General features: G+C 41.4%; 2 protein-coding genes across 2 annotated transcripts; one reads left to right on the forward strand and one right to left on the reverse strand.

Annotated features, from left to right (window-relative positions):
* Nucleotides 1-10,003: 10,003 nt before the first annotated feature.
* L2HGDH (L-2-hydroxyglutarate dehydrogenase) lies at nucleotides 10,004-51,909 on the reverse strand (the record flags this gene model as incomplete). The annotated part of the gene is made up of 10 exons (XM_080706762.1): nucleotides 51,602-51,909; nucleotides 48,247-48,362; nucleotides 47,228-47,379; nucleotides 43,984-44,115; nucleotides 36,419-36,581; nucleotides 34,247-34,281; nucleotides 22,541-22,708; nucleotides 21,216-21,373; nucleotides 17,647-17,778; nucleotides 10,004-10,199 (listed from the first exon to the last, which is right to left on the reverse strand). Exons 1-10 carry the CDS (start codon nucleotides 51,733-51,735, stop codon nucleotides 10,004-10,006), a joined length of 1,386 nt encoding a protein of 461 aa, XP_080562888.1. The 5' UTR covers nucleotides 51,736-51,909.
* A 13,052-nt stretch (nucleotides 51,910-64,961) lies between these two features.
* DMAC2L (distal membrane arm assembly component 2 like) lies at nucleotides 64,962-71,753 on the forward strand (the record flags this gene model as incomplete). Its single annotated transcript, XM_080706763.1, has 4 exons — nucleotides 64,962-65,068; nucleotides 66,918-67,126; nucleotides 67,663-67,834; nucleotides 71,639-71,753. The coding sequence occupies 4 exons, from the start codon at nucleotides 64,962-64,964 to the stop codon at nucleotides 71,751-71,753; spliced, it is 603 nt and encodes a 200-aa protein (XP_080562889.1).
* Between the last annotated feature and the right edge of the window lie 336 nt (nucleotides 71,754-72,089).

Consider the following 72,089-nt stretch of genomic DNA (forward strand, 5'->3'; position numbering starts at 1 on the left):
CTCCAGTCTCAGCCTCCCAAGTATTGGGATTACAAGTGTGCGCCACCATACCCAGCTCCCTTATTTATTTATTTATTTATTTATTTATTTATTTATTTATTTTTGCAGCTCTGGGGGTGGAACCCAGGGGCATTCGACCTCCAAGCTACACTCCCTGCCCTAGTTTTTTTTATTCTTTGACACAGGGTCTCACTATGTTGCGGTGAGCCTCACTAAGTAGCTGAGGCTGTCCGTGAACTGTGATCCTCTGGTCTCAGCCTCCCGAATGCTGGGATTACAAGCGTGTGCCACCAGGCACACCTGGCTTCCCTCAATTTATTTAAAGCTGCAAGTACTGCCAGTCAGTAGCAAAACAAAGCAATAGCACAGGAAACAATAAATGTCCTTGTCACTCACTACTTCCATGGTTCACTAGCTTTGGGTCTCTTAGAGGAGACTTAAGTAAGGAGGGGCAGCTCTCAGATGATCCTTTGTCCTACAACTCTCATGAGAGGCTGCCCCCTGCAAGAGATGTGGCCCAGTAATGGCTTCCCAACAGGAACTATAATTTCTAAAACTATTTTAAGTGATTGATTTATTGTGCCTTCTAAAAAAAGCATTATGTGTTACTACATTAAATACAACTGACTATTACACAGAAACAATGTCCCTGTTTCTCTAGAGTATGACACTGAGGTCACCAGATATTGCCAGCACTATCAAGTAGAAAGCTGTTTTTTCTAAGTAGCTGTCCCAGACACCAATTCCTATCATACAGGTAAAGGAGAAACCGGGCGTGGTGGCGCACGCTTGTAATCCCAGCACTCGGGAGGCTGAGACCAGAGATCGCGGTTTGCAGACAGCCTCAGCTACTTAGTGAGGCCCTCTGCAATTTTGTGAGACCCTGTTTCAAAATAAAGAATAAAAAATAGGGCAGGGGGTGTAGCTTGGAGGTCGAATGCCCCTGGATTCTATACCTAGACATGCAAAAAAAAAAAAAAAAATGGAGAAAGATGCCACTCGCGTTCTTGTTATTTGTATTATTGCAACACAATTCAGGGCTTAATAATCATCAACTTATGCTGTCAACGACGATATTCATAATCTGTTCAGTACAGTTCCCAGCCAGGGGTTTGTCAGCAATCGTTTATGACTCCCGATTACAAAATCGGGAACTTCAGCTGGGCTGGTGGTACATGCTTGTAATCCCTGCGCTTGGGAGGCGGAGACAGGAGGATAGCGCAGGTTCGAAGCCAGCCTCACTGGCTTAAGAGACCCTGTTTCCAAATAAAAAAGTATAAAAAATAGGTCTGGGAATGTATACCAGAGGTAGAAGCGTTTCCAGGAACCCTAGTACCACCACCAAAAAAAAAGGGGGGGGGAATAAAACATTGATTTGTTTGCCCAAAGTGCTAATAAGTAGAGTCATTTACCTATGTTGTTTAATTTAATTTAATTATTTTCTTGGTGGCACTGCGGATGGAACCCTTCTACCTCCGGGCTACACTCCCAGACCTATTTTTTATATTTTATTTGGAAACAGGGTCTCTTAAGCCAGCGCGGCTGGCTTCGAACCTGCACTATCCTCCTGTCTCCGCCTCCCAAGCATGGGGATTACAAGCGTGCGCCACCACGCCCAGCTACCTATGTTGTTTTATAATTTTTGTATGTGTGTATGGTACTGGGGATGGAACCCAGGGGCATTCTACATCTGAGCTACACCCCCAGCCCTATTTTATTTTTATTTTTTTAATTTGGAAATAGGGTCTCTTAGTTTGAGGAGAGTCTCACTACTTGCTGAACCTGTTCTTGGACCTACGATCCTCTGGTCTCAGCCTTCCAAGTACTGGGATTTCAGGCATGTGCCACAATGCCCAGCTTAGATTGTTTACTGTTTTGATTAGTTACTAAGTGTGATGTACGGTGGACAACATGCATTCTGCCCTCCTATGATCATAGTTTAGAAAGCTGAAACCTCGATCCCCCTACAGCAAAAGTTCTGGATATGATTTTGGCTGGGCTTGTCAAGTACGCTGGAATGAGATCTAGACGGCAGAAGGAAGCTGCAAGTCTAGCATTTCTGCTAGCAAGCATTATTCAGTGACTGGTTTTGTGTAGCAGCAGCTGTGGTGGACTGGAGTTGTTTTGGTACTGCTCTGTTGGTGACAAGTTTCATGGTGTGACTTTGGGATTTGTTCCAGAAGCCTAACCAATCTAGAGTCTACTTCATCCGCTTTGTAATGATTTTATATGCCTTAGAATAAATTTATTCTCACTTCCCCAGCTAGAATGGATTCTATTCCCAGCAACTAAACCCAAAACAACATACCAAAAAACATACACCTCCTCCCTCAGGGATAGAAAATGTGGCATATGTTGGTTTATACTACTAGCCCACAATGCGATACTGTTTTATGATTTCAATATTCTATTTTACGCACAAATACTCACACTTCAGAGCTTTTTCTTTGTTGTTGTTGCTATTGAGACAAAGTCTCACTATGCTGTCTATCAAACTCCTAGGCTCAAGTGATCCTCCTGCCTCAGCTTCTTGAGTAGCTGGTACTACAGGCTGGGGCTACCGACTCAGCCAAACATTAGGGTTTTTTTGTTTTTGCTTTTGCTTGTTTGCTTTTTGTTTTTTGGGACTACGGAAGAAACCCAGGGACATTCTACCTCCAACTACACCCCGGCCCTATATTTTATTCTTTATTTTGAAACAGGATCTCACCGAGTTGTGTGTGTGTGGGGGCTCACTAAGTAGCTGAGGCTGTCCCACAAACCATGATCCTCCTGTCTCAGCCTCCCTGAATGCTGGAATTTACAAGTGTGTGCCACCACACCCAGCATTTTTTTTTTAAACCAAATTCACAATTACCCTAAAAAAAAAAAAAAAAGTAGTGTGACCCATTGGTTTGATCCACTGATGTGAGCCTCCTGAAAATTGTTTTTTTTTTTTTTTACTCCTGGAGCTTATAATGACCCTCCAAGCTTCCTGTCAACCCCACAGTTCTCACCTACCACATCCGTTTCAAGAATAAACGCCATCACTATATGCTCCTTCCATTAAACCACTCTCTTCTCAACTGGAACTGCTGGTAGAATCTTGAAATCCTCAATGTCACATCAAGCTTGTTAAAATAACAAAGAATCTAACAGTAGGCTTTTTTTCTTTAATTTTAGAAGTCTAAATTGAAAGTTTGTTTAAAATTCACTATGAACCACAAAATTCTAACATACAAAGGCAAAAAGCATCTTTATATCCCTAAATTCCAGAACACAATGTTGGATATTAGAAGACAGTATTTGGTCTATAGCACTACCAACATGCTTGGTTCTCAGTATGAAGCTGCCCCCAGTCCTACTCAGATACCAAAACAATACCATCGTACAGAAACTGATACCCATAAAATACTTCTATATTCTCAGTGAATAAATTGAAGCAAAATTAATTCTGAAAGAGATTGGAAAAAACAATCACTGAGCTGGGCGTGGTGACGCATGCTTATATTCCCAGCATTTGGGAGGCTGAGCCAGAAGGATCGGTTCACGACAGCCTCAGCTACTTAGTGAGGCCCTCCGCAACTCAGTGAGACCCTGTTTCAAAATAAATAAGAAAAACTAGGGCTGGGGATGTAGCTCAGAAGTAGAATGCCCCTGGGTTCCATCCCCCAGTACCGCAAAAAAAGAAAAAAAAAAATCACTGCTCTACTCTTTCCTTCTACTCTATCATTATTTCAGAGGAACAGTTAAAAAAGGTGATTCTTTTTTTTTTTTTTTTGGTGGTACTGGGGGTGGAACCCAGAGGCTTTCTACCTCTGGGCTATACTCCCAGACCTTTTTTTTTTTTTTTTTTTTTTGAAAACAGGGTCTCACTAAATTGCTGAAAGCCTAAGTACCTGAGACTGGTTTCGAACCTGTGCGATCCTCCTGTCTCAGCCTCCCAAGCGTGGGGATTACAAGCGTGCGCCACCACGCCCGGCAAAAAAGGTGATTCTAATTTTAAGCATATCTTGGCTGAAATTCAAGGTTGTCTAATGAGTGTCTTCCCTTTATTACCACTGTCCTTCAGGTCTGTCCCTAAAGTTAAAGTGGGGCTTCCTGGGCAGCCCAAAGCATGACATCACATCCTCTTGCCACATCTAAAAGGTGCGATTTCGCGTTTATTCAAGAAGCAAGGATTTTTTTTTTTTTTTTTTTTTTTTGGGCGGGTCTGGGGATGGAATCCAGAGGCATTTGACCTCCGAGCTACACCCCCTGCCCAATTTTTATTCTTTATTTTGAAACAGGGTCTCACTGAGTTGCAGAGGGCCTCACTAAGTAGCTGAGGCTGTCTGCGAACCGGGATCTTCCGGTCTCAGCCTCCCCAATGCTGGGATTACAAGCGTGTGCCACCACACCAGGCTGAGGCAAAGAATCTTAAAGTAACTTTGATGTGAGACCTTACCTTTAGCAAAAAATAATGGCACTTAGAAAAAAGAACACAATGCTTTCTTTCTGAGACTTGAAGCCAAAAAAGTAGAGTTGGTTAGTATAACCACTGTTCTTTCCTTCAGGGCTTTGGGATTTAATTTATGTTCTTAAACTCTTTAATGGGTACAAGTGGTTTGGAAACATTTTTAGGCATCTTTCTCTTTCCCAAGTATTTTGCCCTGCCCTTGCACCCACTCTTTTGCTTTAAATCCTCATGGAGAGATATTCAAGAAGTCCCTATGAATGTATTAGCAAAACATAGCAATTGACTTCATAAGCTTTTTTGGGGGGGAATTCTAGGGTTCGAACCCAGGGGCATTCTCCCTTCGAGGTATACCTACAGCCCTATTTATTTCTTATTTTGAAACAAGGTCTTGCTAAATTGCTGAGGCTGGCTGCGAACCTGTGATCCTTCTGTCTCAGCCTCCCAAGTACTGGGATTACAGGCATGCACAATACCTGGCCACAATTGCTCCACAAAAATGTTTACAATATCTTTTTTTTTTTTGTACTAGAAATTGAACCCAGGACATTCTACCTTTGTACACCTCCAGGATGTATTTTATGTTTTAGTTTGAAACAGAGTTTCACTAAGTAGCTGAGGCTGGGCTCAAACCTGCAATCCTCAGGTCTCAGCCTTCTAAATAATGGGATTACAGATATACACCTCACCTGGCTTTGTTTACAATTATATATATATATATATATATATTTTGTAGTACTGGGAATTGAGGCCAGGGGTATTCTACCTCTGAGCTATACTCCAGCTCTGTTTTTCGAGTCTAAGTTAGCAGAGGGCCTTACTAAATTGCTAAGGCTGGCCTGTCAACCTGGTGAATCCTCCTGTCTCAGCCTCTCAAGTACTGGGATTACAGACATGTGGCACCGCACCTAGCTGTTTATAATATCTTTAGGTAATAAATGATGTATACCCAGAGAGATGAGGAAATACTTGACCAAAGAAGCCTAGACACAGATCAAGGGCCCAGGAAGGATGAGCCAGCTCTTAAACAATATAGACACCACCTTTCCTAGGTTCACAGGGATAGCTCATAGGTAGAGCTGTCAGAGTTGGACAGCCTCCAAATGCAGGCCCAACAAACTCCTATCTGCCAGTGTCTGGCAGTATATACCACTCTCACCACCATCCTTTGAAGAAAGTTCTAAGAGTTAAGGTTATTTTACTGGTTAGGAGGCATATTTCCAAATGGCCTCAGGGGAGATGAAACTCTGCCAACAGTAATGGCAACTCCCCAAACAGTACAAACTTTGAGAGGATCAAGGGAAAGATTTTGATATATACATACACGTGTGTGTGTGTGTGTGTGTGTGTGTGTGTGTGTGTGTGTGTATAAAAGAGTTAAATTATATCACATGAAACAGCAAAAATGTACTTGGCTGGTACACTGAGTTCCTCACTAAAACTCCAAAATTAAAACCTAAAATGCCTTGTACTTTTTTTTTTTTTTGCGGGTCTGAGAACCCGGAACACGTCTCAGCCTTCCACATACTGGGATTATAACTGTGCACTATCACACCCGGCTTTCCATAAAAACTTTTACTCAAATAGTCTTTGTGTAAAACAAACTATCATAGCTTTAGATAGAAGTCTATCTTTAATTTTTTTTTTAAGTCTGTATATTTGTATACTGTAATAGTGAGGCAGAGTAGTTTTTGTTTTTTTTGGTGGTACTGGGGGTGGAACCCAGGGGCTTTTCTACCTCCTGGCTATACTCCCAGACCTATTTTATTCTTTATTTTGAAACAGGGTCTAAGTTGTGGAGGGCCTAAGTAGCTACAGCTGTTCGGGAACCACAATCCTCCAAGTCTCAGCCTTCCTAATGCTGGGATTACAAGTGTGCGCCACCACGCCTGGCTTCAATGCCTTACACTTTTAAACCCAAATATGAACTACTCTGAGCTGGGCGTGATGGCACACGCTTGTAATCCCAGCATTTGGGAGGCTGAGACTGGAGGATTCTGGTTTGCAGAAAAACTCAGCTACTTAGTGAGGCCCTCTGCAACTCAGTGAGACCCGGTTTCAAAATAAAGAATAAAAGCCGGGCGTGGTGGTGCATTTTTGTAATCCCCGCGCTTGGGAGGCTGAGACAGGAGGATCGCACAGGTTCAAAGCCAGCCTCAGCTACCTAGTGAGGCTCTCAGCAACTTAGTGAGACCCTATTCCCAAATAAAGTATAAAATAGGTCTGGGAGTATAGCTTAGAGGTAGAAAAAGACCCTGGGTCCAACCCCAGTACCATAAAAAAAAAAAAAAAAAAAAAAACACCAAAAAACCTACTCTGCCCCACTGAATACAGACTTTAAAAAAAAAATTTAAAGACAGACTTCTATCTAAAGCTATGATAGTTTGTTTTACACAGAGACTATTTGAGTAAGTTTTTATGGAAAGCTGGGTGTGGTGGTGCACAGTTATAATACCAGTACATGGAAAGCAAAACAGGGGATTACAGGTTTGAGGACAGCCTCAGCAAATAGTGAGACTTTCATCAATTTAGTGAGACCCTGTTTTAAAATAAAAATAAAGTAGGGTTGGGTATGTAGCTTGGAGGTAGAATGCCCCTGGGTTTAATCCCCAGTGCCACCCACAAAAAAAGTTTTAATGGAACTAAAACACATGTTCTGCCAAGTATGGTGGTGCACACTTGTAATCCCTACGCTTGGGAGGCTGAGACAGGAGGATCACAGGTTCTTGGACAGCCTCAGCAACTTAGTGAGACCCTGTTTCCAAATAAAATATAAAATAGGTCTGGGTGTATATCTTAGAGGTAGAAAGCCTCTGGGTTCCACCCCAGTGCCACAAACAAAATAAAAAAATGTTCTGCACAACACCAAGCTCATTAAAATATTTTAATGTTAATATACATTTTCTTCCCCCCAAAGACACAAAATTCTTAAACATATCAGCATTTAACAATAAAATCCAATTGACATAAATATCAAATGTTCTACAAACAATTACCTACATGTTCAAAACACTTTTTTTTTTTTTTTTTTTTTGCAGTACTGGAGATTTAACCCAGGGGCATTCTATCTCTGAGCTACACCCCCAGCCCTATTTTTTATTCTTTATTTTGAAACAGGGTCTCACTAAGTTGCTGAGGCTGTCCAAGAACCTGTGATCCTCCTGTCTCAGCCTCCCAAGTACTGGGATTACAGCATTCACCACCATGCCTGGCTCAAAACACTTTTTCAACAAATTTTCTACTTACATTTTTTGGAGGTATAATACAGACCTAAGTGGAACGAGGATTGCTTCAATTAGGACAATCATTTGTGGTAACTTCAGTCTTTCACAGCTTAGCATGTAATGCAATCTTATTGTTGATGAAACAGAAGAATTGTAATATTTTCCATTTCTCAGCAGTCTTAGAATGGGGCGGGGGGGGGGGAGCCTGTGTGTTGAAGGAATCCGTTGTCATGATGACCCATTAGGGCTTGTTTCTTCTGTCAACGATTTCTGAATGCTTTCAGGATGCTCAGCCCACCTGGTGAATAACTGCCTTGGCTGTTTACCTGGGATGTGCTGCTTCTTGAACTAGAGCTGATGATGAATATTCCTTCAAATTAATGGATGAGGTAGCTCAATCAATGTAATCACCAAGGGATGAAGAAAAGGGAGCAAGAGGAAAACAGAAACCTCTTTCCTATCAACCAACATGCACATCCTTCCCATTCTACATCACATAGCTTTGGGGAGGTAAGAGGAAAAAAAAAAAAAGAGTTAATCCTGAGAGTGCTTATGTGAGATATGGATGAAAATGTCTCAGCTAAATGGGGGTTTGGCTTCCCCAGTCAAGTAGCCACATTTTCATTTACATTTCTATTCACCAAACTTTTAAATTGCAAGAAACATTGAATCAGATAAACCATAGACATATATACAATATACAGTTTGGCACTGGCACCAATTTAACATACTCATGAAGTCCATATGAATGTAAGGCACTTTCGCGGTTTACAAAAGTGAATGCCTCAAAGTTAGATATTTACCAGAAAATGGAGAAATATCTTTAAAAAATTTATAGGAGCCCTGAAAAAACCAATGGATATGAATCATTAGTGATATTCGCCAACATTTTGAAAATCTTTGTGTAACCAAAGGACATATAATGAGATCAATAATTATTTTAAATATTACAGAGTTCTATACATCTGTGCCAGAATTCCAGAACTGCTCTTGTACAAAACTACCAATTTTAGGTGCTTTAGTTTCTCAACCACAGAAGATGGTAGAGTAGGCAACAATCACACACAGTACACTGCTGTTTAATGATGATACCACACCGCTCATTACTAAAGAGATTTATAAAGAGACTGGCAATAATAAGGAATTTGAGTTTGTTTAAAACTACTTAAAATGTGAAATTTCATGTATTCTCTTGAAATCAAGAATTTCAAATTTCCTAATACAATATTGTTGCTCTGAATTATGTGAGCTTTTCTTTGACTCTTCAAAACTGAGAGGATGTTCACAACCTACAATATAATGAAATATATTTTCTTGTTTAGAAAAGACGAAAAAAGCTTACATGTTCTAATGCCAAAAAAAAGTATGGAAATAATCACACTTTTATACTGTCTTTTCCAGAATTCTAAAAGAGCCAAATCTCTGCATCATGGTTGGTAAAGACAGATCAACAGATCATTTATTTTTTATTTTTTTGGTGGTACTGGAGATGGAACCCAGGGGCCTTCAGCCTCCAGGCTACACTTCCAGACCTATTTTATATTTTTATTTGGAAACAGGGTCTCTTAAGCCAGCTGAGGCTGGCTTCGAACCTGCAAAGGTTCCTCTAGTCTCAGCCTCCCAAGCGAGGGGCTTACAAGCGTGCGCCACCATGCCCGGCTTGATCATTTAGAACATCAACATAGCCAGAGATTCAGGACAGATTCAACTGCACCTTGCTTCCTCATTTATAGAGTATAGACGTGTGTGTGTGTGTGTGTGTGTGTGTGTGTGTGTTTTACTGGAGATTGAAACCAGGGGCACTCTACCTCTGAGCTACACTTCTAGCCCTATTTTATATTTTATTTGTAAATAGTGTCTTGCTAGGTTGCTGAGTCTGTCCTCAAGCCTATAATCCTCCTGTCTCAGCCTCCTAAGTACTGGGATTACAGGCATGTGCCACCACACCAGCACAGTATTTTTTTTTTTTTTTTTTTGGTGGTACTTGGGGTGGAACCCAGAGGCTTTCTACCTCCGGGCTATACTCCCAGACCTATTTTATATTTTATTTGGAAACAGGGTCTCACTAAGTTGCTGAGAGCCTCACTAAGTAACTGAGGCTGGCTTTGAACCTGTGTGATCCTCCTGTCTCAGCCTCCCAAGCGCTGGGATTATAAGCGTGCGCCACCACGCCCAGCTCAGCCCAGTATTTTTTAAATTATTATTTCTTTTTTATTTTAAGAATTCAGTGGCTACTCTTCATCTAATAGTAAGACTTTAAAACCATTTTGTTAAATTATAATTAATCATAATACACTCTTGTTGCTGATGGGAGATTATAATGCATACCTAGCTCCTTTCATATTTACAATTTAAATCTTTGCTGCGCTTCATCTGCAATCATTCCAGAAATTGCAAGGGAAGAAGTAGCAGCAGGGGAAGGAGCATTTCTCACATGAAGAATGCGGCTGCCAATATCCCCAACTCCTCCATCAAACACGAAATCTTCTACCAGATTCCCATCTCTATCCAGGGCTTGGGCTCTTACTCCAGCTGGACCTCTGCAAAGGCAAAAAAAAAAAGTACTAGTTAACTAACTCAAAGAGATAGAACATTTTATAAATTAGTGGCTTTCAAAATAATCTTAAAACAATAAAGTGTTTATTCTTTTAAATACACAGGTATGGCTGGGCACAGTGGCGCATGCTTGTAATCCCAGCATTTGGGAGGCTGAGACAGGAGGATCACAGTTCAAGGACAGCTTCAGCTACTACTTAGTGAGGCCCTTTGCAACTCAGTGAGACCCTTTTTCAAAATAAAGAATAAAAAATAGGCCTGGGGGCATACCTCGGAGGTAAAATGCATCTGGGTTCCATCCTCAGTACCGCAAAAATATAAATAAATAAATAAATAAATAAATAAATAAATAAATAAATAAATACACAAGTATATGGAAACTCAATCAATTTATGTTTAGCCATCGGCAGTCACTGATAATCTTGTGTATCTATGTCCTTAGCCTAGATCATAATGTCTCTCCAACCCCCGGGAATGGAACCCAGAGATATTCTACCTCTGAGGTACACCCCAGCCCTTTATTTATTATTATTATTATTTTTTTTTTTTTGGTGGTACTGGGGGTGGAACCCAGAAACTTTCTACCTCTGGGCTATACTCCCAGATTTTTTTTTTTTATATTTTATTTGGAAACAGGGCCTCACTAAGTTGCTGAAAGCCTAAGTAGCTGAGGCTGGCTTCGAACCCGTGTGATCCTCCTGTCTCAGCTTCCCAAGTGCAGGGATTACAAGCGTGCGCCACCATGCCCGGCAATTTATTTTTTAATTCTTCATTTTGAAACAGGGTCTCACTAAATGCTGAGGACCTCACTAAATTCCTGAGTCTGCCTTGAACTTGTGATTCTCTTGTCTCACCCTCCTAAATTCTGGGATTACAGGTGTGTGCTACCACACCAGGCATAACCATGTTTTTCTTTTTTTCTTTTCTTTGTTTCGTGTGTGTGTGTGTGTGTGTGTGTGTGTGTGTGTGTGTGGTGCTGGGGATGGAACCCAGAGGATTTCTACCTTTGGACGGCACTACCAGAACTATTTTCTATTTTATTTGGAAACAGCATCTCACTAAGTTGCTGAGGGCCTCACTAAGTAGCTAAGGCTGGCTTCAAACCTGTGCAATCCTCCTGTCTCAGCCACCCAAGTACGGGATTGCAGGCATGTACACCATGCCTGGCATAATCATGTTTTTTCTAAAAGTAGCAGATAAATCCATGTTCAATTAGAATAGATATATCTTAAGTTTATAAAATGAATTTATTATAAAAATCAATCAGTGACACTCTTCTGATTAAAACAATGAAAACAGGAGTTATGTTTCTCTTGTATACTTTACCTATTTTACGAATTTTTGTATTTCATCATGATTGACCACTATTAAAATATATGGAGAATAGCTGGGCGTGGTGGCGCACGCTTGTAATCCCTGCACTTGGGAGGCGGAGACAGGAGGATCCCGCAGGTTCGAAGCCAGACTCACTGGCTTAAGAGACCCTGTTTCCAAAAATAAAAAAGTATAAAACAGGTCTGGGAAGGGCTTCCAGAAACCCCAGTACCACACACACACACAAAATATAGATAGATAGATAGAGAGAGGGGGGGGGGAGAATATTAAATGGGAATAAATTCTCATTTTTTTTTTTATTTTGTAGTCCTGGGTATTGAACCCAATGGTGTTCCACAAATGAGCTACCCCAAGCCCTTTCTATTTTTTATTTTGAAACAGGATCTCACTAAATTGCAATCCTCCTGTCTCAGTCTCCCAAGTACTGGGATTACAGGTGCATGTCACCACACTCAGCTTCTGTTTTTATTTTTAACAATTTAACCTTCAGTATCAGGCTAACCTTCAATGAATTAAAGAGAGGATAGAAAGAATATAAAAATGAATGTTTTTCATGTTAATACAAATGAAGCAGCATGTTAATATAGTAAATCTTTATAACTTGATGTTCTGTTTTTTAACATTTCAGTCCTTATATTAAATTTGTTTGTTTCTGTGGTACTAGGGATGGAACCCAGGGGCACTGTATCTCCGAGCTATACCCCCAGCCCTATTTTTTTATTCTTTATTTATTTGTGTGTGTATGTGTGTGTGTGTGTGTGTGTGTGTGTGTGTCACTGAGGGTGGAACCCAGGGGCTTTCTACCTCTGGGCTATACTCCCAGACCTATTTTTTATATTTTATTTGGAAACAGGGTCTCACTAAGTTGCTGAGAGCCTCACTAAGTAGCTGAGGCTGGCTTCGAACCTGTGTTATCCTCCTGTCTCAGCCTCCCAAGCCCGGGGATACAAGTGTGCACCACCACGCCCAGCTTAATTCTTTATTTTTGAAACAGGGTCTCAGTAAGTTGCAAAGGACCTCACCAAGCTCACTAAGAAGCTGAGGCTGTCCTTGAATCACAATCCTCCTGTCTCAGCCTCCCAAATGCCACCACGCCCAGCTTTTCGAACATCTCAGCCTCCCAAATGCTGGGATTACACCACACCCAGCTTAGATTTGTTTTTTTAACATAGTTAATATGTGCCGGGCATGATGGTGCACGCTAGTAATCTCCATGCTTGGGAGGCGGAGACAGGAGGATTGTGCATGTTTGAAGCCAGCAAAACAAAACAAAAACAAAAACAAAACAAAACAAAACAAAAACAGTTAATATGTACAGGTGAAATTCGAATTAAATGTTTTCGGAGTCCAAACATATCTCCTTTAAAGCTGCTCAAAGAAGCCCTGTGTGAAAAAGGGTTATCATCTGTACATCACCAAGATGTTCAAGAAATCAGGCAACAATGTGGAACATCTTATACTCATTCTGGGACAACTCAGATAAGTACTTGAAGAAGATACAGAGAACAATATGAGAGCACTGTCCTCTAGGCTTCAGCCTGGCTGAAGAGAGATAATGATAATAATGCCTATTATTTACCAAGAGTTCTCCATGTACTAGGGATATCTCATTTATCCTCAAAACAACTAAGAGGCTGGTACAGTTTATATTTAACAGCAAAGAAGAGGGGAGATTAAGTACCATGCCTGAAGACACAGAGTTATACTGCTCATTTATAGAGAAGTAAATACGAATTATAACAAGTGTGAAAGATTGCATGATAAAGGCAAGTAATTTTCCTATGGAATCCTGCAGGGAATCGAGACAAGAAGTTCTTTTAGCTAGAAGAGCTTCCAAGGAGGAATCTGATGCATCACTTAAGAGTACAAAGCAAACAGCACTGAAAGCTGACATTTCTAAGGGAAAAGTTCCCTATCAGTCTATCAGCCAGTGTGTGGTCCATACTATACATTCTTTACAGTTTATCTCAAATCTCCAAACATTTCTCCTCTCTTTTTTTAGAAAATGCTGCTTTGCTGCAGAGAGTGTCTATGTGTGAGCGTTCCTGGTCTTCCCTTGGTGTCAGGCAGAGGAGCAACATGCTGGGCACACACAGCAGTGTGACCAGCCACTGACCTTCAGTGTTGAATGTAAAATGTTTTTGTTTTGTTTTGTGGGTCTGGGGCTGGAACCCAGGGGCATTCAACCTCTGAGCTACACCCACTGCCCTATTTTTTATTCTTTATTTTGAAACAGGGCCTCACTAAGTAGCTGAGTCTGTCCACAAACCGTGATCCTCTGGTCTCAGCCTCCCGAATGCTGGGATTACAAGTGTGCACTACCACGCCCGGCTCTGTAAAATGATTTTCAATCAGTCCATTTCTCTTGCTCCTTCTAAGTAGGTAGAAGTTAATGCTGATTGACCACAGTTAAGATGTATCTGCATTTCTCTTATAAATATGAATTATATCCTTAATATCCCCTCCACTTTTGCTGAGTGTTCAAAATCTATAATACAAACTGATAATAGTCCTTTGTTTTTTTTTTTTTTGCTTGCTTCCCCACCCCCTCAGTACTGGGGATGGAATCCAGGGGAACTCTAGAGTTCCTTGATATCTTCTAAAATGCTGTGTGAGAAAAAGGAGAGATCATGGCACACATGTCTTTATATTTTATATTCTTCTTTTTTTTTTTTTTGGTGGTACTGGGGTTCCTGGATGCCCTTCTACCTCCGGGCTACACTCCCAGACCTATTTTATATTTTTGAAACAGGGTCTCTTACGCCAGCGTGGCTGGCTTTGAACCTGTGCGATCCTCCTGTCTCCGCCTCCCAAGCGCGGGGATTACAAGCGTGCGCCACCACGCCCAACTTTATATTTTATATTCTTAACAGTGCTAAGAGATATAAACTATTAGATTAACATGTCAAAATTAATCACAGAACAAATTAAAATTGAGATAAAAATTAAGAGCCTTACAGGCAGATCATTTAACAATGAGAAGTTTTATATATCTGATGTATATTTGCCAGATAATAACTTTAGATTCCAATCTAACATTCACCAGTAAATTATTGCCTAGAATCCTCTGGCTAGGTAACGATAAGTCAAGATGAATGCCTTCAGGTGGCTGTTGAAACTTAAGGACATAATCTCTGAGCAATATACCCCACTGAAAGTGTTGAGTCTATTAGCTTTTACTATCAAACTGCCTAAGATGCTTATGACATAATTTGGATAAGTTGTTTATAGTTATAATACACTGAGTTATTTATAGCTATAATACACTGAGTTGCAAGATGAGTAAGAAAAGGTAGTACCTGGCCTTCAAGCTGTGGAGGTCTACTGATCTTATTTTTTTGCCTGTGGCACTGGAGACTGAATCCAAGAGCATTCTACCTCTAAACCACACCCTCAGACCTATTTTTTATTTATTTGGAAAAAGGGTCTTGCTGAGTTGATGAGAGGTCTTACTATTTGCTGAGACTGTCCTTGAACCTGTGATCCTCCTGTCTCAGCCTCTCCCAAGTACTAGGACTACAAGAGTTAAGTCATCACACACACACACACACACACACACACACACATACACACACACACACACACACACACACATATATATAATTTTTTTTGTGGTACTGGGGATGGAACCCAGGGGCATTCTACCTTTGAGCTATACCCTTAGCCTTATATTTTATTCTTTATTTTGAAACAGGGTCTCACTGAGTTGCAAAGGGCCTCACTAAGTAGCTGAGGTTGGCCATGAACTGTGATCCTCCTGTCTCAGTTATTTAATATTTTAGGTATCTAAGATATAGAGAATAACATAATGGACACCCATTTTCTTACCAAATAATTTAAGAACTAAAGCATTACAGATATCACAGAAGCCCCTGTGGTTCTCAGGATTCTGTTCTTCCCTCCCCAGAGGTAGCCACTCACTCTCCTGAATTAAGTGTTTATCTGTTCCATGCCTGTTTCTATTTTTACATTACACATGCAATCCATAAACAATATATGGTATTGTTTAAGCTCATTAAATGTTACTAAACATAACTTCTTTAACTTTCTTTTCATTATTGATAATTTCTCGCATTTAATAGCTATAGAAATTGAGAGAATGAACAGGAATTGTTGAATGTATTCTGTATCTATCTCTAAAGAGGAGCTCAGCTGTGATTGAGTTGAATTTGTCCCAATGTACCTTCCTACAGTACTGTGCGCCCTTTGCTGCTTCATGCCAGCAAAGCTGGTAGCTGAAATTCACAGCCTTACACCCAGAGACAGAAGTCACTAATACCCACACATCCCAAGTCCAGCTCTGTCATATGAAATCCACTGGTCTAATGGGTTTGCCTCAGGCATCTATGAAAGGATTGTAACTGAATATGGGTAGAAAATTCACTGCAACTGTTTCTACAGAGACTCCACTATGCCCACCTAGTGTGTGTTTCAAGGAATATTAATAGCAGTAACAGAAACCAGATTTGACCAGTCTGTTTTTAGATATAAAACGCTGTAAGTCTGCTAAAGCAAACCACTAAAATCATAAAAGGCTTTACTTATAAATGAGTGTAAGAAAATAAAGCCTAGATATTTTTATCCCTTCCATTTCAGAAGGGGAGTAGAAGGGTAAAGGAGATAAGAGTAAAAACATTAGCTAGGTTTTAATGGTTCTTCTAAGGATTCAAAGAGGTTGGTCTCAGAATGATACATTAGAGTCATATTTAGACCAAGAGGATCCCTTGAGACAGCTGACATGATTACTGCTCTCTTTCCAGATGCAGTCAAGCCCGTTGACATTTTACACCAGGCTAGTTCAGCTGCTACAGAAGAGGCAGTCTGTGCTCTGGAGAGTCCTGGAGGGACGGACTGTAAACACAGCATGAGTACCTCAGAGTACACTGCTGATTAGGCCTAACAAATGGTGTGCTCAAAGAAAAAGGTGAATGCTAAAAATATTACCAAGGAGGAAAAACAAATAGGCTTGGATGGCATTTAGGATAAGCGACAGATCAAGTCCATCAAGGAGTCTTTTATTACAGAAAAAAACTAGCCAGGCATGGTGGCACATGCCTGTAATCCCAGTACTTGGGATACTGAAACAAGATCACAGGTTCACAGCCAGCCTCAGCTACTTAAGAGAGGCCCTCTGCAACTTAGTGAAACTCTGTTTCAAAATACAATATAAAACAGGACTGGGGGTGTAGCTCAGAGGTAGAATGTCCCCAAGTTCAATCCCCAGTACTAGGGGAAAAAAAAAAAAAAAGCTCATGTTTGTGTGTATTACTCTTAATTTGCCCTACAAAGACTTTCATTGTTACCATACTGTTACCTACTTCTGTTCTGTAAGTAGAGTCCCTGAGAGGATGAAAGTGGGAGAAAGAACAAAAGTAGGGAGGAAATAAGGTAGGATGCCCGGTTCAGAAATAAGTTTCTGAAAGGTTTTAAGAACCAATCAAAATATAAAATTTTATTGTGTGTATTACCTACTTAGTTAGCACAGTGACTGATGGTTTTATACAGATTTAAGCCAAAAAGCTTTAGAATTACAAGACCAAGTGGTCAGGGAGAATTTTTTTTTTTTTTTGTGGTACCGGGGATGGAACCCTTCTAACTCCAGGCTACACTCCCAGACCTGTTTTATATTTTTATTTGGAAACAGGGTCTCTTAAGCCAGCGCGGCTGGCTTCGAACGTGCGCAATCCTCCTGTCTCCGCCTCCCAAGCGCAGGGATTACAAGCGTGCGCCCCCACGCCCGGCTAGGGAGAATTTTTAAAACTCAGACAAGATGTTTTTTTTTTTTTTTTTATCATGAGTGATAGCTAAACACAAAGGCTGAGGTGACATCAAAATAAAGCTACAGGGGAGATTTCAGTTTAGAGCTGTATAGAGGTCTAGATAATTATAAAAGAAGCAATACTGGGGGCCATGATATATAACTATGCCCAATATGTGCACCGAAAAAGGAATTCTACACTTGTTGGGAAAGGGAAAGCAAGCAAGATTCCGTGAGCACTGACTATGAACATGTGCTTACTCATCACCAAGGCAGACCCACCTCCCAAGTTCACCTACGTCAGGACCATAGGCATAATCCTTATCATGTTTCCTTACCTAAGTACATCACTGATAGAAATTTCAGGGATGAACTTTTGAAGGTGTTTCAGTGTTGCACCAAGAAAACAGGCTTTATACATTTCATTAACTCCATAGGAGAAATTCTGGAACACCAGTTTCATCAAGCCACTGAAAGTCAACAACAACAACAAAATCTTTATGAAAGAATTTAAGTGGTACTAGAGAATGAACCCAGAGACATTCTACCGCCAAGCTACACCCCTATACCAGTTTTATTTCTTATTTGGAAGCAGGGCTCTTGAGGTTGCTGAGAGCCTCACTAAATTGCTGAGACTAACCCAACCTGCAATCCCCTTGTCTCAGCTTCCCAAGTACTTGGCTTACAGGTGTGCACCATCATACCCACCTAGAAATTCTTTATTATTATAAATCACCTTTATAACTATTAGATTGGGGCCAACATTATGGGAACCTAATCAAAGGAAAAATAAAACTGCATATTAAAATAAAACCTACTGTTGGCCAATATAAGAAGGAAACTTCATCAACTCAAGAGTAAATACCTTCCAAACTCAAATTCTCATGGTGTGCTGGTTTCAAACTGGGAGTCTATAAAACCTAACAACATCAAGGCTTTTTAAAGCAAATGTTGCATGCTTTCAACACACCCAAAAAGGCACTAGCAGGTCTTTAAATCTGGGATTTAAACAAGTGACACATCTATCCTGCTTTAGTCATTACTGGAAGAAGATACTGAAGATTCTCAAGTGAGACTCTGCAGAGCCTCTGTATGTATGCACAGTCTGTATGGATGTATTTTACAAGTACTCATTTTGAAAGGTCCCATTGTAACCTCTCTGTTTCAAAATCTGTGGAGGGCAAAACCCAGGGATTATTTAAAATGCTTTTTAGTGATTTTGATGTATAAAATCTCCCAGAGAGAAACACTGCTAAACAGACTAAACAAAGTACCTCATGAAGGTAATTCTTACAATAGTAAGGAATCTGCATCTTTACACAAAAATGTAACTACATATATGTATATATAATTTACATATGCATTGGTCCACACAAATGCATTGTTAGTTTTCCACAAAAAGGAACACTTTAAAGGTCATTAACAATTTTTCTAATGGTTTACAAAATAATGACTAGCTTAAAATGAACTTGCATTTAAACTCAGGTGCATTCTACCTCTAAGCTACACCCCCAGCCAACCTTCCCTCTCTTCCTCTCTCCCTGCCTATCTATCTGTCTATCTTTCTATCTATCTATCTATCTATCTATCTATCATCTCCTTCCCTCCCTCCCTCCTTCCCTATCTACCTGATCTACCTAGGACAGGGTCTTGCTGTTATCCAGGCAATCCTTTCTCAGCCTCTCAAATATAGGACTAGAGGCATGTGCCACCATGCCCAGATAAAATGATATTATCAAAGGAAGCCATCTGCTGATTTTGAGGGGATGGTGCTGCTGAGAATTAAATCCAAAGGCATTCTACCTTTGAGCTATACCCCCAGACCAATTTTATTTGGAAACTGAGGCTGGCCTCGAACCTGCAACCCTCCTGTCTCAGCCTCCCAATACTGGGATTACAAGTGAGCACCACTACACTCAACCATCTAATGATTTTGAGGGAATTTTTCTTTCAAAGTCAGTCAGGATGGCAGTAAACATTTGGGTTGCTAGATATAAGAATGGCTCTTGGTTTTCCTTCTTTTTTTTGTAGCACTAGAGACTGAACCCAGAGCTTCATGCATATTAGGCAAGCACTCCATCACTCAGCTACATCTCCAGCCCTTTATCAAAAAATATATATTTCTTTATTTTGTGGTAATGGGGATTGAACCCAGGGGCATTCCATACCTCTGAGCTACACCATGAACCCTATTTTTAAAAAATGTATTTAGAAACAGGGCCTCACTAGGTTGATGGGAATCTCACTACTTGCTGAGGTTGTCCTTGAACCCGTCCGTGATCCTCCTGTCTCTAACTCCCAAGGTACTAAGATTATAGGCATGCACCACCACATCTAACTAAAAAGATATTGAGACAAGGTCTCATTACAATCCTGAGGTTGGCCATCTCCTGTTCCAATGTACCCAGTACTTTTATTATAAGTGTAAGTCACTGGACCAGCTGTCTTACCTTTTTTATTTTTTATTTATTTTTTTAAGCAAGACATCACCTTGGCACATCAGAATTTTCTTGAGGTAGTTAAAATATTGTGCTTGGGACTGGAGGAAGTACCTTGGTGGAAGAGTGCAGGGCCCTGGGTTTAATTCTCAGTACAAAACAAACAAAATCATGCTTATTCTAAAAAGATCTTAATTTATATTAATAAGAAAATTAATATAAGCTGGGAGTGGTGGCGCATGCTTGTAATCCCAGTACTTGGGAGACTGAGACAGGAGGATTGCACAGGTTTGAAGCCAGCCTCAGCTACTTACTTAGTGAGGCTCTCAGCAACTTGGTGAGACCCTGTTTCCAAATAAAAATGTAAAATAGATCTGGGAGTGTAGCCCAGAGGTAAAAAAGCCCCTGGGTTCCATCCGCAGTACCACAAAAAAAAAAAAAAAAAAAAAAAGAAAAAAGAAAAAGAAAATGAATATATCAATCACAATATGGCATTTATACCCTAAGTAGAATATCAAAATTCTTAGCCGGGCGTGGTGGCACATGCTAGCAATCCCAGCATTCGGGAGGCTGAGACAGGAGGATCATGGTTTGCGGCCAGCCTCAGCTACTTAGTGAGGCCCTCCACAACTCAGTGAGACCCTGTTTCAAAATAAAGAAAAAATATAGGGCTGGGGGTATAGCTTGGAGGTAGAAAGCCCCTGGGTTTCATTCCCTGTACTGCAAAAAAAGAAAAAAAAAATCTCCACATTAGAAATATAAACACACTAGCCAGGCATGGTGATGCATGCCTATAATCCCAGTACTTGGGAGGCTGAGATAGGAGGGCTGCAGGTTTGAGATCAGTCTCAGAAACTTAGTGAGACTTTCAGCAACCTAGTGAGACTTGATTTCAAAGTAAAAATAAAATAGGGTGGGGAGTATAGCTCAGAAGTAGAATGCTTCTGGGTTCAATTCCCAGTACCAAAGGGGAAAAAAAAACACCTATAAACACATAAAATCACCCCCCCCCACCACCAACCTCCGGTACTAGAGACTAAACCCAGGAACCTCTATACTGAACTATTTATTTATTTATTTATTTATTTATTTATTTATTTATTGTGGATTGTGGAACTGGGAATGGAACCCAGGGGCATTCTACCTCTGAGCTACACCCCCTGCCCTATTTTTTATTCTTTATTTTGAAACAGGGCCTCACTAAGTTGTGGAGGGCCTCACTAAGTAGCTGAGGCTGACCAAGAACCTGTGATCCTCCTGTCTCAGCCTCCCAAGTACTGGGATTTCAAGCGTGTGCTACCACGCCCTACTCATCCCCATCCATTTTTAAATTTTGAGACAGGGTCTTCCTTAGTTGTCCAGGTTGGCCTTGAATTTGTGATTCTCTTGCCTCAGCTTCTGGAGTAGCTGGGATTAGAGGTGAGCATCATGACACCTAGATAAAATCGTTATTAAAGTAAAGTTGTTACCTATTGATAATTATCTCCATAGCATCTCTGGCACTGAAGTCAAAGGGTCTGTAACCTTCCCGCTTAAAGGCAAGAACTGCATTAGGCCCTAGCCAAATACTGCCATCCATCCTTGGTGTGAAGTGCACTCCTAGGAAGGGAAACCGGCTGTCTGGCACCTACAGATTCAGCACAGCAAAGAACAGTTAGCCCCATTTCACATTCCATTTTATTACAGATAAAAACATCTTATTTGTAATACAAATATAACACTTCCTTCTACGCATTTAATCTGTGTTGGGAGCTGTATACAAACATGCTTTTCTATAATCATGCTTCTACTTAGAAATGCCACCTAGGAAGCACTGATGCTATCAACATTAATACACAGTGTCCCATCTGTTCATCTTTCTGGGTAAAATTAGATGAATTGTCCTATTTCAGATTATTACTTCTCTCTCCAGAACTAGGGATGTCTGTGATTAGCAAGTAAAATCAAGACTGCCAGAAAACAACACACATTCATAGCACAGACTTGGAAAATGGGAATGTATTAGGTTGAGGAAGATGAATTTGGTGTTTTGGTAAGGCAAGAAACATCAACTAGCTGAATATTAGATGAACCAAGTTCATCTGGTTCAACCTCACATACTTTAACATACTCATTCATTTCCAGGACAGTTCCAGACAGAAAATGAACCCTTCATTGAAACGCCTCTGTCTTCTACTCTGTGGGACTACAGGGGCCACATTCCTTTTCTGTTCCTATAGACGGTGGGCTGAGAAAGATGGCCCAGTGTCTGGGACTTCCATAATGGAACATTCTGAGTGCTCCTCCATGAGCGAGAGGAATCTGCTTCCTCTGGACTGTACTTCCCGCGGCACACTCATGACTTCTGGAGACATGTACTTGTGGGCAATTATTACAACCTACTGACCATGGTATTAGAATAAAGATTTAAGGATATAACCACAAGAGCAATGGGCGAAATGCCCACACAAATAGCCCTCAAACCCTCTCTTACTTCTTTTTTTGGGGGGGCGGGTCTGGGGATGGAACCCAGGGGCATTCGACCTCCAAGCTATACCCTTAGCCCTATTTTTTATTCTTTATTTTGAAACAGGGTCTCACTGAGTTGCAAAGGGCTTCACTAAGTAGCTGAGGCTGTCTGCGAACCGCCATCCTCCAGTCTCAAGCTCCCAAATGCTGGGATTACAAGCTTGCGCCACCATGCCCGGCTATAACCCTCTCTTACTTCTGATGTAGGTAAAAGTTTTTTGGCTTTCATTTCCTTTATATCTAGCAGAGTGAGAGAAGTGAGAAGGCAGAAAACATCATTACCTACCGGATAAATGTTTCCTTTTACAAGATAACATTTTTCTGGCTTCAAGAGCAGGTAATCTCCCCGAAATGGTACAATTCGAGGATCAGGATTGCAGCCGCTCAACTCTGACACACGGTCTGAGTAAAGCCCTGCACATGTCACAACATATTGACATCGAATTTCCTCTCCCTGGTGCAAAATAAAAGACCATGATTAGCTTCCACATGTGAGAAAGAACAAGTCGTACTTGTCTTTCTATGTGTGGATGCTTAAAAAAATTGACCAGAATGCAGAATAGGAATTAATAGAAGTTAGCGAGGGTAGATAAAGGAAGGTTGATTTGATGACTACGTGCTGTATGTACATGGGAAAACACCACACAGAACTCCATTAATAAGTACAATTAACACATGTTGATAAAAATAAAATCATTACAGTTAAAATAGCATGATTTGTATAGATAAGAGGAAAGATAGAAAAGGAGACAGAAATGGACTTTTTTTTTGTGGTGCTGGGATTGAACCCAGGGGCATTCTACTTCCAAGCTACACCCCAGCCCTATTTTTTATTTATTTTTATTTTTTTGCAGTACTAGGGATGGAACCCAGGGGCATTCTATCTTCGAGGGACACTCCCAGCCCTATTTTTTATTCTTTATTTTGAAACAGGGTCTCACTGAGTTGCAAAGGGCCTCACTGAGTAGCTGAGGCTGTCTGCGAACCCAGATCCTCCTGTATCAGCCTCCCAAATGCAGGGATTACAAGCATGAGTCACCATGCCTGGCTTATTCTTCATTTTGAAGCAGGGTCTTGCTGAGTTGCGAACGGCCTAAGTAGCCGTGGCTGGCTGTGAACCGAAATCCTCCTGTCTCAGCCTCCCAAGTACTGGGATTCACCACCATGCCCAGCTAACTTTTTTTCTAAAAGAGAAAATTCATTGCAAGTGTCAGCAAATAAATTCTTCAGCAGGGCATGGAGACTTCTGTTTCAGTCTCCCAAGGAATAACAAGTGTACGTCACCATGTTGGGCTTTTCTTTCTCTTTTGAGACCAGGTCTCACTGTGTTGCCAGGTTAACCTCAAAATCCTGGGCTCAAGTGATCCTCCTACTTCACCCTTCCAAGCAGCTGGGACTAAAGGTGCAAATCACCAGGTTTAGCTCTACTTTTAAGAGTTCAATTTTTGGCAGTACTGGGAATGGAACCGAGGGGCTTTCTCTCTCCAAGATATACCCCCAGCCCTATTCCTTCCTTCCTTCCTTCCTTCCTTCCTTCCTTCCTTCCTAACTTCCTAACTTCCTAACTTAACTTCCTTTCTCCCTCCCTCCCTTCCTTTCTTTTTTTGTACTGAGGGTGGAACCCAGGGGCTTTTCTACCTCCAGGCTGTTGTACTCCCAGCCCTATTTTTATACTTTTATTTGGAAACAGGGTCTAAGTTGCTGAGAGCCTCACTAAGTAGCCGAGGCTGTCTTCGAACCTGTGCAATCCTCCTGTCTCAGCCTCCCAAGCACTGGTATTACAAGCATGTGCCACCACGTCTGGCCTTTTATTCTTTATTTTGAAACAGGGTCTCACTGAGTTGCAAAGGGCCTCACTAAGTAGCTGAAGCTGTCCACGAACCATGATTCTCCTGTCTCAGCCTCTCAAATGCTAGGATTATAAGCGTGTGCCATCACGCCCAGCTAAGTATTCGAATTTTTAAAAGTACTTTTATGGATGCATTGTAGTTGTACATCATAGTGAAGTTAAAAGTGGTATAGAAAAGCTGGGTGTGGTGGCTCCCTGGAGTCCTAGTACTTGGAAGCTGAGAAAAGAGGGTCACAGGTTCCACGATAGCCTCAGAGCCAGGAGTGGGGGCACACACTTGTAATCCTAGTGCTCAGGAGGCCGAGATGGGAGAATTGCAGGTTCAAAGTCAGCCTCAGCAATTTAGTGAGGCTGTCAGCAACTTAATAAGACCCTGTTTCCAAATAATAAAATAAAATGGGTTGTGGATGTAGCTCAGAGGTAGAATGCCCCTGGGTTCAATCCTCAGTACCCCCACACACATATACACATACAGACAGCCTCAGTAACATAGCATGACTCTTAGCAACCCAGTGAGACCCTGTTTCAAAATAAAGCATAAAAAGGGCTAGAGGTAGAGCTCAGAGGTAGAATGCCCCAGGGTTCAATCCCCAGCCCCCCCCACAGTGATATAGACATCCATGCACATAGTAGTTGGTGTTTCCCTCCAGATCCCAACACACTCCCCACCTCTCCCCAATTACATTAGTGAGATCAGTAGTGCTACCTTCGTATGTGAATAGGGCACTATTGGAACTGTTTCCTTTATCAGCTCTCCTTTTCTCTCTCCCTCAATCCCCTTTCATTATTCTACTGGTCTCTCTTCATTATCTGAAGTCCCTTTTGTCTCCTATTTTCTCTTTAGCTTCCACATATGAGAGAAAACACACATCCTTGAACTCCCGTGACCACTGATCTCACGCAGCGCTATGTCTTACAAACAACTAGCCATTCCTTCACTCTGGGAACTTCTTGCCCTTATTCTTGGCCACCTAAGTCTGAAGCCTCAGAGTCCTCACTTTTCTTAACATTTCCTTTCTAGTCCTCACTGATTCAGTCTCATTCTACTCAACTACATTTACAATTCTGTGTCCAATTTTTTTCCTTACCAAAAAGGTTGTCCTCTTTTCAAGTTACATAAGACACATTTTTGAGAAAAATCAGATGAAAGTTCTCTATAGTGAATTCAAATAAACTAGACTAAACCATAATAGTTATGAGACCCTTTAAGTTAAAAGGGTTGTGTCAATGACAACAAAAAAAACTTCCTTCTAAACAGGTTGATATCTTTCCTGTTCATCTAGAGTTACATACCAATAGTACAAGAAATATTTTTATAAGATATAAATCTACCGGTCCTTACTTAAAAGGTCAGTAATTCTTTTGTTCTTGGCACACAAAATGTAGATAAGCTTTATGATAAATGTATAGATAACAACAAAATTTGTTGAATGGTACCAGCATTCAATGGTTCTATTTTAAAAAAGAAAGTAAGCCGGGTGTGGTGGTGCACACTTGTAATCCCAGCATTTGGGAGGCTGAGACAGGAGGTTCATGGTTCAAAGACAGCCTCAGCTACTTATTGAGGTACTTTGCAACTCGGTGAGACTCTGTTTCAAAATAAAGAATAAAAAATAGGGCTGGAGGCGTAGCTTGAAGGTAAATGCCCCTGGGTTCTATCCCAGTACCTCAAAAAAACATTTTTTAAATAAATAAATAAATAAGTAAGTAAGTAAATAAATAAATAAAGTAAAGCTGGTGCCAGGCATGGTGGTACGTTTGTAGTTCCAGTCGTTGGGAGGCTGAGACAGGAGGATTCAAGGTTCATGGCCAGCCTCAGCTCTTAGTGAGGCCCTCCACAATTTAGTGAGACCTCCATTTCAAAATAAAGAATAAAAAATAGGGCTGTGGGTGTAGTTCAAAGTAGAATGCCCACGAATTCCATCCCCAGTACTGGAAAAAAAAAAAGTAAAGCTGGGTGTGGTAATGCATGAATCCCACTGCTTGGGAACCTGGGACAGTAGGATTATTACAGGTTCAAGGACAGCCTAAGCAATTTAGAGAGACTCTCAGCAACTTAGTTCAAAATATAAAATAAAAAAGGCAAAGGTGTATAGTTTGAAGGTAGACTACCCCTAGGTTCAATCACCAGTACCAAAAAGAAAACAACAACAATAACAACAACGAAACAACCTTAAGCAACAGTTCCAAAGAAAGAAATGATTTTAAATGACCACAGGTCTCTGAAATAATTTTATGTTCTATATGAAACAATAATTCAGTAAAATATTAATTTTTCTTCAGAAATGAACTTATAAGCACTGAATGATACATTTGTTCAACCATACATTTTTTTTTAAAGCTATACATCTCTACTGTTCTTTTTTTTTTTTTTTTGGTGGTACTGGGGGTGGAACCCAGAGGCTTATACTCCCAGACCTATATTTTATTTGGAAACAGGGTCTCACTAATTTGCTGAGAGCCTTGCTAAGTAGCTGAGGCTGGCTTCGAACCTGTGTGATCCTCCTGTCTCAGCCTCTATTGTTCTTTCAGAAAAAAATTTGTAAATTAAATTTGTAAAATGTAATTGTAAATTTGTATATTGAAATATCTAATTTGTAAATCTTTAACCCCAGCAGTTCCATTTTATTTTTTCTGAAACAAGTTCTCATCAGGTTGATAGGAGTCTCACTACTTGCTAAGGCTGTCCTGAAACTTGTGCATCTGTGATCCTCCTGTCTCAGCTTCTCAAGCACATTACGGTAGATTACAGGCATGCACCACCACGACTTGCTCCAGCAGTTTATTTTATTTTATTTTGGTGGTACTGGGGATGGAACACAGGGGCCTTCTATCTCTGGGCTACACTCCCAGACCTAATTTTTTATATTTTATTTGGAAACAGGGTCTCTTAAACCAGCTGAGACTGGCTTCGAACCTGCGCGATCCTCCTGTCTCAGCCTCCCAAGCACGGGGATTACAAGCGTGCGCCACCACGCCCAGCTTCCAGCAGTTTATTTTTAAAGTTCATTTTTAAGCCAGGGGTTCAAAGCCAGCCTCAACTACTTAAGTGAGGACCTTTGCAACTCAGTGAGACCCTGTTTCAAAATAAAGAATAAGCCAGGCGTGATGGCGCACGCTTGTAATCCCAGCATTCGGGAGGCTGAGACCGGAGGATCACGGTTCGTGGACAGCCTCAGCTACTTAGTAAGGCCCTCTGCAACTCAGTGAGACCTGGTTTCAAAATAAAGAGTAAAAAATAGGGCAGGGGGTGTAGCTCGGAGGTCAAATGCCCCTGGGTTCCATCCCCAGACCCGCAAAAAAAAAAAAAAAAAAATAATAATAATAATAATAATAATAAAATAAAATAAAAAATAAAGAATAAAAACTAGGGCTGGGAGCTGGGCATGGTGGCACATGCTTGTAATCCCGTGCTTAGGAGGCTGAGATAGGAGGCTCGCACAGATTTGAAGCCAGCCTGAGCTATTTAGTGAGGCTCTCAGCAACTTAGTAAGACCCGTTTCCAAATAAAATAGAAAATAGGTCTGGGAGTATAGCCCAAAGGTAGAAAGCCTCTGGGTTCCACCCCCAGTACCAACAAAACAACAATAACAACAATAAAATAGGGCTGGGGATGTCACTTGGAGGTAGAATGCCCCTGAATCACACACACAAAAAAAGTTCATTTTCTTTTAACCTCTCACAAAGTACAGATGTTTAACCTGAGAAGTGAACCCAAAAACTTACATTTGAACTCCAAAATTATACTACAGGAAAATTCCAATATAAAAAGCAACAATATAATAATATGGGTGTGGTGGCGCACGCTTGTAATCCCTGTACTTTGGAGGCTGAGACAGGAGGATCGCACAGGTTCAAAGCCAGCCTCTGGTGGCTTAGAGACCCTGTTTCCAAATAAAAAAATATAAAATAGGGCCGGGCGTGGTGGCGCACGCTTGTAATCCCCGCGCTTGGGAGGCAGAGACAGGAGGATTGAGCAGGTTCGAAGCCAGCCGCGCGCGCTGGCTTAGGAGACCCTGTTTCCAAATAAAAATGTAAAAATAGGTCTGGGAGTGTAGCCCGGAGGTAGAAGGGCTTCCAGGAACCCCAGTACCAAAACACTGGTTGCTCTGACACTTAGGCCACCTTATCCAGCAAGACTGATGGTAATTAAAATGCTTGTAACAAACAGTGATGTTTTACAAAGCCTTTTCACAGACTCAGCACAAAGCTTTAGGATTTTGAAAGGAACATTATACTATCCTTGGTAGATGATAATAATCCTCCTTTGGGGAAAGTACTTTTGGCTTTGACTAAACGCTTGACCACAGGTCACCAAGTTACCATGTGAACTACATTTTATTAATGGGTTGTATCTGACTCATCAACCCACAAAATTGGGTGTGTATAGCAGCACTCTGTCATCAAGAGGAAGTAAAATATGTAAGGTTGGGTCTGTAGGTCCTGCGGGCACGTATAAGCTACAGAGGCTAGTGGTTCACGATGTTACTCCTGCTAAATTGCCTCCTTCCTCTCAACTTGCACCTATGGACCCACAGGGAGCTCTCTATGACCAGCTGACCAAGGAAGAAAAAACTCAGACCTGATTTTTTTGTTTTGTTTTGTTTGCGGGTCTGGGGATGGAACCCAGGGGCATTCGACCTCTGAGCTACAACCCCTGCACTATTTTTTATTCTTTATTTTGAGAAAGGGCCACACTAAGTTGCGGAGGGCCTTACTAAGTAGCTGAGGCTGTCCATGAACTGCAATCCTCTGGTTTCAGCCTCCCAAATGCTGGGATTACGAGTGTGCGCCATCACGCCTGGCTTCACAGACCTGATTTACAAATGGTTCTGCATAACATTCTGGCACCCCTCGAAAGTGAACACTACACTCAGGAGTGGCCCTCAAAGACTGTGGTAAAGAGAAATTTTCCCAGTAAGCAGAACTTTGAACACCACAGCTCATTTATCTTACCTAAGAGAGATGGCCAGAGATTTGGATCTAAGCTGCTTCACATGTAATAAACAAATGGTTTGGTTAGGAAAAGGAGTGTAGACGAAAAGATATGTGAACATACCACTTCAGTCAGGCTCAGAGGTAAAGACATCTGAGTCCAGTATGAATGTTCACCAACCCGAGGAGGAGTTTCAATACTTAGTAGAAAAGAGGACCTATTCCGTGGATGTGAGTCAGCCTCTTGCCCCACACACCCCTCTCTTTACCCAGTGGCTTCATGAATTAAACGTTTAGGGGAAAGATTAGTCCCTTTAATAAATGGTGCTTGGAAAACTAGATATTCAAAGGAATGAAACTGGATCCCTGTCTTATACCACTCAAAAAATTAACTTGAAATGTACTAGTTATAAATTCAAGACTTACAACAGCACCAGAAGAAAGCAGCCAGGTATGTGGTGCATGCCTGTGATCTCAGTACTTGGGAGGCTGAGAGAGGAGGATTTCAGCTTCAGCAACCTTGCGAGGCCCGACACAACTTAATGAGACGCTGTTTGAAAATAAGAGGACACACACACGGACACACACACACACGAAAAAAGAATACAGGGGAAGTTCCTTGTCACTGGCAATGATTTTCTGAATACTGTACCAAACGCAAAAATAAACAAGTGAGAGTATATTGCACTAAAACACTTCTGAACAGCAAAGGAAACACTCAACAGAGTAAATAGACAACCATGAAATAAGTGAAAATATTTGAAAATCATACACCTAATATGGGGTTAATATCCAAAAATATATATGGAATTCAAGCAACTCAATAGCAAAAAAAAAAAAAAAAAAAAAAAAAAAAAAAAAAATCCAATTAAAAATGGGCAGTGGACCCCTGAACTTTTTAAAAGACGACATATAGATAGCCAACAAGTATAAGAGAAGTTGCTCAACATCACTCATCATGAGGGAAATGCAAATCAAAACCATATGAAATATCACCTCACACCTATTAGTATGGCTACTTGATGTCTTTTTGATAAAAAACAAAAGCATTGGTGAGGATGTAGAATGCCCTATTGGTGGGAATATAAAAACTGTATAGACATCATGAAAAAGCATGAAAATTCCTCAGAAAATTAAAAACAGAACTACCATATGATCTGGCAATCTCACTTCTGGGTGTAAATCCAGAGGAAATGAGATCAGTATGTTGAAAGAAATCTGCACCACCAAGTTTATTGCAGGATTACTCACAACAGCCAAGACATGAGACATCCTAGGTGTCCATTAACAGATGAAAGAATGAGAAGAAACCCTTCCACTTAGGATAACATGGATGAAGCTGAAAGGTATTATGCAAGGGAAAATAAGCCAGACAGTGAAAGAAAAATACTGTATGATCTCACTTTTATGTAGAATCTAAAAAAGTTGAATTCATAGAAATAGAAATAGAAAATGGTGGCTGCTAGGGATAAGGGCTGGGAAGGTGGGAATGAGATGTTGGTTAAGAGGTACAAACTTTCAGTTAAAAGATGAGTAAGTTTTGAAGATCTGATGTATAACATGGTGACTACAGTGAATGATACTGTAGCACACTTGGAATCTGCTAAGGGAGCAGATCTTAAGTGTTTCCACTCACAGTGTGAGATGATGTGTTAACTTGATTATGTTAATCAATTCCTAATGTATACATACATCAAATGATCACACTGTATAGCTAAAATATTTATAACTCTATTTGTCAATTATACCTCAATATAGCTGAAAAAAATGATGGCAAGGATGAAGGTGATGAATGGGCTCAGCAACACGGACCTACTCACCCAGGCTGGCCTGTCTCCAGCCATCACTGCGGTAGCGCGACCTGCCAACAGAGACCCATGGAAAAAGTGATGTGGCCCCTGGACCACTTCCACCAGAGAAAGGCCGAATTTTGTTCTTACTGGAGAAAACACTTGATCTAGATACAGAACCCATTTCTCTGCCTTCAGTACTTCTGCTGAAACTGGCATCTACAAAGTAATGAGATGCCTTTTCCACCATCGTAGTGTTTACACAGAAGCACTGCTTCTAAATAATGAGCTTATTCTGTAGTAAATGAAGTGTAGCAATCAGCTCACACGTGTGGGATTCATTTTCTCTATCATATGGAAGGCCCTGGGTAATAGGAAGTGGGGTGAGCTTTTAAAGATTCAGTTATAGCAACACTGGGCAAATGTCCTCAGGATGCACTATGTCTCTAACTTAGTGACTGAAGTATGGTAGTGTTTCCCCCAGACCCAGGATTCACAAATCTGAAACCAAGAGGTAGAAACAGGAGTAGCTAGCTGAGGCTGGTAGTGCACGCCTGTAATCCTAGTACTTGGGAGGCTAAGACAGGAGGATCACAGGTTTGAGACCAGCTTCAGCAACTTAGTGAAGACTCTCAGCAACCTAGTGAGACTCTGCTTTAAAATAAAAAATATAGCTGGGTGTGGTGGCGCACACTTGTAATCCCCGTGCTTGGGAGGCTGAGACAGGAGGATTGCGCAGGTTCGAAGCCAGCCTCAGCTACTTAGTGAGACTCTCAGCAACTTAGTGAGACCCTGTTTCCAAGTAAAATATAAAATAGGTCTGGGAGTATAGCCCAGAGGTAGAAAGCCTCTGGGTTCCACTCCCAGTAAAACACACACACACACACACACACACACACACACACACACACACACTTTGCGGGTCTGGGGATGGAACCCAGGGGCATTCGACCTCTGAGCTATACCCCCTGTGCTATTTTTTAATTCTATATTTTGAAACAGGGTCTCACTAAGTTGCAGAGGGCATCACTAAGTAGTTGAGGCTGTCCATGAACTGTGATCCTCCGGTCTCAGCCTCCCAAATTCTGGGATTACAAGTGTGCGCCACCACACTTGGCTCAAAATAAAAAATAATTTTAAAAAAGTGCTGGGGGTGGAGCTTGGAGATAGAATACTCCATATCACACACACAAAAAAGGAGTCCATTGTTACCATTACCCAATGATCCACTAGTGACTAGTGAAATTTTTGCTTTCTACCCTTTCAACTTTCAACTTTGGGGCTCAGAAGATTTTGATGTCTTAGTTTTCAAAGGAGAAATATTTCCACTAGAAAATAAGCAATGGTTCCATTAAACTAGGAGCTGCCACTGCCACTACTGGCCTCCTCGGGTTTAACAGGCCAATGAATCAACAGGCAAAGAGGGGACTGTATCACTGAATGGGGTAACTGATCCTGACTCTCAAGGAGAAATGGAGTTCTACCACAGAGAGGGCTTGGGATGATAAAACGGAGCATGTCATCCACTGAGCGACCTCTTAATATTCCCATGTATTGTTCCAGTAGTTACTAGAAACTACAACCCAAAACAGGCAGGAATGCTAATGGTACACATACTTCAAGACTCACTGTTTGGTTTACCTCACCAGACTAAGAACTATGACCTACTGAGATGCTTGCTAAAGACAAAAAGAATATGGAATAGGTAGCAGAAGAAGGAAATTATAAGTGTCAGCTGTGACCACATGACCAGTTACGGAAATGAGGAATATAGTAGGTATGAGTCTTTTTTACTCTGAAATAAACATATGTGTCTATATATTACCCAGGTCTCTGTTTATCCTCATTGTTATGGGCTTGTGTTTCCCCAAATTCATATATTGAAGCGCTAAGCCCAACATGAGTACATTGGTAGATAGGCCCATTAGGAAGGTAATTGCCTAAGGTTAAATGAGGTCCTAAAAGTACAGTTCTAATCTAATAAGACTGTTATAAGAGGAAGAACACCCAAGGCCTGGAGAAGGGGGCATGTGAAGACACAGTGAGAAAGCGGCCCTTTACAAACTAGGAATAAAGGCCTGATGAGAAACCAATCCTGACAGTTCTATATGATCTCGGGCTTCCGTCCTCCAGAACGGTGTGATGTTATTTAGGTCAGTCAGTGTACGGTGGTTTGTTATGGCAGTCTGAGAAGACTTCATACACCCGCCTCTATCATCCTTCCATTATCTAACAGCATTTCTCAAGCTCAGTACTACTGACATTTGGGGATGGACTTCTTTGTTTTGAGGGCCTGTTCTCCACACAGAGGAAGTTTTAGCAGCATCCCTGCCCTCTACCCACTAAATGCCAGTAGGTCTGCCCCTCTCCCCATCTGTGATAACCAAAAATGTCTTTGGCTTTGCCAAATGTCCCCTAGGAAGCAAAATCCCTTCTAGTTGACAACTACTAATCTAAGAGTAGTGGTTCAAGAGTGGTTACCCTTATAATTTAGTATTTAAGTTAAAGAATCTCAAAGGGAAATAGTTACGTCTTGTTAGGTAGAAGCATAATTTTACTGTCTTTATTTGGAAGCCCAATATGATTATAAGGGGCCAGGTTGACAAAGCGTAGACGGCAGGGGTATGTGCTGGATCACCTTGGTCAATCCCCTCCTCTAAGTGATGTTTTTTTCTTTTAGTACTGGGGATTGAACCCAGGGGCACTCTACCTCTGAGCTACAACCTCAGCCCTATATTATTTTGAAACAAGGTATTCCTAAATTGCTGAGGCTATCTTTAACCTGTGATTCTCCTGTCTCATCCTCCCAAATACTGGGGGATGACAGGCATGCACCACCACACCGGGCTTCTTTGGACGTTCTCAATGCTGATCAAAACAAGAACTGCGTATGACTTGGCAGGCAGAAACAAAACAGTAGTCAACAGTTTCTGGGAGCTGTCCTCATTCAATGTGGTGACAGATACTCACTGCCCAGTGAGTTCATCTGCATATCCAGCTCTATTTCCTGACTAGTGACCCTCCTGGCCAAGAGCTGCCCCAGCCCACTGCCTGCATGAACACACATAGGAATGAGGTCCTAGTGAGACCTTGTTTCCAAAAAAAGAACTAAAATCAGCCTGGGGGTGTAGCTCAAAGGTAGAATGTCCCGGGGTTCAATCCCCAGTACTACAAAGAATAAAAAGTAATAAAAAATAAAAAATATAAATAAAAAACAAGTAAAATAGGATTGGGGATGTGGTTTAAAGTAGAATGCCCCAGAGTTCAATCTCCAGTACAAGGGGGAAAAAAAGAATTTCTCTTACAAGAAGCAAATTTCATTCAATTACTTCAAGTATAGCCCGGAGTTAAGTAAACATTTTAAGAAAGGAAGGGGGGAGGGTGAAAGCAGACAACAGTTTTGCTTAAGAACCTTTACCTTTGTGTTCTTTATAACAATTGGATATTTCAGCCCTGAAAAAAAGAAAAGAATTAAAGTTTTATTTAGTGTTTTTAGAAAAAGGAGGTCATAATTATTTGAAATATACTCAACAAGTTTAAAAGACTACTTTTGTCATAATTAATAATTATACTCTACCTTTCATACTAAAGGGTTTGTGTGTAGTACTGGAATTGAACCCTGGGCATTCTACCTCTGTGCTACACGCCAGTCAAGTTTTATTTTTATTTTGAAACAGGGTCTTACTAGGTTGATGAGAGTCATACTGTTTGCTGAGGCTGTCCTCGAACCTACAACCCTTCTGTCTCAGTCTCCCAAATACTGGTATGACAGGCATGTACTATACCATTCCCAGCTTCTGAAGCTTTTTTTTTTTTCCAGTACCAGGGATTGAACCAAGGGGTATTCTACTTCCAAGCTACACCCCCAGCCCTATTTTTAACTCTATTTTATATTTTATTTGGAAACAGGGTCTCACTGAGTTGCTGAGAGCCTCACTAAGTAGCTGAGGCTGGCTGAGAACCCTAAATCCTCCTGTCTCAGCCTCCCAAGTATGGGGATTATAAGAGTGGGCCATCACATCCAGCTCATTCTGAAGCTTTTTATCAAATAACAAGACTAAGTAAATTCACACTTAACAATATAAACTTAAGAAGCATGGTATTTAGCTTGCTTTAACTCATTTAATCAATGCTTATCAACTATTTCCCACCTCAGTTCCAACATAGTCTCAGCTTTTCACTGAACTACAATCCTAGAATCGTGCTGTATAATAGAGTATCATAAATCAGTAAAAATTTTCCCACAAAACTAAAGCTATGATATGAAAAACCTTAGTGTTCAAGTGTTTGTAACCTGATTTCTTCCAGGGATTGCATTATTCAGAGAAGGAACAATTATAGTGACACAAAACAAAATCCAATAATAAACTGACAACTTATAAAAATTAGTTCCCAAGCCGGGTGTGGTGGCACACACTTGTAATCCCAGTGCTTGGGAAGCTGAGACAGGAGGATCGCAGGTTCAAGGCCAGCCTCAGCTACTTAGGGAGGAAGACCTTCTGCAACTTAGTGAGACCCTGTTTCAAAATAAAGAATAAAAAATTGGGCTGGGGGTGTAGCCCAGAGGCAGAATGACCCTGGGTTCAATCTCCAGCATAAAACAAAATAAAAAGTTACATATTTATAACAAATAAAGAATATAATCTACCTGTATCATGGATTTGATATTTATTTATACTAGGAATTGAACCCAGGGACACTATATCTCTGAGCTATACCCTCGTCCCTTAATTAAAGTGTGTGTGTGCCGGGCTTGGCACACAATTGTAATTCCAGTGCTTGGGAGGCTGAGACAAGAGGATCGCGCAGGCTTAAAGCCAGCCTCACCTACTTAGTGAGGCTCTCAGCAACCTAGTGAGACCCTGTTTCCAAATAAAATATAAAATAGGTCTGGGAGTATAGCCTGGAGGTAGAAAAGCCCCTGGGTTCCACCCCTAGTACCACACACACACAAAATAGTGTGTATGTGTGTGTTTTACTGGAGATTGAATGCAGGGGTATTCTAACTCTGGGCTATACCCCCCGTCAACAACTTAGTGAGACTCTCAATAACTTAGACCCTGTTTCAAAAAAATGAAAGGGCTAGGGATATAGCCTTGGAGGCAGAATACTCTTAATTCTCACTTTAAAAAAAAAAAAAAAGAGTAGTTCAAAATCAGAATATGACCTAGGCTGCAATTCTGAAACTGAAAGTATGTTCAAGAATCACTAACTGCTACCTTTTCCAAGGGCCTATCCCCGGTCAGTCTGACTCAGTAAGTCTAGGTGATGCTAAAATAAAATCTGTACATTTAACATGTATTGCCAAGAGACACTGACTCTAAAATGTAGGGTCAAGAAGTGTTAGCGACTTTCAGAGTTTGGCATCAGTCAGAATGTTTAATCTGAGCATAGTTCTATTAGCACCAGAACCCTCAGGAGTTCTGGTTTTCCTGCATCCGATTTCTCCCTTCTGCATCTGCCTCTGGCGCTTCATTCTAGTAGTCTAGCTCCTGGTGGCCCTCCTACCAGGAGCTCCTACCGCACTACCCCAATCAAAACAATTCCAAGTCTATATAAGTATGTGAAACAAAAGACAAGAATAGCTTACCATCACTACTTTTTGAAGGGCTTTCCCTAGCCATTTCAATATCTTTTACTTCAAAATTGGTCAAGACAGAGCCACCTGCTTGTTGGAAATCCTGGGCAAATGACAAAGCTACCTGCCGATAGTCCACAATGCCAGTATATGGACAATCAATTGCCATTAGACCCTGGAATAGAATTATGAAAAAGTTAAGCAATAAGAACAAGAATCAATGAGGGCTTGTTCAAAATTTTATTTTTGGCTGAATTTTTGTGCGTGTGTATTTTGTATTAATCTTTTGTTGGTCTACTGTAATTGTAACATCATACTGAGATTCATAACGATACACTGTATAAGACACAACATCACTTAGTTGCTTGTTTACTTTAATGGATGACACACATCAATTATCCTTGTTCGGCAAAAATCTGATAGTCTTAAAAAAACAACAGAGAAGTTTGTTCTGCTAAGTGCCTACATTTGATCATGAGCATGTATGTTTCTAACAAAAAATAAATACTAACTAAATAAGAAAATCTCTATAATCAGGAAACAATTTTCCTCCTCTGAGGAGTTAATTTTGACAGGCTCTTCCACCTACTACGATGAGTTTTCCTGTTTAATTCACCTCCTACCATATCTGATTCACATCTGATTCTGAATCATATTCTGTATCATCAAATGATTGTGTTTTAAGTAAGCTCTATTGAGATTTTCCCAGTGGTGTATCATGCATCACGTACACTTGGTGAAAACTCAGAGCTGTTCTAGCTTGCAATTCACAATGTTTGCAGTGCACTGTGTTGATTTGCTGCAGACACTATCTTCAAGACTACAAACATGAAATGATTTTATGATTAAATCAAACTTTCCCTTCAGGTAATAGAAGAAACTAACAACCTGATTCTTTGTTTTTGACACTTAAGATATACCCAAATTCTGCAGATGAATAAACTAAATCCATGCTTATTTTATTTTTTTAAAATACAGGTTGAGCCGGGCTTGGTGGCGCATGCTTGTAATCTCCACGCTTGGGAGGCGGAGACACAGGAGGATTGCGCAGGTTTGAAGCCAGCCACACTGGCTTAGGAGACCCTGTTTCCAAATAAAAACATATAAAAAAAATAGGTCTGGGAGGGTAGCCCGGAGGTAGAAGGGTTTCCAGGAACCCCAGTACCACCAAAAAAAAAAAAAAAAAAAAAAAAAAAAACCAGGCTGAATGTGCCATTGGCCTTTTGTAATACACACTAAATCCAGATTACACTTTGGTGATAGGACCTTGGTAATACCATTTCCTTTGCCTTACTATGTATCTGAGTCTATCAATTCTCCCAGTTAATTTCTCACAAGAGGGTAAAAGGTTCCCAGGATAACTAATGTCCAGAAACTCAGCGCAACTGGTCAATTCTGCTATCCTCTTGTTTAGCAAGCACAGCAGAGTTGTTGTTGCAGCTTTAATAATAACACTTGAAATAATATTATTTTAAATATCTCAGTCTTATATTCATCGTCCCACCCCAACACACTACCTGCTTGGCTCTTAAGTGCTTTTGGGAGCCAGGTGTGGTGGCAAAGCTTGGAATCCCAGTACTTGGGAAGCTGAGAGAGGAGGATCGCAGGTTCACTGCCAGCTTCAGCTACTTCCTGAGGCCCTCTGCAACTTAGTGAGACCCTGCTTCAAAATAAAGAATAGAAAATAGGGCTGGGCATGTAGCTTGGAGGTAGAATGCCTCTGTGCCCCTGGGTTCAATCCCTAGCAACACACACACACACACAAAAGGCTTTTGGCTTTCCCACCAACCCCTGGTCAAAATTTCCACACAGTCAGATCATGCTAAGAGTTATAAAACATCAGTCTGTTTTTACAAACTGAAAGCAGTATTTGGCAAAAGTTATCATTTTCCTGATAGTTTTGTTTCTAGAACATGAGAGCATTTGCTCAATATATGACACCATTTCTTCTGTTTCAACACAGTAGAAACATGTAAGACTGTTCATCAGAACTAGTTACTGGACTTCTGGGAAGATGGCGACCGAGAAAAGCGGGGCTTAAGAGCCCTGCTAACAACAAATCTCCATTACCACAAAATCAGCGCCTTTCATAGCCAGAAAACACCATCACCAGTGAAACAAAAAATCACCAGGCTCCAGAGAGAAAGCGGACTGAGAACAGAGCCACAGAGGAGATACATCGGCCTCGCGCCCGAGGACGCGGCAGACGCGGCAGCAGCACCATACTGCCCGAGGCACCGGCGAATTCATGGGACGGCTACAGCAAGCCGAGGTGAGCCACTGCGGAACAGCCAGGTGGGATTTCTCCGCTCAGAGAGCATCTAAAGCTCCCAGTGGCCGAGCTCAGCACACGCGGCAGGGATTCAGAGTAGAAATCAAAACCAAGAAGAAAAACGCCAGCCCCACAGCCGAGGGCGTAGCAGCGGCGCCATATTGCCACCAGCGGCAGCAGCAGCGAATTCAGCGAGGCCAGTACAGCCACATCTGCGTACTCAAGAACAGTGAGTCAAATTGCTGGCCACAGAGGAGAAATCCCAGTACTGTACTCCCTGGGACTTGACCCAGTGGGGGAGTGGCGGTGGCAGAGATATCACACCATAGGAGAACGTGCAAACTGGCACCCCCCACAGTCTAAAGCAGCCTCTATCGACTCTCTGGGTCGGAGACTCTGTGATAAAACCCAGTAAAGGAGTAGTGGGGTCCGAGATACTACTGACTCGAGATCCAGAACACCTTAAGGGAAGTCATAGTGACCCAAGGGAAGAACCCAGAGAAGGCACAAACATCGGAAATCATGGGAAAGAGGAATAATACTGGAGCAATTAATGCCCACAACCCCACAACATCAGAACCCGATAAAACAGAAAATCAGAGATTTCTAGAAGATCAAATCAGGAAAATAACTGTAGAAATAATAGAGGTGCTTCGAAAAGAACTCAGAGAGAGCCAAAAAGAGATAAAGGATGCAATTAATGAAGTAAAGGCCTCAATTCAAAGCACAAACAACAGATTAGAACACATGGAGAATAGAATCTCGCTCTTAGAAGATGAGCAATCCAAAAATGAACTCATAGTTTCTAATCTAGGGAAAAAATATCCGACAGCAGGAATCTGATATTGAAGAAATATTGGCCCATTTTAAGAGAGCTAACCTAAGAATAATTGGCATAGAGGAGGGAAAAGAAAGTGAAACCAAAGGGATCAACGATCTCTTCAAGGAAGTAATAGCAGAAAATTTTCCAAACATAGAGCAAGAGGTTGATACAAAGGTCCAGGAAACTTATAGAACTCCCTTTAGACAGGATCGGAGAAGATCCCCACGCCACATAATTGTCAAAATGACCAATGTGGAAGCCAAGCAGAGAATCTTAAAGGCAACAAAAGCAAATGGCCAAGTTACATTCAGAGGCAAACTAATTAGAATCACTCCAGACTTCCCAAACCAAGTTATGAGAGCCAGAAGGGCTTGGAGTAACATATTCCAAACTCTGAAAGAAAACAACTTCCAGCCAAAAATTTCCTACCCAGCAAAACTTTCTATCAAATTAGATGGGGAAATAAGAAGCTTCCACGACAAACAGAAACTGAAGGAATTTATGTCTTCAAAACCAGCACTAGAGAAAATACTCAAAGAGATTAACTATAAAGAAGAAATAGGTAACACACACCAGAACCAGAGAAACAAGAGTTTCCATCCAACAGACAATTAAGATTGGTTATCTGTGGAGATTCATTATTTATGTTAGTCTTTTACCTATCTCTAAATGGTATTGTTTGCCTTTATTGTTGTTAATTTTTAGGATTTCTAGTTTGAATATTAATATACCTTCAGATATAGCAATTGGAAATATTTTATCCCATTCTATTAGTAACTGTTAACTCTGTTTACATTGTCTTTGGATATACAATTTTTTTATTTTTTTATTTTTTAGGGAGTCTGTATACTCTTCTGTTGCCTGTGTCATTGAAATCATAACCAAGAAATCAATGCCAATTTCAATGTTGTGAGGTTTTATGACCCAGATTTTCTCCTAAAAGTTTATAGTCTTAAGATTTGTATTTAGGTCTATTATCTATTTTGAGTTAATATTTGTATATGGGATTAGGTAAGGGTCCAATTTTATTCTTTTCCATGTAATTATTATTTTTTAACAATATTTAGTTAAAAGATTATCATTTCCACCACCAAATGTTCATGGAAACCTTGTCAAAAATAACTTGACAATATAGGGAAGAATTTAGCTCTAGGCTTTTATTTAACTCCAATGGTTTATATATCTGCCTTTAGAATAGTACTACACTGTTTCAATTATTGTAGCTTTATATGGTTTGAAATCAGAAAATATATATCTTCTAGCTTTGTTCTTTTTCAAGATCGTTTTGGGTACCTAGACACCATATTCCATATTAGGATAGATTTTTTTCTGAAAAATAAATATATAAATATATGATAGTTTCACCTAAAAAATAGAAAAAAATATTCTCTGGTAAGAAAGAAAGCAAAAAGAAATATTGAAATGTTATCTTTAAGTCATCAAAAGCTTGGTATCAGACAAATGAAACTGTTTTGTGAGATTATCATTTTTAATTTTAGATAAATTGCCATAATACTAGATGTCAACTACTAAGCCAAGCATGGGAGGGAGGGATAGGGAGAGAATGGGGTGGGGATTGGGTGGGGGCTGACTGGGAAAAGTGTGCATGTATGTCTACAAAAGTATGTATCCTACTATGATGTATGAATACAGTGCACCAATAAAAAAAAAAAAAAAAAAAAAAAAAAGAACTAGTTACTGCCCCCAAACCCCTGAATGCACAGGTCAATAGCTACAGCTCAACTTTAACATACAGATAGTATTTTGAGTACAATAACCTTAAAATCAGGTGCAGTGGTGCAAGCCTGTAATCCCACTACTTGGGAAGCTAAAACAGGAGGAGGTTCAAGGCTAGCCAATAACTTAGCAAGACCCCCAAAATAGAAATAGAAAATAAAATAGGGCTGGGAGTGTAGCTCAGGGGTAAAATGCTATGGGTTCAAGCCCCAGTACCCCCAACAAAATACAACCTGAAAGCTAATGTAGGATAATACTAACAATTTAGTTGGCCAGGTATGGTGGTGCATACCTGTAATCCCAGTTCTTGGGAGGCTAAGATAGGAGAATCACAGATTCAAGGAAAGCTTCAGGAAATATTGTCCCACATAGTACATGTCTAGAATCCCAACTACCTGGAAGGCTGAGGAAGGAGAATAGCAATTTCAAAGCCTGGTAATTTTGTGAGCTCTTGTCTTAAAATTACAAAAAATTAGCAGAGCATGGTGGCATATACCTATAATCCCAGTACTTAGAAAGCTGAGCCAGGAGAATCACAGGTTCAAGGCCAGCCTCAGCAATTTAGTGAGACCTCAGCAATTTAGAAAGATCCTGTTTCCAAAGAAAAAATTAAAAAGGACCCAGGGTGTAGATTAGAGGTAGAATGTACCTAGTTTCAATTCCCAGTACAAAAAAAAAAAAATTGGGGTAGACAATTAATGAGAATGGAATGGAAAGATAAAGAAGGAAATTAAATTAGTACATAAAAATTAAAATAGCTGGGCATGATGGACCATACATAATCCCAGTACTTGGGAAGCTGAGACAGGAGGATCAAAGGTTAGAAGACAGCCTCAGCAACCTAGTGAGACTCTGTCTCAAATAAATAAATAAATAAATAACCAAAAAATAAAAATAGGGCTAGGGGTATAGCTTAGAGGTAGAATGCCCCGGGGTTCAATTCCCAGTAAGACAAAAAAATAAAAAATTAAAATGGGCCGGGCACGGTGGCGCACGCTTGTAGTCCCCGCACTTGGGAGGTGGAGACAGGAGGATCGCGCAGGTTCGAAGCCGGATTCGCTGGCTTAAGAGACCCTGTTTCCAAATTTTGAAAAATATAAAAAATAGGTGTCTGGGAGTATAGCCCAGAGGTAGAATGGTTTCCAGGAACCCCAATACCACCAAAAAAAAAAAAAAAAAAAAAAATTAAAATGTACGCCTTAGGTGTGAGATAGCTGGCAGGATGGGGTCTGAATGTGCCTCCTGGCTTCCTTGTAATAAATGTAATCAGTGAAATGATTCAATGTCTATAAAATCAAAACAAGCCAACTGTCCTCAGGGAGAGCGAAACTATTCTCAGAACTAAGATCTAAGAGAACTTTCAGAGGGTTCTCAGAGCAGAGCGTTGTGTAACACAGTACACAACACAGGTCTTCAACCACATCCTTATGCAGAGACCACAGTGAGTGACACAGTGACCTTCCTTCCCCATGGGCCAATGCCACGAGACCAAAGCGTAATGCAAAGAGAGAAACTGGGGGTGGGAGTAGGACAGGGAAAGCCAAGCACTGTGGTGCGGGAGTGCCACTCCGATGGTCTGCAGAGATAGAGAGGCTATGTGCTATAGACTACTGTCCGTAAATAATATTTTTCAAAGCCGAGCCTGTGTGGGGGAGGGGGTACTGAGGACTGAACCCAGGGGCCCCTCTACCTCTAAGCTATATCCCCAGCTCTACTTTATTCTTTTATTTTTGAAACAGGGTCTTAGGAAGTTACGAAGTACTGCTGGCCTCGAACCTGCAAGTTCCTGTGTCAGCCTCCCAGGTACTGAGATCACAGGCATGCACCACCACATCAGCCAATACCAAGATTTTGATGAGCACTACCTGGCCAAGGCCACATTCTCTAAAACAGGCAGAGCCCAACTGTTGTATAGTATCAATAAAATAATGGAAGAGGGTGAACAGGAGATAATGCCATTAACTGGAAATATATATATCTGGAAATATACATATACATATATCTCCTTCAAGAATAGTTTCCCCATAAATGCTTTCTACAACTCATCCTCCACGTTCAAGCCAGGCATATCTCCTAACACAGAGATCAGACAGTACAGCCACCCTCCTCAAAAATGTTCAGTTACAGGCGGGCATGGTAGTGCACTCCTGTAATCCTAGTACTTGAGAGGCTGAGACACAAGGATCATAGGTTCGAGGCCAGCATCACCAATTTAGCAAGATTCTCAGCAACCTAGCAAGATCCTGTTTCAAAACAAAAAATAAAATAGGTCTGGGGGTATAGTTTGGAGGGAGACTGTCCCTAGGTTTAATCTCTAGTACCACAAAATAAATAAATTAACTAATTAATTAATTAATTCAGTTGCTTCCCAGGCCTACTAGGAAAATTTCAAAGTTAGTAGCATGGATGACAATTCCTTTATATAGACCTAATCCTGCCTTTCCAGTCTCCTCTCTTATCTCTCCCTGCACACTATGCTCCAGGCGCACCTCACTGTTCAGTATTTTCCACACCATACTGTCTCACCTTGCCTTTGCGGGCTGGACTTGGTATTTTCTCACAGGAATGAAGAAATCAAGGGTTCGTGTTATGCCCTTTTATATCTGTTACATTGGACTTCTGTGCCAGGACCAAGAAACTCATTTTATGATTCCTGCCTCCTATAAACTCACCCTCGGGCCTCATGTAACAGGACTGAGCCCTAAATGAGAACTTCCATGTACATGAGGCTGGTGAATTACTTACTCTACAATATGGCTCCTTCTTTTTTATGTCCTCCTGCTGGATCAGTCTCAGGCCTTGGACACCATTCTGCAGGCCTCTCTCATAGAGGGCCTGAAGTCTAGGGATTTCTTCTTGGTCAACAGCTACTATTAGCTTAAAAAAAAAAAAAGATAAACAGCATGGGTAGAGTTAAATGTATCATCATGCATGAAGATATATTCAGTAAGAATCATAGATTATTATTTCTTGTTGTTGTTGTACTGAAGGATAGAACCCAGGGGTTTTCTGTCTCTGGGCTATACCCCTAGCTCTATTTTTCTAATTTATTTTCTAATTTATAGTGAGAGCCTCACTAAGTAGCTGAGGCTGGCTTCGAACTTATGTGATCCTATCTCAGCCTCCCAAGCACTGGGATTACAAGCGTGAGCTACCACGCTCGGCTTGAGAATCATAGATTATTTAATAACTCAAACAGGGTTAATTAAAAAAATATTTTTCATCTGGTTACAAGTGTGGTAGCACACGCTTGTAACCCAGTACTAGAGAGGCTGAAACAGAAGGATCCCGGTTTGTGGACAGCCTCGGCTACTTAGTGAGGCCCTCTGCAACTCAGTGAGACCCTGTTTCAAATTAAAGAATAATTCCTAACACCACACACACAAAAATTTTCTTCATATATCTACTTTCCCCTTTCTTTATGATTTAATTTTCTTACTTCACCAAGAAAATTTATTTTACTTTTCAGAACTGGAGATTGAACCCAGGGGCATTCTACCTCCAAGCTACATCCCGAGCCTTATTTTTTACTCTTTATTTTGAAACAGGGTCTCACTAAGTTGTGGAAGGCCTCACTAAATAGCTGAGTCTGGCTGCAAACCTGCGATCCTTGTCTTAAGAAAACAGAACTAAAATACATTTTTCCCAAAGGTGAAATGCAGCCTCAATGTCACTTCTACTATCTTCGTTTCTACTTGTTTGTTGGCTGTAAGTAACTCATCATTACCATTCCCTCAGCTGCAGTGGGGAGAGAAGCACAGGTTGCTTAGCCACTGTATCTTTCAAAACAAATGGCCTAGCCGGGCGTGGTGGCGCACGCTTGTAATCCTTGTGCTTGGGATGCTGAGACAAGAGGATCGCATAGGTTCGAAGCCAGCCTCAGCTACTTAGTGAGACCCTGTTTCCAAATAAAATAAAAAATAGGTCTGGGGGTATAGCCTGGAGGTAGAAAGCCTCTGGGTTCCACCCCTAGTACCACCAAAAAATAAAAAAAAGGCCTTATTTTTATAAGAAAATGTGACATATCAGCACATCAAAAAGACAGCTAATCTTTAACAGGACATCACTGATACAAATCGGTCCCTTTTATTTCCTGGAATAAATTACAAACTATTAGCCAGGCGTGGTAGTGCACGATTGTAATCCCGGCATTAGGGGGGCTGAGACAGGAGGATCGGGATTCGCGGACAGTGAGGCCCTCTGCAACTCAGTGATTCCCTGTTTCAAAATAAAGAATAAAAACTAGGGCTGGGGATATAGCTTGGAGGTAGAATGCCCCTGGGTTCCATCCCTAGTGCCGAAAAAAAAAAAAAAAAATTACACACTATTTACTAATGTCTTCTGTTACAGAGGGAAAAAAAAATAGTAAATTCATCACCTTTACTCAAAACTTAAACCTGTGATCCTCCTGTCTCAGCCTCACAAGTACTAGAATTTGAGGCATGTGCCACCACATCCAGCTGAGGTATATAGGCTATTTAAACCAACAAATAATTAACCTTAATGCTCTTATGTTGGGCAAGGATTTCTTAGGTATAATACTAGAAGCACAAGCAACAAAAGAAAAAATATGAACTGGACTTTATTAAAATTAAAACCTTTAGCACTTTGCTGGGTGCAGTGGCACGTGCCTACAAGCTTAGTACTTGGGACAGACTCTCAGCAACCTAATGAGAGACTGTTTCAAAATTAACCCCCCCCCCAAAAAAAAACTAAAATAAGGTTGGGGCTGTAACTCAAGAGGCAGAATGCCCCAAATGCCCTTGCGTTTAATCTCCAATAACACACACACCACCTTGATCATTGGTGTGTATACATAAGAAATATCAAGGCATATTTAAGGTTCAGTATTCTCCAAAGTGTTAGGCATTCACAAGGGGTCTTGGGGTCTTGGGAAGGGACTACTGCATACTGCATACAGAATATATAAAGAGAGCATAGCACTCAACAAATAATCCAAATTTTTAATTTTTTTTTTTGGCGGTCCTGGGGATGGAACCCAGGGGCATTCTACCTCCGACCTACACATTCAGCCCTATTTTTTATTTTCTTTATTTTGAAACAGGTTCTCACTGAGTTGCAAAGGGCCTCACTAAGTAGCTGAGGCTGTCTGTAAACCACGATCCTCCTGTCTCAGCCTCCCAAATGCTGGGATTACAAGGGTGCACCACCATGCCCGGCATAATCCAATTTTAAATTGAGCAAAAGATTCAAATATACCTTTCTCCAAAGATATATAAATGAACAATAGGCTATGAAAAGATGCTCAAAATAGATTTATCAATCCCAGCTCTAGTTATTGACAGATCTATTTTGAGCATGAAATGTACAAAAATAGGCAAATTAATAAACAAAAAGTACAGTAGTGGTTGCTAGAGGGTAAGGGGAGGCAGAAATGGGGAATGACTGCTAATTGTATGCGGTTTCTAAAATTAGGTAGTAATAATGATTATGTAATCCTGAATATACTAAAAACTGAATTGTCCACTTTAAAGTGTAAATTAGAGCCTGGTGTGGTGGTGCACACTTGTAATCCCAGGTTTAGGAGGCTGAGACAGGAGGATCATGGTTTGCAGACAGCCTCAGCTACTTAGAGAGGCCCTTTGCAACTCAGTGACGCTCTGTTTCAAAATAAAAAATAGGGCTGGGAGTGTAGCTTGGAGGTAGAATGCCCCTGGGTTCTATCCCCAGTACTTCTAAAAAAGAAAAGAGGAGAAAAGAAAAGAAGAGAAAAGAAAAGAAGATCACTAAGGTCAGGCATGGTGGTGCACACCAGTAATTCTAGTACTTGGGAGGCTAAAATAGGAGGATCACAGATTTGAGGCCAGCCTCAGCAACTTAGCGAGACCCTATTTCAAAATAAGAAGGGCTTGGAATGCAGCTTGGAGGTAGAATGCCCCTGGATTCAGTCCCTAGTACCCAAGAAATAATAAAAATCACTAAGAAAATGCTAGTTACAAATAAATCAACCCCCAGTAAAATGCCATACCTTGCCACATTGCCTGTAGGAAATTCCCTTCTGCTTACAATAGTCATAGATGAGGGATGCACCCTGGACACACAGTTTAGCTTTCAGAGAGTCTGGCTTATAATAAATTCCACTGTGTATGACACCACTGTTGTGTCCAGTCTGGTGAATAGCTACAGAGCAAAAGAAATCAGACAAGACAAAGCATATGATTAATACCAAAACCCAGGAGACGAGAGAAAATTAGAGTTGAAGCTACTGTAGACTACGTCATTCACAATTCTCGTTGAATTCGTTCAACTGGTAACTTCCGTTAGTAGCTGTCCATGGTGTCCACGCCATACCAGTCCTGCCCCCTCTGGTTTCAGCTACAACTCTGGTGTGCACACCCACCTCTCCTATCAGCACGCCACTTCAAGGGTCCACCTCGGCGCTCGGCACTCTGCCTCAGTGCCTTTCTGTCTTTGGGGGAAGGGTGCGGATGACACACATCACCAGAAGCATTTCTCAAACAAGAGAGGGAGAAGCTTAAGGATAAATGAGTGCACTCCTGGGAAATCTTACACTGCTCCTCAGAGGTCCCACCGCACACACAGTTCCCACAGGGACCTCAACAACGCACCTTTGTTGGGAGCTGAGACAGGGGGATCGTGGTCTGAGGACAGCCTCAGCCACTCAGTGAGGCCCTTTGCAACTCAGAGAGACTCTGTTTCAAAATAAAGAATAAAAAATAGGGCCAGGGGTATAGCTTGGAGGCAAAATGTCCCTGGGTTCAATCCTCAGTACTGCAAATAATTAATAATAATAATAATAATAAATAACAACAACAACAACAATGCACCTTGGTGTGGCTTTTCCCCATCCCCTAACCCCTTTCTGCCACCACAGACAACCTCTCAAATAAATTACCTACACGAGTCCTCGTCCTAGGTCTTGCTTTCAAGGGAATAAGATAACACATTCAGCACGACGGATTCAGAACTCAACAGAAGGAGCAGGTGTCCAAGCCAGCTCAAAGAACACCCCCAAAACAGACCTACCTAAATCTTTCTCCTTTTCCAGAACGCCAATGGAGAGCGCAGGGTGTCGCAGGATAAGTGCTCTGGCAGAGGCAAGCCCCACAATTCCTCCACCGACAATGACTACATCAAATGAGCTTTGAGAGGAAACAGCCTTTAAAGGAATGCATGTTTATAGTAGACCTCACTATGCTTCACAGGCGAAATTTTCATCACCAGTGGACAATTACATCATAAATTTGTAATAATTAAACCCAAATATGTGCTGGGCTTTGTGCTATTTGACTTCACATTCATGAACACACCTTTAAGAAGTTACATGCACTGCTGGTCAGTAGATTAATTGGCTGGGAAGACAGCTGGTCACCCAAGCTACTCCATGTCTCTATGGTACCCCCACCTGGCCAGTGAGAGCAGCGATTACTAAACTATTACACTTCCTCTACTATCTGGTCTTTTAAGATTAGTAGTATTCTCAATGATATACAAATACATTATGCCTTTACTACCTCAGTGTGCCAGAATTTATAGTTTTTTTTTTCTTCTCTGTTGAGAAGAAAAGAGCAGCGAGAAGATCAAGCTTTAGGGAAATAAGCCGGGCATGGTGGTACACGCCTGTAATCCCAATACTTCCCAAGTATCTCCTGGCTGAGATAAGAGGATCACAGATTTAAAGCCAGTATGTGGTAATTTAGCTAGATTCTGTTTCAAACAAAAAGGGCTGGGAATGTAGCTCAGAGTTGGAATACTCCTGGCTTCAATCCCTGGAACCCCCCCACACACATGGGGGCGGGGAAACGACTGGGGAAATAGTTCAGAACGCACTCAAAAACACAATCTTAGGCATGAAAAACATGGATTACACAACTATTTCAAAAGTAATGTTCCTGAGTTCAATCCCAAGTCATCCCCCAAAATAAAAATTTTTAAGAGCTAAAAAGTATAAGTGGGGGCCGGGCGTGGTGGCGCATGCTTGTAATCCCCGTGCTTGGGAGGCAGAGACAGGAGGATCACACAGGTTCGAAGCCAGCTGCGTGTGCTGGCTTAAAAGACCCTGTTTCCAAATAAAAAAGTATAAAAATAGGTTTGGCAGTGTAGCTCGGAGGTAGAAGGGTTTCCAGGAACCCCAGTACCACACACACACAAAAAAAAAGTATAAGTGGTATGTACAATTTATCTAGTCCTGCAATGAGAAGATTAAGAGATTACCTTTACCATTCAACTGGTCAACAAATCTTCCTGACTTAAATCTATCTTATAAGAACCATAGGATGAGGCGGGCGTAGTGGCGCACGCTTGTAATCCCCGCGCTTGGGAGGCGGAGACAGGAGGATTGCGCAGGTTCGAAGGCAGCCGCGCTGGCTTAAGAGACCCTGTTTCCAAATAAAAAGTATAAAAATAGGTCTGGGAGTGTAACCCAGAGGTAGAAGGGTTTCCAGGTACCACCAAAAAAAAAAAAAAGAACCATAGGATGAGGGAATTATCAGAGATTAGGCCCTTCCTTCCTGAATGATAATCCTTTAAGAAAAGCCTTCCCAGTGCAGTAGTGGCCCACAACTATAATCCTAGAACTTTTGAGGCTGAGACTGACCGGTCAGAGGTTCAAGGTCAACCGCAGCAATTTAGCTATCCTTAGAAAATTAGTGAGACCATGTTTCAAAATTAAAAAATAAAATAAAAAGGGCTGGGCTGGGGTTGTAGATCAGAGGCCAAATGCCTCTGGGTTTTATTCCCCAGTACCCACACAAAAGTGTGGGAGGGGAGAGAGAAAAATGCTTCCTCAAAGTATCTCACTCCTATACTTTTCCAATTCATTAGCACATAGTAGTCGGTCAACTTTTGAAACAACCACATCTTTCCCCATCTTAAAATCCTTTAAATAGTTCCCTGTGGCTCTTAAGTACAATTCAGTGCATAATTAAAATTTAAACCTTGCTGTGGCCATGCTGGTGGCACACATTTGTAAGCTCAGTATTTGGAAAGCTGAGATAGAAGGACTGGAGGTTTGAGGCCAGCCTCAGCAATTTAGCAGAACTCTTACCAACCTAGCAAGACCCTGTATCAAATTTTAAAAATTAAAAAAGCTAGTGAGTGTATTTTGGTGGTAGAATGTCCTCCAAGAGGTTCAATCTCCAGTACCCCTTAAATAAGTAAATAAAAGCCCGTGTGGTGCTACATGCATGTAATTCCAGCACTTAGGAGGCTGAAACAGGAGGAACACATGTTCCAGGCCAGCCTCAGCAACTTAGTAAGATCCTGTTCTAAATTTTTTTTTTTTTTTTTTTTTTTTGGTGGTACTGGGGGTGAAATCCAGAGGCTTTCTACCTCTGAGCTACACTCCCAGACCTATTTTACATTTTATTTGGAAACAGGGTCTCACTAAGTTGCTGGGAGCCTCACTAAGTAGCTGAAGCTGGCTTCGAACCCGTGCGATCCTCCTGTCTCAGCCTCCCAAGCACTGGAATTACAAGTGTGTGCCACCACGCTCGGCCTGTTCTAAAATTTAAAATAAAATAAAATAAAATAAAATAAAATAAAATTGAGTGGAGGGTGTAGCTCAGAGGTAAAATATTTGCCCCTGGGTTCAATCCCCAGTGCCAAAAAAAAAAAAAAGTCAATAAAACCCTGCTGTGATGTAGCCCATTCTCCTGTCTTTCCACACCTTCTGACTTTCACTAAGCTCCAAACTTATAATTACCCACCTCTATTTCTCAAAATAATCTACAGCTTTCCAGCCTTGCATTCTACCTCTGAGCTACACCTCCAGACCGATTTTTACTTATTTAGAAACAGGGTCTAGATTGCTGAGCGCCTCAGTAAAATGCTGACATGGTCCTCAGATTTGTGATCAGTATCAGCCTCCCATGTACTAGGATTACAAGCTTGCACCACACCCGACTGACCTCCAAACTTGAAATGACAGGGCACTGGATTTTGCCGGCTTTGATCTGCAACTGAGATGCCTGTCACTGGGGCAATTCTACGGGTGGTGCCAGGACCCGGCAGATTTAAGGCCGGTTCCAGATCTTCCAAGCAACGCCAGAGCTGCGAACTAATAAGCAGTATATTGATTGCTCGGAGCGTGCTAGGTCCTTTCATGCCCCAAACGCCCACCCGAGACCAAGATCCTATTCACAAGTGAGCCATTAAGGTTCACAACTCGCCTATAGCAGATCCTGACCTTTACTCAACAATGCTTTTCCTCCGCCCAAAAATGCCACAAATGAACCCCACAGCTCCAGGGATCTGAGGTTGGAGCGCCTCAGGAGCCCGACCTTCCCTCTGGCTCGGGACCGGAGGTGGGGACGCGGGACCCGCACCAGGCGCAGGGAGAGCGGCGGCCGCGCAGGGGCGGGGCGGGCCGGCGGTCACTCACCTGCTGCTGGCGCTGCGGCCGCCCACACGCAGCAGCCAGGGCCTCCGGGCCGCCGGCCCACACGCCCCGGCGACCGCCAAGCCCCCGCGGGCCCGACCGCAGACGCCGGCCAGGCAACGCAGCGCGGGCACCATGGCCGGCGCCCCCTGCCCTCGCTCAGCCTCCCGGGAGGCGGCTCCCACCCGACCCTGCGCGGTCCCGCGGCGCTCGGCCCCGCCCCCACGCCCCGGCCAATGAGGCGCGCGCTTTCGCCTCACGTGGGAGAGGCCGGCGGCCAATGGGCGCGCGCGGCGGAGGGCGAAGGGCAGGCCGGCGCGCGGCGGACGTGGGGACGCTCGGCGACCCGCGACGCCGTGAGTAGCGGAGCGGGGCCCCGCGCGGGCGGGCTCGGGGGGTGGGCGCGCCCTGCCCTCTCCCCTCCACCCGCGCCTGGCCCACCTAAAAACTGACCCCGTCCAGGCGCGCGCCTTCGAATTTCTCCGCCGAACAGACCTGGGCTGCGCGTGATCACCATGAGAACGCTTTGTGATCCCGGTACTCGGGAGGCTGAGACAGGAGGATCGCAGGCTTGCGGACAGTTTCAGCAAATCACAAGACCCTCATCAAACTAGCGAGACTTTATTTATTTATTTATTTATTTTTGCAGTACTGGGGATGGAACCCAGGTGCATTCTACCTCCGTGTAGCCCTATTTTTTTTATTCTTTATTTTGAAACAGGGTCTCACAGAGTTGCAGAGGGCCTCACTAAGTAGTTGAGGCTGTCCGCGAACCGTGATCCTCCTGTCGCAGCCTCCCAAGTACTGGGATTACAAGCGTGCGCCACCACGCCCGGCTGAGACTATTTAAAAATCTTAAACCCGGCGTGGTGGCGCACGCTTGTAATCCCAGCGCTTGGGAGGCTGAGACAGGGGGATCGCACAGGTTAGAAGCCAGCCTCAGCTACCTTGTGAGGCGCTCAGCAATTTAGACCGTTTTCATTTAAAGTATAGAATAGATCTGCGAGTATAGCCCGGAGGTAGCCGCTGGGCTCCACCCCTAGTACCACAAAAAATAAAAATAACAATCTTAACTGCGCGGCCCCCTTTTCCTGCTGGGGCGCTCCGGGCTCTGCCCTAGCTCGGGAAGGCACCTGGGCACCCCGACACCCTTGTGCCACGCCTGGCAGCCTGCAGCCTTCTGGACTTCTTTTATAAAACGTCTGGCTTTATCGTTCAGTTATTCATTCGTCCTGCTAATTGTGAGCACGCACTGGACTGGACTGGGCACTGGGCTACAGTTCAGTCTCAGCCGTTGCTGAGCAATCTGACCTTTTCTTAAATACTGGACAGAGGTACCGTGTTAAATATGCTGTCTGGACCTTGTGCAGTCACCTTACCCTATTTTCTTATCTGTAAAATAAGGGCTTTGTAATCTCTAAAGGACCTTCCAACTGTAAAATCATGCAGTTCTGTCACCGTGTCAGTGTAATACTTATTTTCTCAGCTTGATGACAGTTTTGAATTTTTAGGGTAAGGACAGCGGAACAGAACTAAAACAGAGTGATACAACTTTGTTGCTGGAAGGACCTTACTTGAAGCCTGTTTGAAAGTAGATCTAGATCTGGGAAGTCATTTTACCTCTTTGCCTCAGTCCCTCCTCTGTGAATTAGGGCTCTTGAGCGGATCACAGAAGAAAATGTTCATCAGAGCTTGAGCACAGTAAAGCATTAGGTAAAGGAGAGCGTTTGTCATGCTTGAATAGTTTACCACTAGGACTGTGAGTGGTGTGTGTGTGTGTGTGTGTGTGTGTGTGTGTGTGTGTGTGTGTGTGTGGTGTACTGGGGTTCCTGGAAGCCCTTCTACCTCCAAGCTACACTCCCAGACCTATTTTTTATATTTTTATTTGGAAACAGGGTCTCCTAAGCCAGCACGACTGGCTTCAAACCTGCGCGATCCTCCTGTCTCTGCCTCCCAAGCGCGGGGATTACAAGTGGGCCCCACCACGCCCGCCTTATATTTTATTTGCGAAAAAAATAGAATGTTGCCTGCTTATGGCATCACAGATGAAAAAAAGATGGTTATGTTTAAAATTCCATTTTTTAATTTTGAGGTAATTTTAGATTCCCATGCAGTTGTAAGATATAGAGATCATGCACACCTTTTGCCCATCTTCTTTGGTGAAAACAGCTGGTGAAACTATAGTACAATGTCACAATCAGGCAAATGACATTGACACAGACTTATTCATATTTCCCTAGTTTTACATGTCTTGGTAGGCATTTAGATCGGAAGGTTAGAGTGTGTAGATTCTTGTATCTATCACCACAGTTGAGGCACAGTACAGTTCCATCTCCACAGGGATTTTCCCAGATGCCCTGTATAACCACAGTTTTATAACCCTCCCCCAATTTTTTCTTTCCTTCTAAAGCTTTATCTTTTGTGTTTGTGTGTGTGGTTCTGGGGAAGGAACCCAGAGGCATTCTACCTCCAGCTACACTCTCATCCCTATTTTATTTTAATTTTTAAACAAGGTCTCACTGAGTTGCAAAGGGCCTCACTAGGTAACTGAGGCTGTTTGGAATGGCGATCCTCTTGTCTCAGTCTCCCAGGTACTGGGATTACAAGAGTGTGCCACCACACCTGGCTAAATTTTATCATGTTAAGACTCTTAGGTAATTGCACAGTATGTAGCTTTGTAGGGATTGGCCTTTTGAGTTTAGAGTAATCTCTTGGAATTCTTATAAATTGTTGCATGTATCAGTTCTTTTCTTTTCTTTTCTTTTTTTTTTTTTTTGGTGGTACTGGGTACTGGGGGTGGAACCCGGGGGCTTTTCTACCTCCGGGCTATACTCCCAGACCTATTTTACACTTTACTTGGAAACAGGATCTCACTAAGTTGCTGAGGGCCTCACTAAGTAGCTGAGGCTGGCTTTGAACCTGTGCGATCCTCCTGTCTCAGCCTCCCAAGTGCAGGGATTACAAGCGTGCGCCACCGCACGCAGCTTAGTTCATTTCTTTTTATTGCTGAGTAGTATTTCATAAAGTAAATGTACTACAATATGTTTTACCCTTTACTCTTTGAAAGACATCTGAGTTGTTTCCAATTTTCAGGTGTCATGAATAAAGCTGTTACAAACATTACTGTAAGCGTTTTGTGTGAATCTGATTTTGTTTCTCTAAGTGCTCAAGAGTCCAATTGCTGGGCTATTTTGGTAACTACATGTTTAATTTGATAAGAAATTGCCTAACTGTTTTCTGAAGTGGCTGTACAGTGTGTACGTGATCCAGTTTCTACTTATTGTCACCAGTACTAGGTATTGCCACTGTTTTATTTTAACCATTCTGATAGGTATGTAGTAGAAGGGGATATGGTTGATTTGATACTAGGTTGAATATAAAATTATATACTCCCTGAGACTGTGAAAAGACTTGTGAGCCAGTTTGGCCTGTATTCCTGATGGTTTTTCCAAACTACTGTGTGATTCTGAGCATGTGCTTCTTAGTTTAACAAGGATGAAAGTACTTAGAATACACATGCTCTAGCCAGACATGGTGGTGCATGCCTGCAATTCCAGTACTTGAGAAGCTGTAACAGGAGGACCACAGGTTTGCAGCCAGCCTCAGCAACTCAGTGAGCCCACCCACACTTAGTGGGGCACTCCCTGTTTCAAAAGAAAATAATAAAAAAAGGGCTGAAGATATAGCTCAGAAATAGAGTGCCCTTTTGGGTTCAATCCCCAGTACCACAAAAATAAATAAATACACAAGAAATATAATCTCTGCTTACACAGTAGTTTGCTTCAATTAAGTAATTTCAAATCAAGGGCTTACTTTATATTCATACACCCACCTTCTTCTGTCTGATAAGGTACTTCACTAAGTACCATTTGATAGTCTAAGAATGGCTTTTGGGACCTTTACTTCCAACTTCTAGTCTATTTCTTTGTTGATCTGTTTCATTTAATTCTGTTCATCCCAAGGATAAGAACTGAAATCAATAATGGATGACTCACGGTGTGATAGGGTCATAATTAGGGGGAAATATTCTTCCATTCTGATGCCCCCTCATACTTTACAAGAACTCGTTCATTTGGTCTTCTTTTTCTTTTATATTTTGCAGTGCTGGTGATGGAACCCAGGAGTGCTCCACCTCTGAGCCGCAATTCCACTCCCCCACTTTTTATATATATTGGAGGTTGAACCCAGGGTTATTCTACTTCTAAGCACACCCCACACACACCCTTCCATCCATCCTTCCTTCCTTCCTTCCTTCCTTCCTTCCTTCCTTCCTTCCTTCCTTCCTTTCTTCCTTTAGTGGTACTGAGGATGGAAGCCAGGGGCATTCTACCTCTGAGCTATACCCCTAAAAAAAACCTCAATAGCCAAAAAACTTCTTACTAGCAGAACATAGTTTAGATCCATGATTTTGTGACAGTGTTTCTAAAAGTTACAGTTATATTTGTGAATTGAGAAGGCCAGACTGCTAATGTGTTATCCAAAATAGGGCTGGGGATGGGGCTCAGTGGAAGCCCCAGCCCTATTTTTTATTCTAGATTTTGGAACAGGTTCTCACTGAGTTGCAAAGGGCCTCACTAAGTAGCTGAGGCTGGGGCTTCCACTGAGAACTGTTATTCTCCTGTCTTAGCTTCCAAATGCTGGGATTACAAGCATGTGCCACCATGCATGGCCTCTTTATTTTTTATTTCAAAACAGGATCTCACTAATTTGCAGAGGCTGGCCTTTAACCAGCAGTTCTTCTGTCTCAGCCTTCTAAATACTGGCCTTACAGGCATGCATCATTGCACTTAGCTTATCTGTCTGTCTGTCTGTCTGTCTTTCTGCTTTTCAAAAACTGGGATTATAGGCATCCATTATTGCACTCAGCTTCCCAGTTTATTTATTTATTTATACTGGGGATTAAACTCAGAAGCATTCTACCTCCAAGTTATACCCCCAGCCCTGTTTTATTTTTTATTTTGAAACAGGGTCTTTCTAGGTTGATGAATGTCTCTATTTTCTAAGGTTTTCCAACCTGAGATCTTCTTGTCTCAACCTTCAAAGTGCTGGGATTATTTATTTTGAAACACAGTCTCACTAGGTTGATGAGAGTCTCACTACTTGCTGAGGCCTCAAACCTGAGATCATCCTGTCTCAGCATCCCAACTGCAGGGATAACAGGCATGCACCACCTGTATGCCCAGCCTAGCCAAACTGTGTGTGTGTGGGGGGGAGGGGTACTAGGGATGGAATCCAGGAGCATTCTACCTCCACGTGACACGACCAGCCCTATTTTTTAAAATTCTTTATTTTGAAACAGGGTCTCACTAAGTAACTGAGGCTGGCTTCGAACCTGCGCCATCCTCCTGTCTTAGCCTCCCAAATGCTGGGATTACAAGCATGTGCCACCACGCCCAGCTCAAACTTTTTGATTTCTGTTTTGAGACAGGCTCTTGCTAAATTACCCAGGATGGCCTTGAACTTTCCATCCTCCTGCCTCAACCTCCCCAATCACTAGGATTAAAGGTGTGCAGCTCCTTGCCTGGCCAAATTATCCTCATCTTGAATAGTCCACCCCAAAATTGAATTTATACATAAAATTTTAACTTCTTTTTTTTAATTTTTAATTAATTTATTTTTTTATTGGTGCACTGTATTCATACATCATAGTGGGATACAAACTTTTGTAGACATACATGCACACATCACCCAGTCAGCCCCCACCCGATCCCCACCCCATTCTCTCCCCATCCCTCCCTCCCATGCTTGGCTTAGTGGTTGACATCTAGTATTATAGCAGTTTATCCAAAATTAAATATGATAATCTCACATAACAGTTTCATTTGTCTGATACCAAGCTTTTGATGACTTAAAGATAACATTTCAATATTTCTTTTTACTTTCTTTCTTACCAGAGAATATTTTTTTCTATTTTTTTAGGTGAAACTATCATATATTTATATATTTATTTTTCAGAAAAAAACTCTATCCTAATATGGAATATGGACTCTAGATACCCAAAACGATCTTGAAAAAGAACAAAGCTAGAAGATATATATTTTCTGATTTCAAACCATATAAAGCTATAATAATTGAAACAGTGTAGTACTATTCTAAAGGCAGATATATAAACCATTGGAGTTAAATAAAAGCCTAGAGCTAAATTCTTCCCTATATTGTCAAGTTATTTTTGACAAGGTTTCCACGAACATTTGGTGATGGAAATAATCTTTTAACTAAATATTGTTGAAACATAATAATTACATGGAAAAGAATAAAGTTGGACCCTTACCTAATCCCATATACAAATATTAACTCAAAATAGATAAAAGATCTAAATATAAATCTTAAGACTATAAACTTTTAGGAGAAAATCTGGGTCATAAAACCTCACAACATTGAAATTGGCAGTGATTTCTTGGATATGATTTCAATGGCACAGGCAACAGAAGAGTATACAAACTCCCTAAAAAATAAAAAATATATTGTATATCCAAAGACAATGTAAACAGAGTTAACAGTTACTAATAGAATGGGATAAAATATTTCCAAATGCTATATCTGAAGGTATATTAATATTCCAACTAGAAATCCTAAAAATTAACAACAATAAAGGCAAACAATACCATTTAGAGATAGGTAAAAGACTAACGTAAGTAATGAATCTCCACAGATAACCAATCTTAGTTGTCTGTTGGATGGAAAATCTTGTTTCTCTGGTTCTGGTGTGTGTTACCTATTTCTTCTTTGTAGTTAATCTCTTTGAGTATTTTCTCTAGTGCTGGTTTCGAAGACACAAATTCCTTCAGTTTCTGTTTGTCATGGAAGCTTCTTATTTCTCCATCTAATTTGATAGAAAGTTTTGCTGGGTAGGAAATTTTTGGCTGAAAGTTGTTTTCTTTCAGAGTTTGGAATATGTTACTCCAAGCCCTTCTGGCTCTCATGACTTGGTTTGGGAAGTCTGGAGTGATTCTAATTGGTTTGCCTCTGAATGTCACTTGGCCCTTTGTTTTTGTTGCCTTTAAGATTCTCTGCTTGGCTTCCACATTGGTCATTTTGACAATTATGTGGCGTGGGTATCCTCTTCTCTGATCCTGTCTAAAGGGAGTTCTATAAGTTTCCTGGACCTGTGTATCAACCTCTTGCTCTATGTTTGGAAAATTTTCTGCTATTACTTCCTTGAAGAGATCGTTGATCCCTTTGGTTTCACTTTCTTTTCCCTCCTTTATTCCAATTATTCTTAGGTTAGCTCTCTTAAAATGGGCCCATATTTCTTCAATATCAGATTCCTGCTGTCGGATATTTTTTTCTAGATTAGAAACTATGCGTTCATTTTTGGAATGATCATCTTCTAAGAGTGAGATTCTGTTCTCCATGTGGTCTAATCGGTTGTTTGTGCTTTGAATTGAGGCCTTTACTTCATTAATTGCATCCTTTATCTCTTTTTGGCTCTCTCTGAATTCTTTTCGAAGCACCTCTATTATTTCTACAGTTATTTTCCTGATTTGATCTTCTAGAAATCTCTGATTTTCTTTTTTATCGGGTTCTGATGTTGTGGGGTTGTGGGCATTCATTGTTCCAGTATTATTCCTCTTTCCCATGATTTCGGAAGTTTGTGCCTTCTCTGGGTCTTCCCTTGGGTCACTATGACTTCACTTAAGGTGCTCTGGATCTCGAGTCTGTGCTATCTCAGACCCCACTACTCCTTTACTGGGTTGTATCACAGAGTCTCTGACCCAGGGAGTCGATAGAGGCTGCTTTAAACTATGGGTGGTGCCAGGTTGCACGTTCTCCTATGGTGTGATATCTCTGCCACCGCCACTCCCCCACTGGGTCAAGTCCCAGGGAGTACAGTACTGGGATTTCTCCTCTGTGGCCCGCAATTTGACTCACTGTTCTTGAGTACGCAGATGTAGCTGTACTGGACTCAGTGAATTCGCTGCTGCTGCCGCTGGTGGCAATATGGCGCTGCTGCTACGCCCTCGGCCGTGAGGCTGGCGTATTTCTTCTTGGTTTTGAGTTCCACTCTGAGTCCCTGCAGCGTGTGCTGAGCTCAGCCACTGGGAGCTTTAGATACTCCCTGCGCCGAATAATCCCACCTGGCTGTTCCGCAGCAGCTCACCTCGGCTTGCTGTAGCTGTCCGGTGAATTCGCCGCTGCCGCCGGCAGTAAAGCGCTGCTGCCGCGTCCTCGGGCGTGAGGCCGGTGTATCTCCTCTGTGGCTCTGAGCTCTATTCTCAGACCACTTTCTCTCTGGAGCCTGGTGATTTTTTTGTTTCTCTGGTGATGGTGTTTTTTGGCTATGAAAGGCGCTGATTTTGTGGTAATGGAGATTGGTTGTTAGCAGGGCTCTTAAGCCCCGCTTTTCTCGGTCGCCATCTTCCTGGAAGTCCTAGATTAAATCCTAGGGGAGGCTAGCTGGTTAAGATGCATTGGCATCTTTTAAACTTCAGGGGTTGCTGATGAGCCAACTCCTTCCAAACATGGTTTGGGAGGTTTTAGTCCATGGTTGCAAGGCTCGGCTGGGCTCTGGGTGGGGTGGTACATCATTGCAGAGAAATCTTCACTTCTTTTTTTTCAACAGTACTAGGGATAGAACCCAGGAGCATTCTACCTCTGAGAGATACCCCCACACCCCCTTTTTTATTCTTTGTTTTGAAACAGGGTCTCACTGCATTGCAAAGAACCTCACTAAGTAGCTGAGTCTGTCCTCGAAACGTGATCCTCTTGTCACGATCTCCCAATTGCTAGGATTACAAGCGTTTACCACCACGTCCAGCTTTAAAATCACAACTTCTACTTTAAAAAATCTTAACCTGCCGGGCGTGGTGGCACACGCTTGTAATCCCCACGCTTGGGAGGCAGAGACAGGAGGATCGTGCAGGTTCGAAGCCAGCCGCGCGCGCTGGCTTAGGAGACCCTGTTTCCAAAATGAAAATGTAAAAATAGGTCTGGGAGTGTAGCCCAGAGGTAGAAGGGCTTCCAGGAACCCCAGTACCACCAAAAAAAAAAAAAAAAAAAAAAAAAAAAATCTTAACCAAGCATAGTAGTACACACCTGTAATCCCAGTATTTAGGAGGTTGAGACAGGTATGATTCCAGCCTCAGCAATTTAGCAAGACCCTGTTACAAAATAAAAAAGACTAGGGGCATGGTTCAGTGTAGAATGCCCCTGGGTTCAATCCCTAGTACCAAAAATGTTTTTGTGCAAACAGGGAAACTCTCGATCAAACTTACTCAGAAAATATTTTGTATATGACTTATCTTGTTTGCAGTTTTGTATATTGAACCCAGGGTCTCACACATGTTAGGCCAGCATTCTTCCACTGAGCCCCAGCCCCAGCCCTATTTTGTATAACACATTAGCAGTCTGGCCTTCTCAATTCACAAATAGAACTGTAACTTTTAGTAACACTGTCACAAAATTATGGATCTAAACTATGTTCTGCTAGTAAGAAGTTTTTTTTCCTTCATAATTTGAATTCCTGGGTTATTTATGGCAGCAGTAACTTTTTAGTGGTTATCTTCTAATTTCCTTTTAATTGGTTTAAATTATTAGAGGCAAATTTACTAACTCACCACTAGAGGTCCTCTTTCTCTGTAGAAATGTTCCAAGAGGTAGCTGCTTGGATTCAGTAATTCCCCAAATCTCAAGTAGCAGAACAGCAGTTGAGAATGTAAAAACCCACCATTTATTTTTTTTCAACCTTTATGGTATAATATAAATTTAATCTTCATGTTTATATTTTTTGTATATGGTATTGGGATTGAGCCCAGGAGCATTCTGCCTCCAACCTATACCCCAGCCCTTTTTATTTATTTATTTATTTTGTTTTGAAACGGTCTCACTAGGTTGCCAAGGCTGACATCAAGGCTGTGATCCTCCTGTCTCAGTCTACCCAGTATTGGAGTTACAGGCATGAGCTATCACACTCAGCTTAAATGATTTTAAATATAATATCTAGTGTTGTAGAGATCATAGCTGAAGTAAATTTAGCTTTCCATTTAAGCTGAATTATTAAATGGGTCAAACCAAGCATAGTGGCATATGCCTGTAATCCCAATACTTGGGAGGCTGAGACAAGAGGCTCTCAGATTCAAGGCCAGTCTCAGCAATTTTGCAAGACCCTGTTTCAAACTAAAAAACAGAAAAGACTGGGAGTGTGGCTCAGAGGTAGCATGCCCCTGGGTTCAATCCCTAGTCAAAAAAAAAAAAAAAAAAAAGGGCAGTTGGTGATCCCAGACTTCTGTCCGCAGGCATTATCTCTGTTCTGCTACCTCAACATCCTCAGGTACTTCCTCAGTTCTAAAGTGGTTTTCACTCAGACATCTTTTAATTCTTCTTTCCACTGAGTTCCAAAACCATCCAGTGATTGAGGGAAAGGCCCTGGGTTGGTAGGGGAGAAAACTGGGTTTAAGTTTCAGCACTGACACCAATTAGCCATGAAATATTGAGCAAGTCCCTTTAAACACATGCATTTATTAATGCCCCACCTTGTTCCAGAAAGGATTGAGTGTGTCAGCAAGTTACTTAATATCAGAGCTTCAGTTTCCTCATCTCTAAAGGAGATTTTCGTCCAGGCAGTCTAAGTTCCTTCCATCTCTAACACTTTGTGATTCTGATTCCAGTGATTGGTCATTGCCACATCAGTCTTGCTAACATTTCATACTTAGAATATGAAAAACTGAAAACAAAACTGAGCCCACAACCCTATCTTCATGATGTTGGTGTGTGTGTGTGTGTGTGTGTGTGTGTGTGTGTGTGTGTGTGTATCACTGGGGATTGAACCCAGGGACATTCTACCTCTGAGTTACACCCCAGCCCTATTTTATTTTTTATTTTTATTTTGAAACGGTCTAAGTTGATGAGAGCCTCCCCAAATTGCTGAGGCTGGTCTCAAACCTGTGGTCATCCTGTCTCAGTCTCCCAAGTACTGGAATTACAAATAGACACCACCATGCCTAGCCTCCCCAGCCCTTACAGTTTTTTATTTTTTGAAATAGGGTCTAGCTGGACGTGATGATGCATGCTTATAATCCCTGTGTTTGGGAGGCTGAAACAGGAGGATCACACAGGTTTGAAGCCAGCCTCAGCTACTTAGTGAGGCTCTCAGCAACTTAGTGAGACCCTGTTTCCAAATAAAATATAAAAATAGATCTGGGAGTATAGCCCAGAGGTAGAAAGCCTCTGGGTTCCACCCCCAGTACCACCATAAATAAATAAATAAATAAATAAATTAATTAAATGAAATAGGGTCTAAGTTCTGAGGCTAACCTTGAACCTATGATTCTCCTGTTCATCCTCCCAAGTACTGGGTTATAGGCATGCACCATTGTTCCCAGCCTTTTGTTTTTTTTGTTGTTTTGAAATAGCATCTCACTGTATTTGAGGTTAGTCTCCAATTTCTGGGCTCAAGCAGTCTTCCTGCTTCAGTCTTCATGTAGCTAGGAGTATAGGCATGTGCTACTTATGCCCAACTTGACTCTCAAACTTCAGGCTGCTACCCAAGTACATTTCCTGAAGTACAGCTCCAACGATGCTAGTACTCTGTTCTAAAACCTCAGTGATTTCCACTTCAGAATTTGCCTAAGACCCTGTTTGTGTATTATAAATTCTCTTTTCCAACTTCTCTTATTACACACTGATCCAAGATGTTAAAAACCCCCGTAGCATCAACTAGAAGGAAACAACAAAAAACCCCAGGATTGCTTCTCCAAGTTCACTGAGTATAATTTGAGTCTGTCCAAAAGAAAGATATAGGATAATTATTGATAAAAACTCTTGGGAGCCGGGCGTGGTGGCGCACGCTTGTAATCTCCGCACTTGGGAGGCGGAGACAGGAGGATCGCGCAGGTTCAAAGCCAGCCTCACTGGCTTAAGAGACCCTGTTTCCAAATAAAAATATTAAAAAATGGATGTCAGGGAGTGTAGCCCAGAGGTAGAAGGGTTTCCAGGAACCTCAGTACTACCAAAAAAAAAAAAAAAAAAAAAAAACCTCTTGGGAGGGAAATGTCTTATCTATATCTTGTCATATTTATCTATATCTTGTCATATTTATCTAAGAATTAAAACCTCAGTGATTTCTAACTGCATGCATATAGTCCAGCTTCCCTGGCGGAGCGAGAAATGCCCTTCCTGACTCAACTGTTGAAATCATCTGCCCCTTCCTCTCATGGCCCCATGTGTTAACCAAACTGATTTGTGTGTGTGTGTGTGTGTGTGTGTGTGTGTGTGTGTGTGTGTGTGTGTGTGGTACTAGGGTTCCTGGAAACCCTTCTACCTCCGGGTTACACTCCCAGACTCATTTTTATACTTTTTTTTTTCTTATTTGGAAACAGGGTCTCTTAAAGCCAGCGCGGCTGGCTTCGAACCTGTGTGATCCTCCTGTCTCTGCCTCCCAAGCACGGGGATTACAAGCGTGCGCCACCACGCCCGGCTAACCAAACTGATCTCTAACATGCCATAGGTGTTCCAGCCTCAGCTAATAACCTGCCGTAACTTTTCTCAGCGCAGTGTCTGTTGACATCCTCTCTGACCTTATTTTAACTCTTTTGAAGCATTCATCAGGTCCTGGCATTTATTTTTAACACCTTGATCATTTGTCTTAAGCCACTCCACTCTGCATTCAATTGTCAGCTCCCCAGGGGCAGAGACCACAATTCATTTGTCTTTGTTTCCCCATACATATCTGACACACTGCTAGAGAAATCTGGATTGAGCTAGATCAGATTGAGAACTTGCCCCCAAATTACCTTCCCAATTTATGGTTATAGATATTTGCAGCTGTAAATGATGCGCTTTTATAAAGGAGAAATCTCAGGATCGGAAAGGTGGAGTGACTTGCCGGGGCTTTCCCACCGGCCCTTGCGCAGTTCTTTGTGCTGCCTTGGGGACCCCGCTTGCAGCTCCGTCATAAGCAGGTGTATTTTCATGCTCTCACCCTTCCTGGGTGTAAGCGTCTTCACCTCATCACGTGGCTCCCGAGGCAGTTGGAGTGGATCACTTTGATACTGGAAATACAGATTGAGAATGGAGATGGTTTGTGCAAATTAGTAGTTGTGCTGCCTGAATGGACACTAGGTGGCGACACTGCAGAAGAATCCCGTCGAGGCTTCAACAGTGGACCTTACTGTTCTTCCTGAAAGGATCCTTAGACACAGTCCAGGCCTACCCCCCATTTTTGCAGCAAAAAGAAACAAAGAAGTAAACCGAGAACCAGAGGCAGGAGTGGCTTGCTCCGTAAATGCTGAGCAGCAAGCGAATTGTCAGCTTTATTGGCGCAAGAGTATTGACTCTGAAGTTGGAAAGCAAGTTATTGTGTGAACAGGACTCTGGTTGCCAGTTGATTATCTAATGAGGGAACTGTTTTGTGTGTCTAGATCAAATGATGCTGTTTGGAAGAATTCCCCAGCAGTTGTGCGGCCTAAAGAAACTCCCATGGTCATGTGACTCCAGATACTTCTGGGCCTGGCTGAATACAGTGTTTAACAAGTAAGTTACTCTAGCTTAAGTAAAGAAATGTGCAGTTTATTACAGCTGGATGAGCTCTCAACAGCTAGTTTGGTTACTTTCCATTCCAATTTTTTTTTTTTTGGAACAATGTATGAGCCTTAAATGGTTGACCAATAAAACAGAGACAAAGAGAAAGAAAAGACCCGAAGAATGGATTACAGGATATGAATTGCAGCTGTTACAGAATATAAGTTTTTTTAATTATTTGTTCTTTTGATGCCTATCAGGTTTTCTGAAATGAATATTTGTTATTTATAATCAGAAAAACTTAATAAATGTAACTTTGAATATTTCATTCTATAGTTTCTTAAGAAATATTAGCTTTTTGAATACTATCAGAGGAATTCTAATTCTTTTAAAAATTGAGAAGCCGGACCCCAGTGTGGTGACATACCCTTGTAATCCCAGTACTTGGGAGACTGAGACAGGAAAATTTCAGGTTCTCAGCCAGCCTCGGCAAGTAATGAGACTCTCAACAACCTATCAAGACCCCGTTTCAAAAAAATAAAAAGGCCTGGGGATGTAGCTCAGAGGTAGAATTCCATGGGTTCAAGCACCAGAACCACAAAAAAGAAAAAAGAAAGGAAGTGGCTGGTATGCTTATAAATACCATTTTGAGCCAGATATGGTGGTACCTGCCTGTACTTCTAGTACTTGGGAGGCTGAGACCGGAGGGTTACAGATTAGAAGATCCTCAGCAACCAGCAAGACTCTCAGCAAACTACAAGTCAGTGTTTCAAAAATAAAAGGTCTGAGGGTGTAGCTTAGAGGTAGAATGCCCCTGGGTTCCATCCCTAGTACCAGAAAAAATTTAAATTAATACCTTTTTTTTTTTTTTAGTACTAGGGATTGAACCCAGGAGATTTTACCTCCAAGCAACACCCCCAGCCCTATTTTTATTCTTTATTTTGAAACAAGGTTTCTCTAAATTATGGAGGACCTTACTAAGTAGCTGAAGCTGGCAGGGAACATGTGATTCTCCTGTCTCAGCCTCCCAAGTACTGGGATTACAAGCATGCCCCACCACGCATGGCTAATAAATACTATTTTGAAGCTGATGTAACTCACCTTCTAACTGCTTAATATAGCATGATTTGTTGCTAGAGGAAAAAAAGCATATGTAGAAATTAATGAATATCACTTAAGATATTCATTAATTTGAAATAATAAATAATAATTAATGAATATCTTAAGTGATATTCATTAATTTGAAAATTGATTCAAAATTATTCCTTATTTAATTTGATCATTGCTAAAAATGCTAACCAATCATAAGAATTTACTTAATACTACATAGTTACTAAGTATTTCTGGTATCAAGCATTGTGCTACATATGAATCAATGAAGCCCCAGCCTGCCTGGTAAACATATAAATAATATATGTTGGATCTGGACATGGTGGTGCACACCTGTAATTCCAGTGTTTGGGAGGCTGAGGCAGGAGGATCACAGGTTAGAAGTCAGCCTCAGCAACTTAGCTAGACCCTGTTTCGAACAAAAAAATGAAAAGGGCTGGGAGTGTATCTCAGAGGTAGAATGCTCTGTATTCAATCCCCAGTACCAAAAAATAAAAAATAAATAAAGCCTTGGAACTGGGGGTATAACCTAGTGGTAGAGTGCTTGCCTTGCATGTGAAGACCTAGGTTTGATCCCCAGCACCTGAAAATCCTAACACAGTTTGCCTTGGCAGTTTACCTGGAGACAGAAATAAAAGCAAAATAATTGGAGCAATGGTTGTTTTTATTTTCATCTCCCTCCTCAGCCATTTGAAATGACAATTTGTTGCTGTTCTTTAAAAGAGCAAACTGTCTTTTCCCTTGCCATCAGAGTGGATTATGAACGCATCAAAGAGGTCGGCCCCGACAGGGCAGCGTCTGAATGGCTCCTGCGCTGTGGGGCCACAGTGCGCTACCAGGGCCAGGAGAGGTGGCAGAAGGACTACAACAACCTCCCAACAGGCCCTCTAAACAAGTACAAGATTCAGGCGATCGATGCCACCAACTCTTGTGTCATGAACATTGGATTTGATCACATGGGTAACCGCCCTGTTATTTTGTTTACAGGAAGCAGGTAGTTTGACTTGATCATCTCTCTTGCAATTGAATCACTGTTATAGTCACAGCTGTGTCCTCTTTGCCCATGTCAGTACAGCTAACTTTGCTTTTTCTTATGTTTGGTATTTATTTTCAAAGTAAATAGAAGTTTCACACACCTTTCCCCTACATTTGTCTCTATGTTCCTTTATTGACTTTACTTCAAAACTTTGTGTGTCAAACCATCTTTGTAAAATTTCTGTCATTGAGAAGTCCTCAATAACGCAAGACTAATTATGCCCACATAGCTTCTGCTCACGTGGACATTTCTGTGCTCCAGTGTGTGGGCATCGGCTTGCACCGTGGCCTGTCCATCGGCACATCCCGTGTAGTGAAGACCTTGGATGGTGAATAGAGTGAAAAGTCATTTCAGTTTTGATAGGACTTTCACTCCTGCAGTCAGAACAGTCCTAGGCAAACCAAGACAGACATCTGAATGGTGCAGCACATTCCTGAACTGTACATTTTTCCCTCCCCAGAGGGCCTAGAACATGTTGAAAAAATAACACTATGCAAGTGTCACTATATTGAGGATGGCTGTTTGCAGAGGCTCAGTCAATTTGAAAAGTTACAGAAAAGCCTATTGGAAATGGAAATAATTTCCTGCGGGAATATCACAGATAAAGGCATCATTGCTTTGCGCCATTTAAGGTAGGTAGTCAAAGCCATATGGAAACTTGATAATGATAAGGTGAATTAATCAGAACTTAAAACACTTGAGGGGTAGTATCTTTTTGTTTAAGTTCCAAAAAATATGAAAAAAATACTTCATTTTCTTCTACAATATTTTAAAACTGTTAAGGTTCTATTTTTTTTATTGTGTATGGTATTAGGGATTTAACTCAGGGGATTTTACATCCAAGCTACACCCCCTTTTTATTTATTATTTTGAAACAGGGACTCACTGAGTTGCTGAGAGTTTCGCTAAATTCCTAAGGCTGGCCTCAAACCTAATATCCTCCTGTCTCAACCTCCCAAGTACTAGAAATACAGGTGTGCGCCTCCATGCCTGGCTGACACTACATTTTTCAAGAGGTGTTTTTTCTTTTTTTTACGGGTTTGGGGATGGAACCCAGGGGTATTCAACCTCCGAGCTATATCCCCTGCCCTTTTTTTAATTTATTATTATTCTTTATTTTGAAACTGGGTCTCACTGAGTTGCAGAGGGCCTCACTAAGTAGCTGAGGCTGTCCGCGAAGCCTGTGCTACCATGCCCGGCTCCAGCCAGATATTTTATTCTTTATTTTGAAACAGGGCCTCACTAAGTAGCTGAGCCTGGCCAAGAACCTGCAATCCTTCTGTCTCAGCCTCCCAAGTACTGGGATTACAAGCATGTACTACCATACCTGGCTTAAGGGGTGTATTTTTTCAAATTAAAGCTACATAAAGCAGCTGGACATGGTAGCTCATTCCTAAACAAAACAAATCTACATGAAACACTTAGCAAGGTACCTGCCACAGTAAGTTCTCAATAAGCATTACCTAGTATGCTTCCTCTCCATCTTTTAAAGCTATTTTCCCCATGTTTTTGGTACTCTTCTGACATTTGTATATACCAGTTAGCACTTAAGTCTTTAATTTAGTTGCTTGAGGGGGAAAAAAAAAAAACCTCAAAATATTTACCTTTCTGTCTTTGGAGCTCCTGACACTATAATAAATTTCCTTTTTTTTTTTTTTTTTTTTTTTTACGGGTCTGGGGATGGAACTCAGAGGCATTTGACGTCTGAGCTACACCTCCTGCCCTATTTTTATTCTTTTATTTTGAAACAGGTTCTCACTGAGTTGCAGAGAGCCTCACTAAGTAGGCTGTCCGTGAACCATGATCCTCCCGTCTCAGCCTCCCAAATGCTGGGATTAGAAGCGTGCAACACCACACCCGGCTAATAAATTTCAAAAGTATGCTTCAACTAGGTATGGTGGCAAACACTTTTAATCCCAGTACTTGGGAAGCTAAGACAGGAGATGGCAAGTTCAAGGATAGCCTCAATAAGTAGTGAGACTTGGATCAACCTAACAAGACCCTGTTTCAAAAACAAAAATAAACTGGGGCTGGGAGTGTAGCTTGGAAGTAGAATAGCCCTTGCCTCAATCCCCAGGACCACACAAACACATACAAAAAATATTTTTGCATTTATTTAAGAAAGCTGTCCCATGTTGAACATAGTGGCACATGCCTGTAAACCCAGTATTTAAGAGACTGAGACAGGTGGATCATGAGTTCGAGGCCAGCCACAGCAATTTAGCAAGACCCTGTTTCAAAATAAAAAATAAAGGGCTCAGAAATAGAATGGTCCTAGGTTCAATGCCCAATACCAAAAGAAAAAAGAAAGAAAAGAAAAGAAAAGAACACTGTTCTGGATAGGCAAGTGGCACAGTTGTATTTCCAGTACTTGGGAGGCTGAGACAGAAGGCTCACGATTCAAGGCTAGCCTCAGCAATTTAGTGAGACCCTGTATCAAAACAAAAAATAAAAAAGACTGGGATGTAGCTTGGAAGTAGAATGCTCCATGTTCAACCCCCAGTACAAAAAAAAAAAAAGAAAGGAAAAAAAAAACAGAAGGAAAAAACAGAAGGAAAGCTATCTCACATCCTCTTCTGCCATCACCCAGACCCATGGCCTGGCCTGGGACAAGTCGCCCCATCCCAAATGCAAAAATAATATAAGCAAGATATGTTTAATTCTAAAATTGTTGGATTCTGAGTCTTATCAGAATGGTGAATAAAAAATATAAATTTGTCTAATCAAATTCCTATTTTACAGCCAGGCCTGGTGGTACATGCCTTTAATCCCAGCACTTGGAGGCTGGGAAGAGGATGGCAAGTTTGAAGCCAGCCTTAAGCAGCTTAGTGAGACCCCATTTCAAGATTTATCTGTTTATTTATATTTTTGGTGGTACTGAGGGTGGAACCCAGGGGCTTTTCTACCTCCGGGCTATACTTCCAGTGCTATTTTATACTTTATTGGAAACAGGGTCTCACTAAGTTGCTGAGAGCCTCACTTAAGTAGCGAGGCTGGCTTCGAACCTGTGTGATCCTCCTGTCTCACCCTCCCAAGCGCTGAGATTACAAGTGTGTGCCACCATGTCTGGCTCTCATTTCAAGATTTAAAATAAATAAAAAGGGCTGGAGGTGTAACTGAGTGGAACGTGTCCCTGGGTTCAATCTTTAAGTAACATATATACACAAATCCATTTTTTTCTTTTTTCTTTTTGTGCCAGAGGCTCAACTCAGGGGTATTCTACCTCCAAGGTATACCCCTAGCACATTGCACATTGTTTTGTTTTGTTTTGAAACAGGGCCTCACTAAATTGTTAAGAGACTCACTAAATAGCCGAGGCTGAGTTCTAACCTGCGACCCTACTGTCACAGCCACCTAGGTACTAGGATTATAAATGTGTGCTACCATGCCCAGCTAAAAAATTGTTTTTTTAGTTTATATTATATTTATATTACATCTTATTTATATTATATTTTAATTCATATTCTAAACTTAGTAGTTCTGCTTTAATATATAATGATTTTCAGTATCCTTAGTATCATAGAAAGTTTGAGAAGTTTTAAAATTAGAGATGAAAGTAATTGATTTTTAATTTCTTATACAAGTTGAGGCTAGAAAACTTTATCTTCTAATAAGAACTTGAGTACTTTTAAGAACTTTCCCAATTTTTTTATTTTGGGTTAAGATATATAATTTGTGTGTGTGTGTGTGTGTGTGTGTGTGTGTGGTACTGGGGGTGGAACCCAGAGGCTTTTCTACCTCCAGGGTATACTCCCAGACCTATTTTTTATACTTTATTTGGAAACAGGGTCTCACTAAGATGCTGAGAGCCTCACTAAGTAGCTGAGGCTGGCTTTGAACCTGTGTGATCCTCCTGTCTCAGCCTCCCAAGCGCAGGGATTACAATGTGTGCCATCACACCCAGCTTAATGGCTTAAGATTTATATTTCACACACAAAGATATCTATGCTATTTTACATCGTATGTAATTTAAATTCAGCTAAAATTATTGATAAAATTAATGACAATTGTAGGTTTTGTTTTTGGTACTATGGATTGAACCCAAGCATTTTCTTTCTCTGAGTTATACCCCCAGGCCTTTTATTTTTGTGGCAGGGTCCCATTAAGTTGCTAATGGTCTTACTAAATTGCTAAAGCTGGACTTGAACCTGTGATTGATTCTCTTATCTCAGCCTCCCAAGTACTGGGATTACAGGTGTGCATCACTGCACCCAGATGACAATTATAGTTTTCAAGGACTAGCTTAGTTCCTAGCATTAGTTTCATTTAAAGTAGCAATCTAAGGCTACTGCTCTAAAAGTCATTTTGAAGGTATAGGGTGATAGAAACATATCCTATATGTAATTATTCCTACAAGTCAATAAATTGAGCTCATTTTTAAAGCTATAAAAGTAAAGGCCAAATTGAAGTGACTTTTTTTCTTTCTCTATTTGCAGAAACCTCAAATATTTGTTCTTAAGTGATCTTCCTGGAATAAAAGATAGAGAAAATCTTGTCCAAGTCTTTAAGACATCACTGCCATCTATGGAACTAAAATTACACTTGAAGTAAAATAATAATAATCATTGTGTCTTATTTCATAATGAAGGATCATTTGAAGTTGCTCCTTAATAGCAATAAATATATAATCATCAAAACTATAAAAATATCATATTGTGACTCTTTTTTTTTTTTTTTTTTTTTGCGGGTTTGGGGATGGAACCCAGGGGCATTTGACCTCTGAGCTACACCCCTGCCCTATTTTTTATTCTTTTTTTTGAAACAGGGTCTCACTAAGTAGCTGAGGCTGTCCATGAACTGCGATCCTCCGGTCTCAGCCTCCTGAATGCTGGGATTACAAGCGTGCGCCACCACGCCCGGCTATATCATGACATTTTAAAAGTGGAG

The sequence above is a fragment of the Muscardinus avellanarius genome (assembly GCF_963383645.1).
Source record: "Muscardinus avellanarius genome assembly, chromosome: 12".
In the NCBI taxonomy this organism is placed as follows: Eukaryota; Metazoa; Chordata; class Mammalia; order Rodentia; family Gliridae; genus Muscardinus; species Muscardinus avellanarius.